The sequence below is a fragment of the Dipodomys spectabilis genome, unplaced genomic scaffold (assembly GCF_019054845.1).
Source record: "Dipodomys spectabilis isolate Male_0828 unplaced genomic scaffold, ASM1905484v1 ptg000219l, whole genome shotgun sequence".
NCBI classification, from domain to species: domain Eukaryota; kingdom Metazoa; phylum Chordata; class Mammalia; order Rodentia; family Heteromyidae; genus Dipodomys; species Dipodomys spectabilis.
In genome coordinates this window covers 3,826,796-3,898,734 of record NW_024870896.1, presented here as the reverse complement: position 1 = coordinate 3,898,734, position 71,939 = coordinate 3,826,796, and the positions used below count along the sequence as shown (strand labels likewise).

At 45.1% G+C, this 71,939-nt stretch overlaps 1 protein-coding gene across 1 annotated transcript; it reads left to right on the top strand.

Moving 5' to 3' along the window:
• Positions 1-11,393: 11,393 nt before the first annotated feature.
• Gabra5 (gamma-aminobutyric acid type A receptor subunit alpha5) lies at positions 11,394-67,818 on the top strand. The gene is made up of 9 exons (XM_042697410.1): positions 11,394-11,555; positions 31,452-31,573; positions 32,716-32,783; positions 32,893-33,113; positions 45,511-45,593; positions 55,562-55,705; positions 58,174-58,326; positions 60,898-61,109; positions 67,127-67,818. The coding sequence occupies exons 1-9, from the start codon at positions 11,470-11,472 to the stop codon at positions 67,427-67,429; spliced, it is 1,392 nt and encodes a 463-aa protein (XP_042553344.1). The 5' UTR covers positions 11,394-11,469; the 3' UTR covers positions 67,430-67,818.
• Positions 67,819-71,939: the final 4,121 nt, after the last annotated feature.

Here is a 71,939-nt window from a genome sequence, read left to right as displayed (position 1 = left end):
CAAGGCAAGCGCTCTACCATTTGAGCTACAGCGCCACTCCCGGTTTTCTGGTGGTTTATTGGAGATAGGAGTCTCACAGTCTTTCCTGCCCGGGCTGGCTTTGAACCACGATCCTCAGATCTCAGCCTCCTGAGTAGCTAGGATTACAGGCGTGAGCCACCAGCGCCTGGCTGAAATTCCTTTGTACCACTACATAAGCACAATACAATAAAACAATAAAAACAATATATAACATAATAGCTGGGGGAAAACTTCCATACATCACAACAAATATCATGTAGTAAAACCATAAAAGAAATACATAAAGGGCCAAAACAGGATTTCTCTCCAGTACCTTAATAAACTCTCCATTTTAAAAGCTCTTGGTTTAAAGAAAAAAAATTGCTAAAAAATAAGAAATCAGACTGTTGAAAATATAATTGTCTGAGGTCTACATCAAATGGATTATGAGATTAAGAATAGAAGAAAATTAAATTTAGTCATTAAGTCGGTTAGCATGAGAACAGTGGTATAATGTAGAAATGCTGTCGCTAAAAAAAGGTTTAACACATGAAAAGTATAACTTGAGTTTTCTTTTTCATTTTCCCGTAGGTTTTTTTTTTAAACCAGCATCAATTAGCTGTACAAATGGGTTTCATTCTGACAAGTCCATATACGTGTACAAAATACCTGGTTCACATTCTCCCCTTGCTGTTTTGCCCAAGGTGGTCTAGAACTCTTGGACTCTCCTATCTTACCCTTCCAAGTAACTTTGACTACAGGTGTGAACCACCTCACCCACCCTGCTTGTGTGTCTTTTGACATTTAATTTTCAGCTTAATTCCACTGTCGACTGACGGACTGTTCTTAATTGTTTTGTTCCCCAATTCCAATATTGTGTTTCTGTGTGTGATCGAGCGAAACTGAGTTCTTAAAATCTTCTGTAGATTGACTTGTTCTTCTGTTATAGAAAAGCAAAATCAGACTCAGAGAAGTAAGTAAACCTCTTCCATGATGATGGCAGAAGTGGTGGGTTTTTTTTTTTTCCTTCTCTTTTTAGTTCTCACACTTTCACAAATCGTCTATTTCTTGAGACACAACAACGACTTTTGAATAGTCACATCTTGCTTAGCAAGCGATGTGATTCCTCTCTTCAGCTCTAGAAATAGTCTTTGCTTCAAAATCCTTTTGATCCAATATCAAATGGCTTTACAGTGTGTCTATGGTTTATCTTTTACTTCCAAACATTCTAGATCCTTGTTGATATGTCTTCCTTACAACAGCGCATAAGGAAGTTATCTTGAGATCTTCTGTGGTTATTTTTATTTTACTAATTTATTTTTTTGTTGGTCCTGGGGTGTGAACTCAGGGGCTGGGCGCTCTCCCCAAGCTTTTTGGCTCAGTTACAGTTCTACCACTTCGAGCCACAGCACCATTTCCAGTTTTCTGGTGGTTAATCAGAGATTAAGAATCTCACAGACTTTCCTCTCTGGGCTGGCTTTGAACCATGATCCTCAGGTCTCAGCCTCCTGAGTAGCTAGGATGATAGGTGTGAACCACCAGAGCCTGGCTTTCAGTGGTTAGAATTTAGAATTCCATGTATCCTGATCTACCAAGGCCAAGATAAATGATTACTTTTGCTACTTCCCACACAAATGTGGATACATTTGTGACTTGAGTCTTTCTTCCTTTCCAAACCCACAAGGTAAATAGGACCTTCCATATAACCTTACTCCATCTTTCTCCCTTCCAATGTGCAGTTATTTGATATTACGGCTAGTCATGACTCAGCCACGAGCCTCTTATGATTCATATTTATAGATAACATAAGAAAGCTCACAGGCTTTATATAAGCTTGGCCAGAGAGAGCTCATAAAACACAATGGATAATGCACAAACTCTTGAGGTATCACCAAAATATCGACACATCTATTAAAGGCCAGCTTTTTGGCTTTGTTAATCTTGTCATCAGAGAAAGAGGGAAAAATTAAAATATTTCTAAGTGCAGTCCAACTTAGAAGGGGTATAGAACTAGAATAGATGAACCTATTTTTGACAGACTGATTTTTCTGTACAGTGTACCTGCTCAGTGAAAAGAGCAGGATACAATCATTCCATGTAGTATTGTACTGCTTAGAAAGCAAGTGAGCTGGGCAGGCGCCGGTGGCTCACGCCTGTCATCCTAGCTACTCAGGAGGCTGAGCTCTGAGGATTGCAGTTCGAAGCCAGCCGGGGAAAGAAAGTTTATGACGCTCTGATCTCCAATCAACCACCTAAAAAACAGAAGTGGGGTTGTGGCACAAAGTGGTAAAGCACTAGCTTTGGGGGGCGGGAAAAGAAAGAGCTCAGGGCAGCACCCTGGCCCTGAGTTCAAGCCCCATGTCTGACAAAAGAAAAATGAAACAGTAAATTAACTTTCCAGGAGCAACTGTTACAACTGAAATGAAACAGCTCTTCTTCAGAACAACACAAGACAGCAGTGGCTCTCAGGAGAGTAAGGGTTCCCCCTAGGACTGGAATGTGGCAGACCAGGATGCAGGAAATCCTAAAGTAACCGTCCCAAGACAGGAAAGCCAACTGCCCCATCTGCTGCTTCTACTCAGGAAGGATGATGCTTTCCAGCAGAGGGCGCTGTTGAAAATTATTGTTGCTGTGGGTTGGGGAGAAGAGGGGGGAGGGGGAGCAGGAGGAGGAGGAGGAAGAAGAAAAGGGGAAGAAGGAGGAGGAGGAGGAGGAAGAAGGGGAGGAGGAGGAAAAGGAAAAGGAAGAGGAGAGAGGAGGAAGAGAAGAAGGGAGAAGAAGAAGAGGAAGATGAGGGAGACAAAGAGAAAGGAGGAGAAGAAGGAGGAGGAGGAAGGAGGAAGAGGAGAAGACAAAGAGGAGGAGGAAGAAAAAGAGGAGAAAGAGGAGAAGGAGGAAGAAAGAAGACAAAAGAGGACATTCACTGTGGAAATAGGCCATGGGACTGCCTTGATGCTTAGAAATCAAATTTATGATATCTCTTGTTCAGAAAAAAATAAAATCCCCAAATAGAAAAGGCTTATATTGTTACAAAACCAAGTTTATATCACTATAGTAGAAAAAAAAACCACAAAACAACTCTTCATTGGAGGATTTAAATAGATAAATGCATCATTACCCAAGTCAGGTTAGTAAGCTACAGAGAGGGAGATTACCACTAGGACCAACAAAAAAACAAGTTTAGACCTGCTAGGATTTTAGGTAGCAGACTGTTTTGGCACCATAGAAAATTAGCCATGACATTACTATAGATTCTAAATACAACACTTGTGTAGGGATACAGCATCTATGTGCACAGCTGATTAAAAACCAGCAAGGAACAAGAGACAAGGCAGATTTATTGAATAATCCCAACACAACTTTTAGAAAATGAATATCCTCATTAAGAAGAAAGTCTTACCCATGGCTTAAATAAATGAGACAGCAGGAAGGGAAATTAGAAAACTGACAAATAAAAGGAAACGTAGCCCAGGAAAGCAAGTCGTAGAATATGTGTAGGCTTAAGAACTAACGGATGGCAGAATGAGAGGTCATGCTGATGGCTCATTAATATTCCGAAATGAGAAAACAAATTCAAATGAAAAGCTGTGATTTTCCCAAGGCCTATCAAAGCCATGCAAACCAACAGACTACAAACAGAAGTACTTGATAGATTCTATGTAGAAAAAAAAATTAAAATGTGTACTTTAAACATACTTAAGAAAAAATATCACAAGGCCAACTGGAGAGAGAGAGCAAAGAGGAACTACTATTACTGACCAAAGAAGAAAGACAGTATCGTTCTCAAAATAGCAACCATGCAATTCAGAAGTTCCAACAAGAATTATGTAGGACAAAAAGAATGTCAATGGGTAGTTATACCCTCACCAGATCAACTTTCAACCCTGATTAAGGCACAAGGCATTTCTTAAGATTAAAATAAATAAATAAAAAGGAAGAGTGAGCCAGTGGTGGCTCATGTCCTGATGCTCACCTTCCTGCCTTTGCTTCTGTATTTGTCTCTCCTCTGTCATTTTCCATCCAGCCTTTTCTTGGATGTCCAAATGGGCTACCATCTTTCCTAGGAATTTTCCCTTTTTTCTCCTACTCAGTCCTACCCTTTCTTCCTCCTTGACAGCCTGTGGAAGCAGAGCACCTACAAATCCTCTCCACATGCAGGTGAATCAGTGAGTTTATCATCCAATTTGTGAGGTAACTCATGTATTACGTTCCTACCATAAGCTGGCCCTGTGCTGTATGTATGGAGTCCATGTTTGCTTTTGCACTAGATTTACCTCTGCTCAAAGCTTTCTCTATAGATAGCTGTTAGGTAATTTCCTTTCCTTTTTTCTTTCTTTCTCTCACTATCTTTCTTTCTCTCTCCCTTTCTCTCTCTCTCTCCCTTCCTTCCTTCCCTTTTCATTCCTTTCTTTCTTTGGTCATGGGGCTTGAACCCAGGGCCTGGGCACTATCCCTGAGCTGTTTTGCTCAAGGCTAGTACTCTACCACTTTGAGCCACAGCAATACTTCTGGTTTTCTGGTGCTTCATTGGAGATAAGAGCATCAGGGACTTTCCTGCCCCAACTGGCTTTGAACCACAGTCCTCAGATCTCAGCCTCCTGAGTAGCTAGGATTACAGGTGTGAGCCACCACCACCCAGCAAAAGTGTTCAATGGGTCACCTGATATATAGGTAGTACAATAACTACCACAATTAACTCATTCACATACAATATATTATATTACATTTCAAAGTAACCATCTTCTTTGAATTAGTCAAATCTGCCCTCTTATGTTTCGAGTATACAGTGGAGTTGTGTTAGTGCTGTCATAATGGCATTTATTAAACTTCTAGATTTTTTTAATCCAGTTTATACTCTTTGATACACATCCCTCCCATTTCCTCCCACTCCAACCTCTGCCAACTAGCATGCAACCCAGTAATCCTAATTCTTTTTGTGTATCTATGTACAAATACACACACACACACACACACACACACACACACACAATTTGTCCTGGGAAGCAACCTAGAGTTTCACACAGTTTAGGCAAGTGCTCTATCACGAGGCTACTCTCCCAGCCCACTACTGGATATTGATTCACAGAAAACAAAAATCCCCATGTGGAAAAAGGTCTGCACACTCCCATGTCTGCTTTCTTATACTTTGCACAATAGCCAAGATGTGAAAGCAACTTAAACATCTGTTGATGGATGAATGGATAAAAGAAATTTTGGTCCTCAGAAAAGGGCATATTATTTAGCCTTATCAAAGAGGGAGATCCTGCCATTTGCAACAACAGGGAAGAAAGTAGGGCATTTTCTTCTAAGGGAAATGAGCCAGGCACAAACACCACATAACCTCACTAACCTGGTGGAAGGTGTTTTCACCTTCCAATTTTCATTCCACATGCAGAGTGTTGTCTGTGCCCAGCGGAATATACAGTCAAGACTTTGGGGGGGTTCAATGTCCACTCCCTAGGCTAGCTTTTGAATCAAGTCTAGCTGTGTTTTAGCCTTTCATACTGGAAGGTTTAAAAAAAAAAAATCAAGCCAGGTGCAACGTTGAGGTTGTATGGCACTCGAGCTCCCTCTACCGCTGTCCAGAATTAAAACTGCGATTGCCTGATTTCATTCAAAAAAAAAAAAGGAGGGGGGCGCAAGGGAAGAAATGAGAATTCAGCCGATAAAGCGTTATTTCTCAGGACAAACACTGGAGTTATGAAAGAAAGGCAATAAATATTCTCCCAGAAATGTGAGCTTCTATAAGATGTTGGTCTTTCCTTACTCCTCCATCCATCAGGTAACCAACCATTCCATCACACTGATTACTAATTATATGTTTTAGTAAATTACCAAGAGTCCTGAGTGATACCACTCTACCACAGAAGGAAAAGGGATTCAAGGCATAGACGTAAATACTGTTATGAGGAAAGAATCTCATACAGGGCAAATTTCATATATATGATAAAAAGTGTTGACAATGAAAGGTGTCATTTACCCCCAACATGAAAAATGTAAACATCAGAAGAACTTATTTACCTAAAGTTGATATTTTTATTCATTAAGAATTAATGTCCATAGGTCTCATTAATTCAAAAATAATCTGCTGCTTACATTTCTTTCCTTCCTTCCTTCTCCTTCTTTTCTTCTTTTCTTCCTTCCTTCCTCCATCCTCCCTTTCTCTCGGTCCTCTCTTTCTTTCTTTCTTTCTTTCTTTCTTTCTTTCTTTCTTTCTTTCTTTCTTTCTTTCTTTCTTTTCTTTCTCCCTTCTTTCTTTTCTCCCTCTCTCTCCCCTTCCTTTCTAAAGTTATTCTAAATCATTTGGTGTGTCCATCTGTAAAGCTTTGTCCTTATCCATTATTTTGGACTTTTCTGTGTATATTATGTTGATAGGGAAAAAGATACCATGTTGATTGCAAAACCCTATTGAGTCTAGTTTTAAATTGGAGCTTAAGTCGAATATGCAACTTATTTTGGAGGTTTTGGTATATGTAGCCTTTGGACCTTTGAGGAAGTAGAACTATGTATACCACAGTGTGTGGTAGAGGAAGTTTCTCACCACGTGGCAGCCAAGAAACAAAGAAAGGAAGATGAAGAGTCATGGGTCTCAATACCCCCTTCCACGGAAGTTCCCAATAACCTACAGGCCTATCATGAGGCCTCGTGGAAAGATTCTACCACCTTCTAAGACCAAGACTAGAACACCTGTGCTTTAGGGAACATTCAAGATCCAAAGCATAGCAACAGTTAAAGAACTCTTAGTGATACGGTTTGCAAACTCAGAAGCATTTGTTCAACTTATCTATATATGAATTGGGAAAGACTTTTGAACGAGTATCTTGTCATTCTCATATTTCATTAAGAATCATTCAAGTCGGAGTTATTTAATGCTGTGGCTGAAGTGTAGAATTGTGCCAACCGTTCCTGTATGTTTTACACAGTGTGTTTGTGTCCTGTACCTGGGAAATATTTGTGTGTGTGTGTGTGTGTGTGTGTGTGAATACTAGGGTGTGAACTCAGGCCCCTCACACTCTCTTGGTGCTTTACCACTTGAGCCACACCTCCACTTCCAGCTTTTTGCTGGTTTATTGGAAATGAAAGTCTCACAGCTTTTCTGCTGGGGCTGGCTTCCCACTGGACTTCTCAGATCTCTGTCTCTTGAGTAGCTGGGATTACACATGGGAGCAACCGATGTCCAGCTTACTTGGGGAAGATTTCAGAATTTCTAGATGGCGCGAAAGGGCCGCACTGTGTTCATCCGAACTGGAGCACCCCAGAGCACCCCGGAGGAGGGGCCATGTGGAGAAATACTGAAGATACTGTTCCCCCAGGAGTTAGAAAGCTGCTTTTCTCTGCAATCATTCTGTCAAAAGACACTAGAAACCATGCCATCGCCCACACAAAGTGGACCCACACGACGCGCAATGTGTTCTCACGGGTTTTTTTCTAATCCAATCGTGCACATTTCCCCCTCCGGGGTGCTCACACACAAGAGACACCCGCCTCCTGTGGAAACACTATGTGGTGACTTGGAAAGGAAGGGAGGTGTTGTTTTCCCATCCGTTTGGCTGGCGGTGTCTCCAGCGGCCCTGCCTCTCTGCCCATTTGTCTTTAGCGCCATCCTCATGTCAGACCGGGCACCAGTGAGCTAGCACACCAACGTGATCACGGGGACAAACCTGCTGTGCTTTGCTCCTGGTGCCAGGCTCGCGAGGATCCGCTGGGGAACCCCATCCTGGGGACCCCAGATTCGCTTTCCCAGCGACACCCCTACCCATGCCCTCAACCTCAACCAATGATCAAAAAGGCTTGCCAAGGAATTGGGACTCCAGACCCAAATAGGTAGAGATTTGAATCGAATCCCTTTGAGGCGCGCTCTGGTTTTCCTTTCCACAGCAATGAATCAGTGTGTGGCTGGGAATTCAGAGAAAGCGGGCCTCTGTCCCCCTACCTCCTTTTCTTAAAAGAATAAAGAAGAAGAAGAACAATTCTTTCCTTGAAAGGATAGAATACCTATGGGCAGCTGATCATATAAAATAATATGTATGGAAACGAAGTCCAGGAAAAGGAGACAAGAGGTTTTTGTGTTCCTTTGTTGCTGTTTATGTTTTCTTTAAAAACATCTTTCTTTCTTTCTTTCTTCCTTCCTTCTTTCCTTCCTTCCTTCGTTCCTTCCTTCCTTTCTTCCTTTCTTTCTTCCTTGCTTTTTTGCCAGGGCAAATATTTATCTTAGGGCTCGAACTCAGGGCCTGGACGCTTTCCCTGAGCTTCTTTCGCCCAAAGGGAACACTCTACCACTTGAGCCACAGCGCCACTTCCAGCTTTTTCTGAGCAGTTTATTGGAGATAAGAGTCTCACGGACTTTCCTACCCTTACCTGGCTTCGAACCGCGCAATCCTCAGATCTCAGCCTCCTGAGTAGCTAGGACGACAGGCGTGAGCCACCGGTGTCAAACATTCTTTTCTTAAAAGAATTAATAACAACAACAACAACAATAATAATAATAAACAGAATGAAAAATTAGGAGAGAATTAAAAACATGCTTTTCTTACGAGAATAAAGGATCTGCCAGTGGAGAAGAGGGAGGCCAGGCCAGGGGGTGCCAGGCTGACTCTTTTTTGGGGGGGTGGGGGTTTAGGGGTGTGGGTGGAGAGGGTCCATGCCTTCTGCGCTGCCCACTGACCTTTCCCAGCTCTGCTCCAAACCTGAAAGGGGCCGACCGGTGCCAACCACTCTGTTCCTTCTGGACACTTGGGGAGAAAGAGGGTGTCCAGCCCCCCCCCCCAACTTCCATCAGCCCTTTCATATCCATCCACCCTCCAGCCTCCCCTCCCCAGCCCACCCCTCGGCGGGGTGCGAGGGGGGGGGGAGGGCAGAGCCTGGCGCCTTTGGTGAGCCTGTGGCGGCCTCTGGCGGAGCGCGGGCGCGCAGGGCCGCGGCGGGGCGCCGTGGCGAGGTGAGGGCGCGCGCGCCGGGGCGCAGGGGGGCGCCGGGGAGATCCGCAGCCGGGCCGCGCGCTGGCGGGCGCTGGCGGGGGCGGGGGCCGCGCCGAGCGGAGCCGCAGGGCGGCGGCGGCGGTTCCCCGGTTCTTCCACCCACCCGGGAGCATTCTGGGGAGTGGGGGGGGGGGAGGAAGTTCGGCGCTGGCAGAGCATGGGGCGGTGACGCCGCACACCGGCCTCCCGCGCCTGCCAGCCGGGGCGATCGGGCGGCGGCGGAGAAGGAGGATGCAACCTTCGCCGACGGCTCGCCTACCGGGGTGCTGGGTAAGCCCCGGGGAGGGGGTGTGGGTGGGAGTGGAGGGGCGCCCCGGGCTGGGGCTCAAGGAGAGGGTGTGTGTGTGTGTATGGGAGAAGGGGGTGGAGGATCCTGGAGGTGGGAGACCCAGCTGCAGGTGAGGGGTGCGAGGGTCGGCGGCACCCCGGGGGTCGGCCGGGCCCTCCCTCCCCCACGCCACCCCCTCCCCGCGTGCGGGCAGCGGCCGGCCGGGGCGCAGAAGTGGAGACCGGGCCAGGCGCCTCCGATCGCCCGCGGTGTAAACTTTTCCCCTGGCGACGGCGGACTGCAGGGGTGAAGCTGCGCGGCGGGGAGCCGTGGGGCGAACCCCCCTCCCTCCCCCACCGGGCTGATGCAGCCTGGTTCGGATGGGACCGGGTGCAGGGCGGGGAGGGGGGTAGCCCACCCCTCACTTCCTCCCCCCACCACACACCATGAGAGACCAGGAGGACGCGATCGCCCCTCACCTGGAAGGTTCCATACCCCACTCCCACCCCATCTCCCTCCCCCCCACGCCTCCGGGCGTTCGTGGCAGGGTGGGCGCAGGGAAGGAGGGGGGGCGGCACGCGAGGCCACTGCACCCCGGCCGCGCGCTCCCAGCCGGAGAGGAAGGGCGGGCGCTGCACCCCGGGGCTGGAGCGCATGGCTGGCTGCGACCCAGAGGCCCGGGGTGGGGGGGGGGTGAGGAACAGGGGGGGTTTGGGGGATAAGTGGGGGGGATCTCTGCGGGCCCCGGGACGAGGGTGGCCGATCTGAACCCGGAGTGGCTAGGACTGGGGTGGCAGAGAGGCTGCGGCTCTGCAGTGCCGCCACCATCACCCCCCCCCCCATGTCCCTGCCCACCCGCGTGGGGCGCCGCTGGCCTTGGCGAGTCAGCAACCAACCCTGACCCCCCCCCGCCCCGCCCCGGGAGAGCAGAGTCTCCCCTGGCGTATGGAGGAGGGGGAGGCTTGGGGAGGGGTCGAAGGTTGGGGAGGGATCGAAGGTTGGGGATGGGGGAGGGTGACGAGAGAAGGCTCTTGGATCCCCCACACACACACACACAACACACCCCACCACCCCACTCTTGCCCCCTGGTCCAGCCCCCTTCCACATAACCACCCCATACCACCCCCAGGACCCGCCCAGGTTGAGCCTTTTTTATTCTTCCCAGCAATGGAAGAGGGCTTTTTTTTTTTTTCAGGTGGAAGTGCTTTATGTGCTCCCCAAATCTAAAGTTGTGGGGGTGATGGGGGGGTCTCCCCAACAAAGAAAAGATTCCTCATTGAACTCTGGGTTGTTGGCATTTGATGAGCCTCTGCCTGCCTGGTGCGCAGGTGGCGAAGTTCGGTGTGCCTTGTCTGAGCTGCCTGGGCTGGAGACAAGCAACCAGCCTCTTGCCTGGGTTACAATCGCCTTCATTAAGGCCCAGCTCCCATTATTAAGTCATTTAGTCATGGGGGGAGGGCGGGGAGGATGCTCAGGAAGTACGAAGTCTCTCTTAGAAGCAGTCCTATTATTGCCAGCCTGGAGAACGACTTCGTTTTTTCTAAATGTGTGTGTGTGTGTCTCTCTCTTTTTTTCCTCCTTTTTTCCCACCTACTTTTCCTTCTCTCCTCCCGCCCTCCCTCCCCCTCCCCACACCTCCCCAGCACCTTGTACAACCAGGAGGAGCCTGCTGGCTTTGAACCAGGTGTCAGAGATTTCAGAAAAGGTAAATGATTCCACCTTGCGGATTTAAGAGATTCAAGGTGATGGTGCCTTGGAAAACTTGAGAGCGCCGATTTGAATCGTGGAAACCGTGGGGGTGTTTACTAATGTACTAAAAATAAACAGAAAGTAGTATTGGAGACCTGGAAAGGGGTGGGGAAGTAGAATCAATTCGAATGATTTTTTTGCACCCTGTCAGTGCCCAACTGGAAATTCAGCCTTATAGTCACCAGTCTGTCACCCACCTAACTGCCCGGTGAACATTCTAGAAGTCACTTGGTGTGTGTATGTGTGTGTCTGCTGGCAGGAAGGGGAGATGGTGAGGCAGACACCTTGTCTGTCTGTACGTGTTGTTATGTGGTCGTAGCATATAACTCGGTTTAAATCAGTGGCACCAAAAAATATCAGTTATAGGCTAATGTTGGCCCCTTTTCTGTACTTTTCAGGCTCAAGATCAAGTTGGAGAGAAGAATCTTTATTCTCACAAACTTCATCTTGTTTCCACAACTATTCTCATTGGGAATGGACAATGGAAAGGTCTCTAGCTTTATCATGACCAAAAACCTCCTCCTCTTTTGTATTTCCTTGAACTTAACCAGTCACTTCGGGTGAGTTATTATTATCTGTGCTTTTTGGCCTTGGGGTTTTTTGTTTGCTTGTTTTTGTTGTGTTGTGTTGTGTGGGTTCTGGGGCTTGAACTCTGAGCCTGGGTGTTGACCCTGAGCTTTTGGGCTCAAGGCTAGTGCTCTATTACCATAGCATCATTTCCAGGCTTTTTGGGGGGGTTTTTGGTAGTTAATTAGAGATAAGTGTCTTACGGATTTTCTTTCCCGGGGCTGGCTTTGAATCTCGATCCTCAGCTCTCAGTCTCCTGATTAGCTAGGATTACAGGCCTGAGCCACTGACCCCCCAGTTTGTTTGGTATTTGTGAGGGGTGGGGGCATTGGAGCCTTGAAAAGAGGAGCAGTAATTCAGCAAGCCCTGGCTTGTCCCTTTTGCTGTCTGACTCCCTTCAGCTTATTGTAAATAAATGAAAGCCTTTCCCTTGACCTACAGATACATTCCTCCTGAGCCAAGCGGCTCCAGGTGTGTGTGTGTGTGTGTGTGTGTGTGTGTGTGTGTGTGTGTGTGTGTGTGTGTGTGTGTGACAGGTCGGTGGGGGGGGGGGGAATTCTCTGGAGTGAGTCACAGAAAACGAAGCTATTATTTGTCAGAAATGGAAGCCAAAGATGTTTCAGAGTAAGCCACGTTCCCTCCTACTGGGATTAAAACTAGCTTCAGAAGTTCATGTACATAAAGGATGTCTGCTGCTGTTAGACTGGACAGCATGCAGCATTTAGATGGTCCTTTGGAGGCAATTCTTTATGGCATTGAATCTACCAAAGAACCCAACTCAGTCCTGGCTTGACCCAAGGGCCCGGGACAGCCCATGTAAATGCAGAAATCACACGCTACACCTGGCTATGATTTGAAAGACACCCTCGAGATTCTGCATACGACCACTTCCTGAGCCCCTTTCACTTGATTGTTGTTGGTGTAGATAGCCCTGTGTCAGTCCTCACCTTGGTCCATTAAACTAGTATGAACCAGTGTTCCAGATGTGGCTTCTGAGAAGGCAGCTGTTGCTCCTCTAATTTAGCCCATCTCTGCCAGGGTCTCAAAATTCTTCTGGCTCATGATAAATCATTGCAACCTAAAGCTGATGGAATTCCAAGGAATTCCCTTTCCGGATCAATGTTGCCAAAGTGTTAGTTCTATTAAAAAGAAAAGAAAAGGTGGAGGGCGGGGGGATGGACAGTGTATTCTGCACATGTGTAAACCTTAAAGGCAGATTGGGTGGACAGCGACTACAGACAAGTAAAAATGTCTTCTTCTAGGGCCAGGGCATTTACAGTTTATCCTGTGGACCATTCTCTGTTCTGCTGAGCCTTGAAGATTTGAGCAGAGAAAGAAAAGGACAGACTTAAAGTCTTCCTTCTCAGGTGCTGTCACAGTAGCTCAGGTGGGTGTAAGCCCATGTGTGAGTCTGTCCAGCAGAGTATAGTGAAGCAGTGTGCCTATCAGCATTACTGGCCACAGGTGTCTGATGTTCTTCTGGCCCTGTCTATCTGAAGGGAGGCTCACTCTCCAAGGCCTTAAATGAAGGCTTTCCTTTCTACATCCTCTGCAACTGTTCAGTCTTAGAAGCTCTGGCGTCCACTGTGTTTTTCTGAATGGAAGGCGTATTCATTGGTGAACTGCTACAGAGCACATCATGTTATGATTGTAGGCATGGCGGGATTTGGGTTTATTTACTGATCGACTGACTGTGTATAGGCAGTGATCTTTTGGAATTGACACATTCACGAGAGAACTGGGTGGGAAACTTACAGCTTTTTGACAATTTAGCCTTAAACCGGAAGCCACTTGTACAAGTTGTTATAGTAGATCTCTCATTTTGTTCTGTAGGTCATGTACAAAGTAGATGGTAATGATGGTGTTCTAGAAGGAATCACTGAACACGTCAACCCTGAATCTTTCTAGAAGATTCACTGTTGCAGAATATTTTAATTTTTTTAGCTAGACATATTTTTAATAGCCCACTATAAAACACTAGAAACATGTGGGATATAATAAAGTATAGGGAAGCAAAAGGTCCTTAATTCAGCTACTCACTCAGAGATGGTTATCTTTTGCATTATTGTAGCTTTTTTTTTTTTTTTGTCGGTCGTGGGGCTTGGGTGCTGTCCCTGCACTCTTCAGCTCAAGGCGAGTGCTCTACCACTTGAGCCACAGCGGCACTTCTGGTTTTCTAGCAGCTTACTGGAGATAAGAGTCTCATGGACTTTCCTGCCTGGGCTGGCTTTGAACCATGATCCTCAGATCTCAGCTTCCTGAGTAGCTAGGATTACAGGCGTGAGCCACCAGTGCCTTATTTTTTTCCTTGCTTCTGTGTCTATTCCTGTACAGTTGTGAACGCATTGTGTGATCAGTTTTTTATTATTTTTGTGGACCTAATACATTATATATATATGTATATATATATACACACACATATATGTGTGTATATATATACATATATACGTGTGTATATATATGTATATATACATATACATATATATGTATATATATTTAACAAATTCTTTAAACTATATACTTTTTAAAAAATGAACAGCTATTATTATAGCGCATGCATGCATTGGCTTAACTTCTTCCCTCCTTTGAAATGCCTTCTTGTCTCTGACTTTGCTATCACAAAATTTCCTGGAAAGAAATTATTTACTTTGCAGCTTTAAAAAAAACTCTTTGAAATTATTTCTCTTAAAAGATATTCCTGTAAGTGAACTTTTATGCAGGGCTCTTTGAGTGTTTTTAACTCTTGTTATGTATTGGGCTTTTCCAGATAGGACCTTGCTATCTATATTTTTCAGATTAGCCTGGATCATATTATGTAGTTGAGTCTGGTCCTAAACTCTGAATCTTCGTGCCTCAGCCACTCAAATGCTGGGTTTGGGACTTTGAACTCTTTTTTTTTCTTTTTTTGGCAGTCATGGGTCTTGAACTCTGGGCCTGAGCACTTGTCCCTGAGCTCTTCAGCTCAAGGCAAGCACTCTACTACTTGAGCCACAGCACCACTTCCAGTTTTCTGGTGGTTCATTGGCGATAAGAGTCTCATGGACTTTCCTGCCTGGACTGACTTTGAACCATGATCCTCAAATCTCATCCTCCTGAGTAGCTAGGATGACAGGTGTGAGCCCTGGGCACCCAGCAGGGCTTTGAACTTTTGACTCTGCCATGTCTACCTGCTTTTAATAAAAAGGGGATTTCAGTCAAAACTCCTTCTGTCCAGCAAACAACAACTGCAAAGCACAGCCTAAAGAGACCCAGCCGGCATTTTTTCCTCTTCTACAGGGTTGCTCTCATTTGCACATTCCCTAAATGCATGTAAGAGTAATTTTATTGAAAACCCAAAGGCAGCTTCATAACAGTTGTTGTTTTTTACTTTACATTTTGACAGAATAATAGCAAGTGCAATGCAGAGTGCCTGTTTTTTTTTGTTTTTGTTTGTTTGGTTTATTTTGGTCCAGTCGTGGGGCCTGAACTCTGGGCCTGGACACTGTCCCTCAGCTGTTCAGCTCGAGGCTAGAGCTCTACCACTTGAGCCACAGCGCCACTTCCGGCTTTTTTCTTTTTGCTCATGTGGTGCTGAAGAATTGAACCCAGGGCCTCATGCATGCAAGGCAAGCGCTCTACCACTGAGCCACCTTCCCAGCCCAAGAGTGCCTGTTCTTGTGAGAGTTTCAGAACAGTGGAGTCTCTGTGGGGACCAGACACCCTCAGCCCCATCCTCCAGCTGGGGCAGGTGGATGGATGAAGAGCTAATAATGTAGGAGGTCCACAAAGCCAAGAGTCGCTGGGGTTCTTTATTTGTCAGTCTTCCATGTCATTCTGCCTGGATCTATTGTATGATCCTTTGACTACAGACAGTCAGTCTGGAGAGAAAAGGAAGTCTAATTCTCAAAGGTGTCTTCAGCGTCTGAGGTAGAGGTTTCTATACTCTGAGATCGGGTGTAGTCAGTAATCTGAGCAAGCTCTATGTTTTTTTTCCCCCTTCTCCCTAAGAAAGAGTTGATGTAATTGGAATTCAAAAGAAAAGTGAAGGGCTGGAAAGGTGGCTTAGTGGTAAAGTGCTTGCCTTGCGTGCATGAGGCCCTGGGTTTGGTTTCTCAGCAACACATAAGCAGAAAAAGCTGGAAGTGGCATTGTGGCTCAAGCGGTAGAGCACTAGCCTTGAGCTGAAGAGCTGAGGGACAGCGCCCAGGCCCAGCATTCAGGCCCCACAACCAGCAAAAAACAAACAAACTAACAAAAAAGAAAAGTGAAAAGGTTAAATACGTGTGGCTTACATCTGTAATCTCATGGTTCAAAGCCAGCCTGGGTAGGAAAGTCCAGGAGACTCTTATCTTCATTCAGTTAACCACCAAAAAAAAAAAACAAATAGAGCTGTGGCTCAAATGGAAAAGTGCTAGCCTTGAGCAGAAAAGCTCAGGGACAGTGTCCAGGCCTTGTGTTCAAGCCCCAGTAATGGTACACACACACACACACACACACACACACATACACACACACACACACACACACACACACACAGAGGTGAACAAAAATCTGTGTTTCAACATGAATCTAGAACCAGACAAATGCTGACATTTTAAAATGCAATCACTAGAGTCCAGAGAACCGGTTAAGGTAAGAAAGGGATACAGAAAGCCAGGCTAGCCCGCTGCTGGTAGCTCCTATCTGTAATCCTAGCTACACAGAAGGCTGAGATCTGAGGACTGAGATTCAAAGGCAGGCCAGGCAAGAACGTCGGAGAGACTCTTAACTCCAACTAACCACCAAAAAGCCTGAAGTATTGCTGTGGCACAAGTGGTAGAGCAGCAGCCTTGAGTACAAAAGCTCAGAAACAGCTCCCAGGCCCTGAGTTCAAGTGGAAGGAAGGAAGGAAGGGAGGGAGGGAGGGAGGGAGGGAGGGAGGGAGGGAGGGAGGGAAGAGGAGCCCAAACAATGCGAAACATTGTCCAAAATTGAGTATGCAGCATTTAAGAAAAGGGTGTTGAATTTGAAAAAAATGTATTTGTAAGAAGGAAATCAATTTGGCAATTATACAAGACAATTAATGTAAAATATCTTCGAAAATATGATGAGTAGTATTTCTTTCCTTTCTCTTCATCCATCCTATTTGAAATTTGACCAGTCACCAGCAGCTCACTAACAATAGCCTTTATGATTCTGCTATTAGTTTTAAATTATAAAACAGACATGAGCCAGGCACACAACAGAAGTCTTATTGACAGCCTGCCTTCTGCCTGGAACATTTGAAAATATGGAATTATTTAAGCCATTATTATTATTTTAGTGAAACCTGTAAGCTAAGGTACATGATAAAGACAAGCTAGCACTGGAATAATATTTGAATCCACATGATGTTTTTTTCTTTTTTTGATGCTTTTTTTTTGGATTCTGGTCGTGGGGCCTGAACTCTGGGCCTGGGTGCTGTCCCTCAGCTCTTCAGCTCAAGGCTAGCGCTCTACCACTTGAGCCACAGCGCCACTTTTGGCTTTTTTTTTTCTGCTTATGTGGTGCTGAGGAATTGAACCCAAGGCCTCATGCATGCAAGGCAAGCACTCTACCACTGAACCACCTTCCCAGCCCAACACATAATGTTTTTATAATATCTAGTAGGCTAGGCTATGGTGGCTCATACCTATAATCCTAGCTACTCAGGAGACTGAGATCTGAGGATCATGGTTCAAAGCCAGCCTGGGCAGGACAGTCTATGAGACTCTCATCTCCAATGAACCACCAGAAAACCAGACATGATGCTATGGCTCAAAGTGGTAGACCACTAGCCTTGAGCTGAATAGCTCAGAGACAGCACCCAGGCCCTGAGTTCAAGCCCAAAGACTGACAAAATAAGAAAAAGTAAACCAAATATGAAGTTTAAACTGGAATTCATTGATCATCACTTGAGGGAAAAAAAATCATATTTTATTGGTCTAGATAGACCAATGCTAATTGTGAGATGGGTCTGAAAATTCTGAACTCAATCTTATGGCTCATTCATTTAATTGTATGAAGCCTATTTTACAGATTGAGCTATTGAAAAAGATTCTGGAGGATGGGGGAAGAAAACATGTGTTGGAATTTTATGATGTAGGAACTGCACATTGGATCCTGGAAAACAGTATCTTAGCACTAGCAATGAAAAGCAGGCTCTTGAAACCACTTAGAAATATAAACAGAAGGTTATTCTTTATTTGTGTACACGAACGTGCCAGCTTAGGTCTTTGGTCTCACAAAGGCCTTTTCTTTCTCGTAATTCAAGGACAGTTCCCATCTCTTAACTAGAGCAGAAAGTACATTCGCTCTGAATCATGCAGGCACTCAAAATGTCTTCTGAAATGGAAAGTTCTTTCTTGTGTTTCCCCACATGACAAATTCTTCCCGCCCTGTTGCTCCAGGTTCATGAGACCCAGGACATATGGTCGTTACAACAATCATTAGAAATAGAAAAAAAAAAAAAAAAACAACCATTCAGAAAGTACGCTGAAGCAGTTCATAGAACAAACACAATGGCTTGTCTAAGTAGAAGCTTTGGGGACAACCAGAGATCAGAAAGGTAGTTTCTTTAAAAAAAAAAAATAAGCCAAATATGTGGGTGCTCATGATGGGGTTGTAGTGTCACAGCTCACATAAACATTCACACACACACACACACACACACACACATGTAAGCACACATGTGCACACATACACACACCTAGCCAGGTGCCAGTGGCTCATGCCTATCATCCTAGCTAGTCAGGAGGCTGAGATCTGAGGATCACAGTTCAAAGCCTGAATTTGGAAATGGAGCTGTGGCTCATGTGGTAGAACACTAGCCTTAAGCAAAGAAAGCTCCAGGACAATGCTCAGGCCCTGAGGTCAAGCCCTAGGACTGAAACACACACACACACATACTAAAAAAGGCACCTAAAGGAAAAAAATTACTTCCAGGTGATAGTTTTATACAGGAAACTTTTAGGCTGCTCCTCATACCAATAGTCAGTGGGCAGCTCTCAGAAGGAAAGGAGAAGCCCAGCCCTTTATCAGTACGCTGCCAATCAGCCCAGGGTGTGACTCACTGGCTCATTTCAAAGGAACAAAGGAACATGTGGGTTTTCAGATTTTTTTAACAAAGATTCCATGGCCATGAGACATATATTTTAATTAGTGTGGAATTTTAGAGAAAAAGTATTAGAACGCCTAAAAGGCAAAAAGAAATCTTAAAACTCTCACAGTGTGTAGTGTGTGTGTGTGTGTGTGTGTGTGTGTGTGTATGTGTATCCTGGGGCTTAAATTCTGGGCTGGGGCTCTGTCCCAGAGCTCTTTTTTGTTGTTGTTTAAGGTGGGTGCTCTACCAATTGATCCACAGTTCCAGTTCTGACTTCTGGAATGGTCTATTGGAGATAAAATCTCATGGCTTTCCTTCCTTGGACTGGCTTCAAACCACAGTCCTTAGATCTCAGCCTCCTGAGTAGCTAGGATTATGGTCGTGAGCCACCTGAGCCAGGCAATGTAATTTTCTCTCTCTCTCTCTCTCTCTCTCTCTCTCTCTCTCTCTCACACACACACACACACACACACACACACACACACACAATCTCATTTTGTAAGTGAGAAGAGTTTTGGGCTTTAGAGCTCAGAGAAAGGTGTAACAGATTCTACCATCAGCAAATGGTAGAATCAAGTCCATTGGAGCTTTGCATGCATTCTTATTGGAAAAGCCTTCTCCAAAATGTCCCAATATTTAGGGTGTCACAAATAGGGTAAGATGTAAGGAAGAGGGAGATGGGAAATCTAGATATTGGAAACAAAAGAATATCTGAATGCAGAATTCAAATGAAACAGTGGACCAACCACAGCTCAAGTAAAGATCATGCAAGATTGTGGTTATGAAATCAAATGCCACAGGAAAAGAAAGAACTAGCACAAAGTAGGCTTTTGTACAGCTTTGGAAATCCCACTTGATGTATATTATTTTAGGATTATTTCAAACTCAAAAGACAGAATCTAAAAGATAATGAAAGGCAGGGCAGTTAACTTCAGGCCTTTTTTTTTTTAAAGATTAAGTTAGATACTTTTTTAATAGAAGCTAAATACAAAATAACTCAGAAAACAGAGCTATCTAATTCTTCCCCCCACCCCCCACCCCCACACACACATTAAAATTTGCTTTGCCCTCAGAGCATTGATTGATTTTTTGCTGTTATGACTGAAACTGGACCTTGAATTCAGAGCCTTAAATGCTTGCTTGGCTTTATTTTTCTCTTGCTGGCACTTTATCAGTTGAGCCACACCTCCACTTTTAGTGATTTGCTGGTTAATTGGGTGTAAGAGTTTCTCAGATTTGTTTGCCTGGGCTGTCTCTGGACTGTGATTCTCAGATCTCAGCCTCCTGTGTAGCTAGGATTATGGCAAAAGCAACCAGTTCCTGCTAATATTCAGCTAACAACAACTAGATAGATAGATAGATAGATAGATAGATAGATAGATAGATAGATAGATAGATAGATAGATACCATTATTCCATAATTAGTTTTGTTTATACCTCAAGTTCTGAGGAATAACATGAAGGATCTTTTTTCTTTTGCTCAAGGCTAGTACTCTACCACTTGAGCCTCAGCTAGGATTAAAAGCATAAACTGTGGGTGCTTGGCTACAGAGTATCATAGCTCTGATCTCCGGTGCCGACTTCTCTGTGTGACATCAGAAGTTACTTCAACTTCACCCCAGTTTCCACATCTGAAAATGGGTATACGCTGAATCCTACTGCACAGGAAATGGGTGCAAAGGTCCATTGCTCCAATAATGCTACATGCTTGGACAGATCCCAGAGATGTGTGTGCATGTATGTGTGCATGTGTGCATGTGCGTGTGTGCATGTGTGTTTATGATGTGCACACACAGGGGACATTGAGATTTACTAGCCCCAGAGAGCCAGTGTGATCCGGGCTGAGCCCCCAGCACAGTGACGTATAGACCTTCACCACGTGTGCAAAATCACTTCCGGGTTGTCATCCCAGGCGGGCGTAGCCGCACTGGTGACTGTGCTGTGTGTATGTATGTGGGCCTGACCAGAGACCAAGGTGTTGTTCTCGGTGTTAAGAATCCACAGTGGGCAGCGTGAAGCCGGCCTTTAGGGAGGATGTGTTCTGGTGGGAGTGAACCAGGCACCAAACACACCAGGTATCAAGTGATGGTGGTTGCTGTGGAGAATAACGGTGAGAGATGGTGAGTGTTGAAGGTGAGGCTGTGGTAGGAACCCAAGGCAGGTGGTCATGTGAGAGATACTATTCAGACCAGACTGAACAGGACTAGTGATTGATGAACCGGCTTAGTGATGAATACAGGGTGTTGAGGCAGGGCCAGCGGGGTGTATTGGGGGAGGCAAAGGGGCTGGGGTCAGACGGGCAAGAGAGATCAGTAGGGCCCCATGGTGAAGGAGTAGTAGGCCTCCCTGGGTAGGATCCTTTGGTTTTTACCATGAAGGTAGAAGGGAATCCATCACAAGGCCATCTGCTGTGTTTGAGCTGGGACTTGCTGTGAATCTCAGGCTGATCTCCAACTTCTGGCCTCAAGCAGTACTTCCCTGTGAGCCTCCCAAGTAACCATGGCTACCAAGGTATGCCACAGTGCCTGACCAGATACTTTTTTTTCTTAAGTAGAAGTGAAGTATAATCCACTTTGGATGTCCAGTGACATGCCTTAAAATTTAAAGCTTGTGAGCTGGGCGCTGGTGGCTCATGCCTACCATCTTAGCTAGCCAGGAGGCTGAGATCTGAGGATCCTGGTTCAAAGCCAGCCCCTCAGGAAAGTCTGGAAGGCTCCTCTCTACATTTAACCACCACCAGAAACCTGGAAGTGGTGCTGTGGCTCAAGTGGTAGAGTGCTAGTCTTGAGCAAAGGTGCTTAGGGACAGCGCCCAGGCTCTGAGTTCAAGCCCCATGACCTACAAAAATAACTAATTAATTAAAGATCACTCAGTCTGCATGCTAAGTGAATAGATAAGGTATAATGAAGGGTGAGGATAGGGGAGAAATGAGAGAAGCAGTGAGGACAGTGAAGAGGTCTTGCAAGCAAACCCAGATGTCCTGATTGCTTGAGGTAAACAAGGAAAGAGAAGGGTTAAGTATTCCACCTGGAAACCAGATGGGTTCAATTGCCTCTCACTGCACTGGAGAAGATAGAAGAGGTTTAGGTAGAGCAAACCATGGCTGCAGCGATGGTTTTAGAAGCCTCCCCAGTCCCTCCCCACTTCTGTTGGTAGGTCATAGGGCTTGAACTCAGGCACTATGAGTTCAGTCACTAGGCACTGTCCCTGAGCTTTGTGCCCAAGGCTAGCACTTTACCACTTTGAGCCACTCCCAGATTTCTGATGGTTTATTGAAGAGTCTCATGGACTTTCCTGCCTAGGCTGGCTCTGAATCATGATCCTCAGACCTCAACCTCCTAAGTAGCTAGGATGATAGGTGTGAGCCACCACCGCCAGGTTTAGAAGCCCTTTGAGATGTCTATTCCTTCTCCTGGTTTGGCTTTGCCTCCATTGGACATGGAGGGATGGAGGCCTGAGACGGGGCTGGATCAGTGGGTTTGAGATTCATCTATGGATGGGAGGCATTGAAAGCCAGTGGATCAGATGAGACTTGATGGAGTTTGAGTAAAGACAGAAGAGAAATGACAACCCTAGATTGTTGGTGGTGTTTAAAGGTCAGAAAAGGCAGAGTCAGGGGCTCGGAAGGTGGCACAGTGGTAGAGTGTTTGCCTCGCATGCATGAGGCCCTGGATTTGATTCCTCAGCACCACATAAGCTGAAAAAGCGGGAAGTGGTGCTGTGGCTCAAGTGGTAGAACACTAGCCCTGAGCTCAAGTGCTGAGGGACAGTGCCCAGGCCCAGAGTTCAAGCCCTATGACCCACAAAAACAGAAAAAGAAAAAGAAAACAAGAAAGGGAAGAGCGGAACAAAACTAAGAAGAAGAACAAAGAGAATAACATCCTAAGACCAAGTGGAGAAAAGAAAAGGCACTGTGTTCCATTTTGCCAGATGTGACTCATTGGTCCTCGGAGATGAGGATCAAGATTTGATCTTTGGATCAGGCAATGTAGGTTCACCCTTGGGGATGAGTTTCTTGGGGATGCAGGTGGAAACAGCTGGAAGAAAACAGCTGGAGGAAGAGAAGGGAGGAGAGGTAACCGGGATTTTTACATGGAATGAATTCTTCCAATGAGTTCTTCAGAGTGTGGTAGAAGGGTGAGCAGAAGGGCCTATGGGAAATTGTTTTAAAGATTGGTGTTGAAAATTTACGTGCTAAAGGAAATGATGAGGGAGCAAGACACGATGGTATAGAGGCTGAGATGGTGGAGGTTTGGTACTGTCCCCCTTTGCCGCAAAGGTGAGATCCTCAATACAGCTGGGGATGAGGAAAGAGCTGAGTCTTTGAACCTGGGCTGGGTGTGATGGGAGGCTGTGGATGAAGTGTATTGCACTCTGCCTGTGTTGCCGGCAGCAGGATGATTCTAAGTCAGGCAGCAATGCCAAGGATGTAGAGAGCCTGCAGGCAGGTGGTAGGGAAACTAGAACAGACTTGAACTTGATTCAGGGAGCTGAAGGACAGGACCTTTAGCAGGAGGTGAGGCCTAGTGGGGAGAAACTATGAATTCTTGGGGAAAAACTATGAATTCTTGCAAGATATTTCATGGCATAGCATATTAGCTAAAAAACAAACACACATGTGGTTTAAAGTTTCTTTCATCTTGAGGGGAAATTTTTCATTTGGAAATGTACGATTTGTTGGGTCTACCATGTTGTTCTTTTGCCCAGTATTAAAAGGTTAGCTTGTCACATGCCAGTGGCTCATACCTGTCATAGAAGCTACTCAAAAGGCTGAGATCTGAGGATCACAGTCCAAAGCCAGCCCAGGCAGGAAAGTCCATGAGACTCTTATCTCCAACAAAATACCAGAAAACTGGAAGTGGTGCTGTGACTCAAAGTGGTAGAGCTCTAGCCTTGAGTGCAAAAGCTCAGAACCCAGGCTCTGAGTTCAAGACCCATGGCTGTTAAAATAAAATGGTTAACTCAAAGTAGTGCAGTTAGCTTAAAAAATAGTATGAAATGAGCACTTGAAGAAAACATCACAACATGATCACATGTAATGATCTTAGCGTAACAAACCAATAAAATGAAGACCCATTTCTTAGAAGTAATCAAGCACTGGGGAAAGGATGCAATTCAGAAGACAGAGTAACAAGCATAAAAACCAATCTTGTTCGATTCTCAATGTAATTCCACGGGGAAACTGTCTGCAACTGTCATTATTGATCATATTTTATGTACATAGAATAGGGCTGTCAATGGAAGCAGAGATGACATAGAAAAGAGACATATCAGGTACCATCATCACCAATGCCATTTGTGTACTTGTGTCTTTGTATTCGAAAGTCTCTTTTTCCCCAGGAATGACAAGGTGACTTGATTCTGTTAAAATATCATTATAAGGAACCAAGCACCATTTGGTAGCATGAAGCACCTTTAAAGATAGATTCCATAATCTATTACCATTCTTCATGTGTGTTTTTTTTGTCAGTCATGAGGCTTAAACTCAGAGCCTGGGTGCTGTCCCTGAGCTCTTTTGCTCAAGGCTAGCACTCTACCACTTTGAGCCACAGCACTACTTCCAGTTTTCTGGTGGTGGTTCGTTAGAGATCAGAATCTCATCGATATTCCTGCCCAAGCTGCCTTTGAATGGCAATCTTCCTATCTCAGCCTCCTGATTAGCTAGGATGACAGGTGTAAGCCACTGATACCCCACTTCTATTACTGTTCTTACTAGAGATTATAATTCTGGTGGATAAAACAATATTGTGATAGATGCCTTTGAAAATTCCTCAGGGAGGGAAAATAGACTTTTAGATCTTATGAAACATACAGCTCTTCACTTACCACTCCCCCCTCCCCCGCCCCATTCCATAATATAGTCCCTTGATATCCATGGGAAATTAGTTCCAAGATGCCCCTCCATCTGGGCACCCCAATCCACAATGTAAGTTCTGTGTGCAAAAATGGCATAGTAGTTGCATGAAATCCATGCACATCCATTTGTGTATTTTAAGTGATTTTTTTTAAAAAAATTATCTTTAGGTAGTGGTACAAAGGGAATTCAACTTGACATATCAGCTTATGAATACAATGCATCTTAATCAACATCACCCTTTACATCTTCCTCCCCCATCTCCCAACTCCATCCATGCCCCGAATATTCCTAGCTCCATTTTCACATGTATATACTGAATTTCATGACTGCATCCTCCCACCCTTCCCTTGCTTCATTTGTACATGCTCTTCCCCCTAACCTCAACTCCCTGACATCTTAAGTTCCAGCTCCTTGAGATTCATTTCACCAGACTGCAAGTTGGTTGTTGAAAGGAATTATACCATTGGAATCCTCCCTTGTATATAGTATACTTTAGTTAATTTGTGCATAGATGCATATGGCCCTGAATATGTTTATAGATAGATAGATAGATAGACAGACAGACAGACAGATAGATAGATAGATTTACAGACCAGATCTAACTTCCACATATGAGAGAAATCATGCATCCTTCATTTCTCTAGGCCCGACTCATTTTACATATTTTTCCCATTTCTCTGCAAATGATTTAGTATCATTCTTCCTGATAGATGTGTTAAATTCCATGTGTGTGTGTGTGTGTGTGTGTGTGTGTGTGTGTACGTGACACATCTATTGATCCATCCTTTGAAGGGCTTCTGGACTGTTTTCTCTAACTTGGCTAGAATGTACAGTGCATCCGTGCAAGTAGCTTTACCGTATCTTGGCTTGTAATCTTTTGGACAAATGCCCAAACAGATAGTGCTGGAACATAGGGTAGTTCTCTATTTTGTTTTTTGAGGAATCACCAAACTGCCTTCTATCATGAAAACATTGGTTTACATCCCCACCAACAATGTACTCTGGCATGTACTCTTGTTTCTCTTCTCGTTGACTGGCCATTCTGATTGAGATGAGATGGAATCTCAATGTTGTTTTGATTTACATTTTCTTTATGGCCAGAGGAGTTGGACATTTCTTCACCATGTCTATTGGCGACTTTAGATCATTTTTATATTGCTTATAAAATGTAAATGTGATGTGAAGAGTTGCTATTCTATATTGTTTAGGAACTACCGACAAGAAAAAGTCCATATATGTTTGGTGCAAACACCTTTTAAAAAACGTTTTCCATCATTTGTTATTGACTTCACTGGTGTGAAGTCTACAGATACAGAGGACCAATTGAAATGATGGCATTCTACAACTGAGTTCCGTTTGCTGTTGTTAACTGGTTGGTTTCAGAGTTCCCTTCCTGTGGAATTCCTTTCTTGCTGTTTTCATACCTTTCCCTCATCTTCACTCTTGGTCATAAATCTAGCTGATGAAGTGGGTAGGGTAGTGTACCACCCATGTCGTCCTAGGGTCTTGGTAGGCTGAGTCAAAGGATTTCTTGAGCCCCAGACAGTTGGAAGCCAGCATGGACAACATAAAGACACCCCATCTCAAGAAGAAGTAGGGGAAGAAGCATGAGAAGAACAAGCAGAAGGAGGAAGGAAGAGGATGAGAGTAATAACAAGAGAAAGAAGGAGGAGGAGGAGGAGGAGAAGGAAGAAGAAAGAGGAAGAAGAAGGAGAAGGAAGAGGAGGAGGAAGAGGAAGAACAGGAGGAAGATGAAAAAGAGAAAGGAGAGGAGGAAGCGGAGGAAGAGAAAGAGGGAGACAAAGAGGAGGAGGAGGAGAAGGGAGGAGGAAGAGAAGAAGGGAGATGGATAAGAAGAAGAGGAGGAAGAGGAAGAAGAGGAGAAAGAGGAGGAGGGACAAGAAAGAGAAGAAGAGATGAAGAAGTAGTAGTTGTTAGGAGAAGAAGGAGGAAGAGAAAGAGAAAAGAAAAAGAGAAAGGAAGGAAGGAAAGAAGGAAGGAAGGAAGGAAGGAGAGAAGGGAGGAAGGAAAGAAAGAGAGAAAGAACACAATCCAGTTTCATAACTGATGTCCATGCCTCCAGTTCTACTTCTCCCACTTTGCCACTTCTTTTTGTTTCCCACCCCCTTACCTGTATTGGTCAGCCTCGGGGTTCACAGCCTCTCCTGATTGGCTAACACCCAACATTTAACCCAAGGGGGTGGGGAGTCTTGGTGAGATTCTAGGGAACAAAGGGTCCAGCAGGAAGAGTCCAGGCAAGCTACATGGACTTTACATCTGTTAATCGTGTCTTAATTGTCCCGAAGGCCTCAGAGGAGTGTGTCACCAGTACCTTCTAGAAACTCCTAGAAGTGTAATATGCCTTACAGTGCCCTTTATGGCCTGATGTGTGCCTGTTGCCCTTTTTATTTCAATATTTGTTGCTTTTCTTTGTGCTGCTGGGGATGGAAGCTGGGTCCCGGTGCACTCAAGGCAGCCATGTTGTGTCTTTGCGCATGCTCCCTGCAAACGACATGGACGCCTTCCTGGAAGCTGCTGCGTACAAGACCCTCCTGCAGCCCTCCCTGGGACTCAAATCATTGTCAGGAGACAACCCCAGACAGAGCTTGCGTTTTCTCTCCTTTGTGTTCCTGCGGTGCCTTGCACCACGAGGTCCCACCTCTCCCATGATCCACTCTAATCCTCTCAGGCCCCAACTGATTCCTACTGCAGGCGGACATGTCCTGGATGAGTTTGGGACCATCTTCTAGCCTCATTTCCCCAGTGCCTGTTTCAGTATCTGCTGCCTGGCATACCCAGGGCATGGAGGTGGAATAGGCGTCAGACCCAATGGCAGGGCCTCTCTGGAGACATTGGAGGAAGCCTCCCAGAGGCTGTTGGCATCACTAACAGTTGGTCCGAGGGCATCTTTTCTGCTTCTATCCAAGCCTTAGCCCACCTATTTTCCATCATGACTGTAGAGGAAGGTCACAGAGGCTGGGGTCACTGGCTCCTATTTTCTCTCTGATCATTTAAAACTGAGTCTCTAAGGCCTAGAAGCCAGGAAAAAGTGAATGCAAGAGTTTCAGAGCCCAAGGATGACGCAAGGGGGGGGGGCGTGGAGTGGGAGGTTCACACACTTGGAAGGGACTTTTCTCTTAGACACTGTGTTGATGAAATTAATCTCTTGGTGGATCAAGTGTTGTGGCATGCTGGTTCGTCATCAGAAGGCTCTAAGTGACCTAGAACTTCAAGTTAGGATGGGGGTCATCGCATGGCTCTGAGACACCACTCCAGCCACGACCCTGCCTGTCGCCCTCATCAACCAACAATCCCCTTCTTCCTCAGGCTGGAACCTTTATTATTCTTCAAACTAAAAGCATTAGAATCAAGTCATTGTGTCTTTCATATAGACTGATCATATTTAGGCAAGAAAATGTAAAAAGTGATTTTTGTTGTTGGTGTTGTTAGTCATAGGACTTGAACTCAGGGCCTGCACACTCTCCTTGAGCTCTTTTGCTCAAGGCTCATGCTCTACCACTTTGAGCGACAGCCCCACTTCTGGTTTTCTGGTGGTTTATTGGAGATAAGAGTCTCATGGACTTTCCTGCCCCAGCTGGTTTTGAACTGCAATCCTTGGATCTCAGCCTCCTGAGTCGCTAGGACACCAGCACTCAGCAAAGCTATTCTTTTATAGATAAGGCAGTTGCCAATAGTCATAGATCATGTCTCACCAAAATGCTTGTCACAGATCAGGGCCTTTAATATGCCTTGAGATGAGAGGTACATCCATGGCTGACTTAGGGTGAACAGAGCTGTATGGGGTTAAAAAGAACTCGCTGGGGTTTAAAAAAAAATACCTGAGCAGGAATTTCAGCAGGCTGTGCTACCTGGGAACCTAGTTGAGTGTTCAATGAAACAGAGCATTGTGTTGCCTCTCCTGACGGCCTAAGATTTCTGTGCCATTTTGTTTCTCCAATGCTTTCCACGAGCCAGAAATGGAGCAGAGCAAGCTGGAGTGAGTCTTTAGCTTTAAAGCAGACTTTAAAGATTGGGCAAGTTGCTTAGCTTTTTTTCCTCAAGGCTGGTGTTCTACCACATAAGCCACACCTCCACTTCTAACTTTGGGCTGCTTTGAACCATCATTCTCAGATCTCAGCCTCCTGAGTCACTAGGATTACAGGTGTGAGCCACAGCACTCCACAAAGAATTTTTTTTAAAGAATCTGCTCCCTATGTCTCCTTTTGTTGTTGTCGTTGGTGGTGGTGGTCGTGGGGCTTGAACTCAGGGCATGGGCACTGTCCATGAGCTTTTTCACTCAAGGCTTAGTGCTCAACCACTTTGAGCCACAGTGCCACTTCAGGGTTTTTAGTGGTTAATGGGAGATAACAGTCTCATGGAGTTTCCTGCCTGGGCTGGTGTTGAACCATGATCATCAGATCTCAACCTCCTGCATAGCCATGACTGACCAAAAAACAAAAACAGCATAAGCCAAGGTGGTTTCAAGGTTTTCTATCCTGACATTAGCAATGTGAGGCTTAGTGCGTTATCTTCCTGAAGTGTAGAATTACCGTGGATGTTAGGGGGGGAAAGGATGAGGGACTAATATTTTAATATACTAAGCCAGAAAGTAAAACATGTTTCTATTCTCTGAGATAACAGAACTGAATTTTAGTTCCAGCTATCTGCATTCTAACGCTGGCGCGAAAATTAGATGAAGAGATTGTATTCTGTTGCATTCCCAAAGGGAATAGCTGTAGGTCCGGTGAAGAATTGATCTGCTTAGATACAATCAATGAAAAACAAGGACCAATTTCCAAGTAGTCGGTGAGGTAGGCACGCATCCATTCCAACCTCTGCATCCCGCAGTGGATACACCGAGAGACTCGCCACTGTAATTCAGCCACGGTGAGGCAGAGAAAGCATTTTAGCAGTTCTGGGGCCTACAGCCAGGCTTTTCTGTGGTGTACCAAGAGTCAAATACTCTTTTGCTCAAGTGCCAAAGGTGTTGGTTATTTGGAAGGCCCAGCTAGCTTTGGCCCAGGATTCTCCTGTGCGTCCTTGAAATCGAGCCCAGTCTGCAGGTGCAGTGCTGTTTGCATACCTGAGGTGAGATTCACACCCTTCAGATTCCTTGCTGACTTCTGGCTTGCAGACTTGCTTTCCTCAGAGAACCTTCTAGGCTTGCCCAAGGAGATGCTGAGGTCAGAATCGGCGTGTGCCTGCCTTTCTCATTTTCACTGATTGCATCTAGACAGATCAATTCTGGTTTCCATCTACTTTATCTTCATAAGGTGTGGGGAGGGAGGAGGCACTGGGGCATGAATTCAGGGCCTTGTGCTCCTACTGGCTTTTTAAACTCAGTGTCCTATGCCTTGAGCCACATCCCCACATCCAGTGTTCTGATGATTAATTGGTGGCTCACTGGTGGCTCATGCCTGTAATCTTAGCTACTCAAGAGGCTAAGATCTGAAGATAGTAGCTCCAAGAGAGCCAGGGTGAAAGTCCACAAGTTAATTGGAGAATTAACTACCAAAAATCGAGAAGTGGAACTGTGGCTCAAGTGGTAGAGTACCAGCCTTGAGCAAAAATCAATTAATTAATTAAATGTTTAGGGACAGTGCCCAGGCCCTGAGATCAAACTCTAGGACTGGGGAGAAAGAAAAAACAAACAAAAACTATCTCCCAGAATGTTTGCCTGGGCTGGCTTTGAATAGTGATCCTCAGATCTCAGCCTCTTGAGTAGCTAGCTGGAAGTGCCCTGTGCCCGGCTTTGCATATGCTTTTGGAGCCTGGATAATGTTATGTTACTAAATAACCCCAGGTTTCTGGTTTTTGTTATTGTTTTTGTTTTTGTTTTGTTTTTGGACAGTCATGGAACTTAAACTCAGGGCCTGGGCATTGTCCCTGAGCTCTTCTGCTCAAGGCTAGCACTCTACCACTTGAGCCACAGCACCACTTCAAGTTTTCTGGTGGTACGTTGGAGATAACAGTCTCACAGACTTTCCTGCCAGGGCTGATTTTGAACCACGATCCTCAGAGCTCAGCCTGTGTGAGCCACTGGCGCCTGGCTTCCTGAGGGTATCATTATGATTCTAAGGTACCGGGTGACAGACAATGTGGCCATTAGCTGGCCATACTGAGAACTCTGAAGTATATCACAGACTTGATCATTTCTGGCCTTACCTGCTCTAATCCTGGCATTGTATCCACAGTCCCCATTCCCCCAGGCCACTAAGGATGCGGTGAGCTTGGGGAACATCAACCTCATCTTCCAACATGAGCGAAGTTAAGCCGCATCCTCCTGTCCACCCTGGGGTGCATTATGGGTGGTTCATTAAGGACCTGCAAACTCAGCCTTCTTCTACTTACACCAAACTTTTGGAATCCCCTGTGCATGGATTAGGCTCTGCCAGTCCCTGCACAGGAGCTAATTTGTTTCATAAATGATTAACGGCATGGATAATAAATGGCTCCTCATAACAGAAAGTAGCAGATTTTGGCCCATTGGGTTAAGTGGAAGGACATCAGCCCAGAGCAAAATGCGGGAGTTTTAAGCACTAAGACTTATTCAAAGTAAACCATGCCCCCTGCACAGACTAAGCTTTGCAGATGCCCTCCCGCTAAGATGGAAAAAAAGGATACATGGACTGTGAATCTTAAGAATTATATCTTGTAGCCAGATGCCAGTGGCTCATGCCTGTAATTCTAGCTACTCAGGAGGCTGAGATCTGAGGATACCAGTTCTAAGCCAGCCAGGGCAGGGAAATCTGTGAGACTCATCTCTTCAGTTAACCATCTGAAAACCAGAAGTGGTGCAGTGGAGCTGTGGTTCAAGTGGTAGAGCACCAGCCCTCAGGGACAGCACTCAAGCCCTGAGATCATCACAATAAAAAACAATTATTAGTATTATCATGATATCTTATTGTGAAGCAATGCAAACGTTAGCTTTCTTGGTTTTCTCTTTTGGAAAAGCTTTTCACAAATGCCAACGAGTTCAGTGAAAGCGGAGACGAATGACAACATCACAGTGTTCACCAGGATTTTGGACGGGCTGCTGGATGGCTACGACAATAGACTGAGGCCTGGGCTGGGAGGTGAGTGTGCGCACGCGCTGCTGAGGCCAAGGCCTGTGAGGATGGGTGGGGGGGAGCCCCCGAGGCGGGAAAGCTCCACCTCTCATTGGCTGGGCTGGGAGGCATGTGTGAAAAGCTTCGCTTCTCATTGGCTGGACTGGGAGGCGTGTCTGGAAATCTCCACCTCTCATTGGTTGGGCTGGGAGGCATGTGTGAAAAGCTTCGCTTCTCATTGGCTGGGCTGGGAGGCGTGTGTGAAAAGCTCTGCCTGTTATTGGCTGGGCTGAAAGGCATGTGTGGCTGGACTGGGAGGTGTGTCTGGAAAGCTCCGCCCCTCATTGGCTGACTTGTGTTTGCTGGGGACCCAATCCTGGGAAGCGTTACCCTGACCATGGCTCTGGATTGGATGATTGCTTTCTAAGTCTTGCCAAGGATGTGCAGTCTTGGTTATTTTCAGCTCGAGGCAGTGTTTGCCTTTAAAATATCCCTGTGCCAACTTCCATCTTCCTGGGTTTTGTGTGTGTGTGTGTGTGTGTGTGTGTGCGTGCCAGTCTTGGGGCTTGAACTCAGGGCCCCAGGCACTGTCCCTGAGCTTTTCTTCTTTTGTTTTACTCAAGGCTATCCCTCTACCACCTTGAGCCACAGCTCCACTTCTGGTTCTCTGGTGGTTCACTGGAGATAAGAGTCTCACAGACTTTCCTGTCTGGGCTGGCTATGAACCATGACCCACAGATCTCAGCCTCTCCTGAGTAGCTAGGATGACTGGCTTGAGCCACGGGCACTCGGCCTTCCCAGATAATCTTAGTGTCCACTCTAGTCACTTAGGGAGGAACCAGTGCTTGGATGCTGTTGAAGATGCAGGAGGCCGTGGTGGCTCACGCCTCCGATCCTCAGCTACTCAGGAGGTTGAGACTCGAGAATCCTGGTTGTAAAGCAGCCTGGAAACAGAGAAGTCCATGAGATTCTTCATCCTCAAATTTTTTTTAAACATCAGAAGTAGAGGGTTAGAGCCCTAGGCTTGAGTCCAAAAAGCCAAGGGACCATGCTTCAGGCTTTGAGTTCAAGTCCCTGCACGCGCGCGCGCACTCACACACACACACGAACAGGTGAGCAGAATATGACCATCCATGCCAGCGGGCTGCAGCCTAGCATCTGTGTTTCAGAGCGAATCACGCAGGTCCGGACCGACATTTACGTGACCAGCTTCGGCCCAGTGTCAGACACAGAAATGGTAAGTTCCCCGGGGCCTGGGCCCATGCATTCCGCCCTCACTAAATCACCCTGGGAAGAACTTCCCCCGTGGCTCAGGCGCCACCCCAATGCCTTTCCTTTGCCTCCAGGAATACACCATCGACGTGTTCTTCCGGCAGAGCTGGAAAGACGAGCGGCTGCGCTTCAAAGGGCCCATGCAGCGCCTGCCTCTCAACAACCTGCTCGCCAGCAAAATCTGGACCCCGGACACGTTCTTCCACAACGGGAAGAAATCCATCGCCCACAACATGACCACGCCCAACAAGCTGCTGCGGCTGGAGGACGATGGCACCCTGCTGTACACCATGCGGTGAGCGCAAAGCCCTGGAGGGGCCAGGGCCAGACTACACGCTGGGAAGCATGCCCAGACAGCAATGCAAGAGGTGTGTGGGGGGGGGGGCAGGGGGAGGGATCGGGCTCCCTGAGCACCCAAGGGCCTTGGGACCCTGTCAGTCACTCTGAAAAGGAGTCCTGAGACGCTGACTTCAGAGTAAAGCCTAAATCCTTGGCCATTGCCTTGGGGAAGATAAAAATGGAGTGCATTCTCGGCCCCATGAGCAAAGCGTGGAGGGCATAATGTAGAGGCTGAGATCTTGGAGCCCAGAGTCTGCCTGGGGTTAGGGGTGAGTAATTTGGGTGTGGTAACCGTATATGTTTGTGCGATACAAATAACCTTCAACCCCATGGGAATAATGTCCTTGATTCTCATTGTTGAGAGACTGTGGTTAGATCCAAAGCTTAAAAGAATAGATCATGAGGCCAGGTGCCCGTGGCTCATGCCTGTCATCCTAGCTACTCAGGAGGCTGAGGGCTGAGGATCACGGTTCAAAGCCAGCCTAGACAGGAAAAGTCTGTGAGACTCTTATCTCCAATGAACCATGAGAAAACCAGAAGTGGTGCTGTGGCTCAAAATGGTAGAGCATCAGCCTTGAGCAAGAGAGCTGAGGGACAGCACCCAGGCCCTAAGGTCAAGCTCCACAACCACCACCACCAACAACAACAAAGATATATCATGAAATACAACATACTATTTCTAGGAGACAATGGGTGTCACCAGTGAATGGAGCCTGGAGTTAGGACCACTGTTTAGAAGGAGAAGAGATGGGAGAGGAAATGCTTTACTGAGTTCCTTATTCCAGGTGTAAATATTGATACTTTTAGTCCTCAAAGAGCCAGCCAGGTGACCCTGTGGCCCACAGAAAGCATGGCACATAGGGGTTTGGTTATAGAGGTTTGGTTATCAGCCTGGGGTCTCACGAAGAGAAACAGACATTGGAACTAAGCCACGAGCCATGGCTTTTCTTTATCCACACTTGCAGTTTGGAGGGGTGCCATGTTATTGGACATAAGAGGACCTTCATAGCACACCTCCCTCCCCATTCAGAGTGTCATGCCCAGAAGGCAGCCTGGGACAGAGGGAAGCCAGAGAGACTTGTCGGCAGTAATGAGTGGTTGTGTATTCAGAGCAAGTCTGCTAATGAGCTGCAAAGTTGATAATGAGCTTTCTTTTTCAGTCCTCTGCGACATTTGGGAAGTGGAAATGGTTCTTCTTCAAAGCGTAAGGGATTTTAATGAGCTAGAGCTACAGCCATAGGGTGACAGTGTTTTATTGATGTAGTAATGGCAGGGAAAGGGCAGTATGATCACTGGTGGAGATACAGATCACGTGATGAGTGTGTATGGTAGCCCATGCATTTACGGTGCGTTTCCAGGGGGAAGTGGGACAGAGTCAGCCATTCAGCACTGCTTGATCCAGTAGAGGGCACTTTGGGGAGGCAGTCCTACTGGGAGGTCTTTAGGTCACTGGGTGTGTGGCCTTGATGACGACCTTGAGACCCTGCCTCCTCTACCTCTCCATTGCTCCCTGTCGAGAGCAATAGGGAATTGCTCTGAAATTTCCATGTGAGGCAAAACAAAATCCCAAAAAGCAAAAAAATGTTTTTGTCTTTATAAGTTGATATATCTCTGGTATCCGTGGCAGTAATAGGCTGACTGGCAGGCTTTATAAAAACAATAGCTGCTTTGCTAATCATTTCTGGACAATAACCACCTTAAGGGACTTTCCAGAAACACTGGCTAAGCATCATACCCAAAGGTATTTATTAGGACATTGCTTTTGATCACCAACATCGGAAGACATAAAAATTTAGTAATTTTTCCCCGTGTCTGCTCTTACTGAGGTTTGAATTCAAGCCTTGGGCGGCGGCTGCTTCTGCTGCTGCTGCTGCTTCTGTTGCTGCCTCCTCCTCTTCTTCTTCTTCTTCTTCTTCTTCTTCTTCTTCTTCTTCTTCTTCTTCTTCTTCTTCTTCTTCTTCTTCTTCTTCTTCTTCTTCTTCTTCTTCTTCTCCTTCTTCTTCTTCTCCTCCTCCTCCTCCTTCTCCTCCTCCTCCTCCTCCTCCTCCTCCTCCTCCTCCTCCTCCTTTTCCTCCTCCTCCTCCTCCTCCTCCTCCTCCTCTTCCTCCTCCTCCTCCTCCTCCTCCTCCTCCTCCTCCTCCTTCTTCTTTTTGTTTCTGAAACTATATCTCCATTTCTGGGTTTTTTTGTTGATTCTTTGGAGATAAGAATCCCGTGAACTTTGATACTTGGGCTGAGATCTGTGGATCACAGTTCATCGCCAGCCCAAGCAGGAAAATCCAGTGTGATTCTTATCTCCAATTAAACACTGAAAAGCTGGAAACGGAGCTTGGCTCACATGAGAGAGCATGCCCTGAGCCTTGAGTGAAGACGCTAAGGGACAGTACCCAGACCCTGAGTTCAAGTCTCATTAGTGGCAATGAATGAATGGATGACTTTTCCTGAATGCATATATATTTCATGCCATCTTTAAATTTAAAAAAATATTAAAAAGCAAATCACAGAAAGTTGCAGGGCATCTGCACTGAACAGCTTCTGGTGGAGTCTTTCAGGGTTGTCCCCAGAGTGTGAATCAAACTTGAGGCTGGGGGTTCAGGACTCCACAGAGCAGTTTCTCTCCTCTTCTGTCGCCAGATCCAAGCTTTCATTTGAAGGATGCTGAGCAGATAAAGGTGCTGACCCCAGAAATTGGCTTTAGCCCACCCAGGATTTTGGGGTGATTGTCATCATAGGCAGCCCACATAGTGGTTGTTTAAGTAATCATTGTGAGCTTGATAGGCAAACTCCTGCTGTATAGAGTAGTTATGTCTCTAGGTATCTGTGTCTCTGTGTGTGTGTGCCAGTCCTGGGGCTTGAACTCAGGGCCTGGATGCTGTCCATGAGCTTCTTTAGCTCAAGGCTGGTGCTCTACCACTTGAGCCACAGCACCACTTCCAGCCTTTTCTGAGTAGTTTATCGGAGAGAAGCATCTCACAGCTTTTCCTTCCTGGGCTGGCTTTGAACTATGATCCTCAGATCTCAGCCTCCTGAGTAGCTAGGATGACAGGCATGAGCCACCAGCACTGGCACCCAGCATCTCAAGGTGTCTTGTCTCTGGTGAATGGGTGAGCAAGCTCTAGGCTCTCACATTTGCATATTTGCCTGCACGTGCAAGCTCTTGAGAAATGGCTTGATGGTGAGTGTCTCCACAAGGAATATTCCCCTGGAGTTTGAGCCCTGGGGGGACAGTAAGGCCCCTCAGAGTTCGGGAGCAAGGAAACAACTACAGCCAAGCCAGGACTTACAGGAATGCACACTCTGCTAGAACCACATAGTTCTGTGTACCTCAGCAAACAAAAGGGCTCTTCCACCCATGGCCACCTTGCCCAGGCCAGTGTGAACATTGGAGTTAAGTTCAACTTTGAGCACTTAGTGCTCACCAATCCTTGGACGTTTTACACCAGTGCCTCCGAAAGCACAGGGTTTGCTTTGTGTTTGTTCTTCTGATTGGAGGACTGCTTGAACATGTGCATGCTCCTTGAATAGCCACAAGAGGGCACCACAGTCACATGTTTGGTTAGCAGTGGGTCAGATCTGGTTGGGTGGATGTGAACTTGAAGGGAATTCTTTATACTGTCTTGAAAGTTTGACCTATGGAAAATGCACGTGAAGGACATTGTGGCACACAGGTAGAAATGTTTAACTAGACACGGGAGATGTGTGCATATATACACACAACCAAAAATAGCTATCTACGCTGTGTCCAGTTAAAAACCACTTTCATGAGCCAGCAGATAGATAACGTTGGATGAATCTCGCAGGGTTAAGGGAACTCTTATTTTATGGCAAGAAACAAAATGTGAATTTAAAAATAACAGAAACCATAAGTTATGCTGTCAAAATCAAAGAGAATCAACAGGAATATTTTGGTACATGTCACATATAGATAATTTTCTTTATATATATTTATGTGTGTGTGTGTGTGTGTGCATCCTCTATACATGTGTGTGTCCTGTAATTTTCAGGTGATATAATTCTTCCTGTTGAGATGCCACCTTAGCAAACAAACTGGGTGAGATGCATATGCCCATAATCTCAGCTACACAAGATGCACAAATAGGGGGGTGGGGGGAGGAAGCTCAAGACTCTATCCTTACAAAAAAAAAAAAAAATGCTGGGCACCAGTTGCTCAGACCTGTAATCCTAGCTACTCAGGAGATTGAGATCTGAGGGTCGTGGTTCAAAGCCAGCCAGGGCAAAAAAAGTCCCTGAGACTCTTATCTCCAATTAACCACCAGAAAAACTGGACGTGGTGCTGTGGCTCAAGTGGTAGAGCGCTAGCCTTGAGCTGAAGAGCTGAGGGACAGCACCCAGGCCCAGAATTCAAGACCCATGACCAACAACAAAAAATAAATAACTAAAATAATAAATAAGTTAAAGCAAAAAAGAGGGGAGAGTCTGGCTCAAGTGGTAGAGCACTTGCGTATTAAGAACAAGACTGTGAATTCAATCCCCAATCCCAGAAAATAATAATAATAATGATGATGATGATGATGATGATGATGATGATGATGATGATGATGATGATGTGAGCTCAGCACCCTAAGAATCTGTCATCAACATTATCCCCAGTCTTAGATCAGGCAAACAGAGCCGGTGAAAATGAATGAACAGGAGTTTACCCACCCATAAAATCTAAATTCCCAGACTCTCCTTTCTGTTCCTATTGTACTACCATCTAACTCCAAGACCAAGATGTGCTCACCGTTCAGCCAGCAGGACTGGTGGCCACTGTCACTAGGTGGCGCTGTGGCCACACACAGAGAGGAAGGAAGCCAGGGTTATCTGAAAACCTAAATAACATGCTGCATGTCTGCAGGCTGCTCCCGTCCACACCACAGGATCAGAGGCCTTCCTCAGCCCCAGGCCCTCCCCACTGCGCAGAGAGCTAGTCCCTACCACCCAGACAACAGTTTGTTTGGCTTTCTTAATATATGGCTTTGCAATTATGCCCAGGTGGTTTGGATCAGGCTCCTTCTATTGATACTTCTCATGTGGGAATGAGACATCAAGCCTGGAATTGTTAACAAGGAAGTCTTGCAAATGTTTGCCTGCCGTGGCCTTGAACCACGATCCTCCCAATCTCCCGCCCCCCAAGTAGCTGAGCTGACAGGCATAAGACACCCTATCCAGCCCAGGCTCCAGAATTTTGAGTGATACCAGCTTGGTCTGTTTCATCCCAATACTTGGTCCATATGCTCTTTCTCTGCAGGGTACCATTTGTGTCTCCATGCTCTCTGCTTGAATGTGTGAATTTCATTTTAAGAACGGAGCCTATTTGCACCTGTCTGTTGCAGCCATGTCTTATTTTTCAGGTTTGCCTTGATTTCCCCACATTTGATCCATTGGAGTTTATTGATGGCTAGGCGTATGTACATACACACAAACATTTCACAAAATAGTCCTCCTCTCCCATTCATTATGGCCAAGCCTTTGAGGGGGGGAGGGGATATGGAGTATTAAAAGGAGAAAAACCATATCAAAGTAAATGGATCGAGTTTTTGAGTTTTGGATAAGAAATATACTAGCTTTTTTTCCCCTCTCATCTCTACCTCAATAAGAATTGCCGACCTCTTCATTCCAAACTGTTGAGGGGGAATGAAAAATACTGATCCACAGTCCAAAGCTTGAAGGGAATGTGTGAGCCAATGTAAGGCTGGTGATTGATCTCCCAGAGTGCTCTACTGCATTCAAACATGCAAATGAGCCACTGGGCCTGAAAACAACTGGAGAAATCTGGAAGTCAGGCTTAAAGGAAGTTGTACAGCTTCCATTCATGTCTAACAAAGAAGGCAGTTAGGAGAGTTCAGCAACAGATTATTTAAAGCATGGAATTCTTTTACTTGTACAAATGAAATAGGAATCATTTGAATGTTGTCTGAAAGCCTCCAATTGTAGATAACAGTAACTTTGTGTGTGTGTGTGTGTGTGTGTGTGTGTGTGTGTGTGTGTGTGTGTGTGTGTGTGTGTGTGTGTACTGGGCTTGGACTCTAGGCCTCTCATTCTCATTCTCACTCAGCTTTCTTGGTCACAGCTGGTGATTTACCGCTCATGTTACCCCCCAGTTCTGTCTTTTTTATTTTGTCTTGAACTCTGAGCCTGGGTGCTGTCCCTCAGCTCTTCAGCTCAAAGCTAGCACTCTACCACTTGAGCCACAGCACCATTTCCTGTTTTCTGAGTGGTTTATTGGAGATAAGAGTCGCACAGAGTTTCTTGCTCCGGCTAGCTTTGAAGTACAATCCTCAGATCTCAGCCTCCTGAGTAGCTAGGATTACAGGCGTGAGCCACCAGTGCCCGGCATTATTTATTCATTAATTTATTTATTTTGCTGGTTAATTGGAGATAAAGTCCTGTGGGCTTTTCTGCTTGGGCTGGCTTTGAACCTTGATCCTCAGATCTCAGACTCCTGAATAGTTAGCGTGAACAGCGGGAGCGAGCCTCAAGTCTGAAGCATTTTGACATGTTTTCTAGCTGTGAGCTGTCATCCAGGCCATCAATTAGAATGCTACAAATCCAAGTTGGAGCAATAATCTTCATTTACAGGATGTCATTTTCCTGATTTGAAAATTAAAATGTTGTTCAGAAAGGAGACATTATTCTCCAATAAGTTAATGCTTGAATTGTCTTAACAGACTTTGGTGCAGCTTGTGTGTGTTTATGTGTGTGTGTGTGTGTGTGTGTGTGTTTTGGTTTTTGGTGTTTGGTTTGTTTGATTTTTGTTTCTTGGTCAGTTATGGGGCTCGAACTCTGGGCCTGGGGAGGGACGGTGGGGGGGGGGGGCGCGGGGAATAAAAAAAAAAAATTTGTTGCTAGATCTATTAGTAAGTCAGTGGATTTTCACCACAGGCCAATTCCTGGAGCTTTGGGGCTTCGTTTTCTTTTTCTTGTATTCTCTTTCTGCTTTTAGAAAAATCTTTCCCTTTTAATTTGACTTCTTTTATTTATTTTTTATGTGGTACTAAGGAATTGAACCCAGGGCTTCATGCATGCTAGGCCAGCACTCTGCCACTAAGCCACCTTCCCAGTCCAGCTTAGTTTTCTTGATCTAAGAAGGTTCAAGCCGAAGGCTGGACTGGCTTTCATTCCACAGAGGGCTTTGATCTAATTCCCCAGGAGGACAGGGGAGGAGATGGTGCCTTTCAAAGAACCCTTGAATAGGAAGGAGGCTTCTCTCATCTACAGACATGTGCATAGGCCATTGTTAGGGTATTGAAAGGCACAGGACTTTTAAATTTATTATTCAGGTTGAAAGATTTGCTATTGGGGGGATATTCTTAATCATTCTTTTATTTGTTTTGTTTTTAGAGACGGGGAAAAAAATCTGTCATGGATGAAGTCTATAACATTGGAGGTTTGGGATTCAAATTCTAAAGAGCTCTCAACAATGAACTCCTTAGAATAAAATAATCAACACGTCTCTCTAATAATAGCACCTATTGAGATATTAATTGTCGATATAACTGTTTTTATTCTGGAAATATTTTAAAGAGGTGTTTTTTTTCTTTTTAAAGTAGGTCCAGCTAAATGTCTGTTTTTGGGCGTTGTCTTTTCTCCCGTTCCCTGAACCACACACATGCGCACACACAGGCACAGACACACACCACACCACTTCCATACATTCACACACACACATGCACACTCATCCCCAAAATATTCTTTTTTTTTTGCTATTCTTGGTTCTTGGACTCTGGGTCTGGACACTGTCCCTGAGCTTCTTTTGCTCAAGGCTTAGCACTGTACCACTTGGGTGACAGCACCACTTCTGGCTTTTTCTATGATTAATTGGAGATAAGAGTCTCATGGATTTTCCTTCCTGGGCTGGCTTTGAACTGTGATCCTCAGATCTCAGCCTCCTGAGTAGCTAGGATGACAGACGTGAGCCACCAGTGCCCAGCAGTTGTAGAATCTTAATTCTGTAAAATCATGTGAACAGGCTGGGCACCGGTGGCTCACTCCTGTCATCCTAGCTACTCAGGAGGCTGAGATCTGAAGATGGACAATTGAAGCCAGCTTGGCTAGAAAAGTCCTGTGAGACTCTTATTTCCAATTAACCACTCAAAAACTCGAAGTGGTGCTGTGGCTCAAAGTGGTAGAGTGCTAGCCTGAGTGAAAAGCTCAGGGACAGTGCCCAGGCTCAAGTCCCATGACTGACAAAACAAAACCTCATGTAAACATCTGATATTTGTTTATTAATTGTTATGACTCTGATACATACTTCCATGCATGCTAGAATGAAAAACATAGCCTTTTTTGCTAGTAACGGGACTTGAATTAAAAGCCTGGGTGCTGTCTCTTAACCTTTTCACTCCAGACTGGCATGAGCCGCAGCTCCACTTTGGACTTTCTGCTAGTTAATTGGAGTTACAAGAGTCTCGCAGTCTTATCCGTATAGGCTGATTTCAATCCTCAGTCCTCAAATCTCAACCTCCTGTGTAGCTAGGATTACAGGTGTGAGCCAAGAGCCCCTGTCCTAAAATTTAGCCTCTTAAGGTCTTAGTAACATGGAGATAACATGGAGATATTATTGATATGTGAAATACTTATGCTCTGATGTCATCTATAAAATGATTATGCTTTATATACCAAGAACAAATAGAATATATGTATATATATACCAAATAGAATATATATGTATGTGTATGCATGTGTGTGTATGCGTGTGTGTGTGTGTGTGTGTGTGTGTGTGTGTGTGTGTGTAGATATACACACTCTAGACCAAACACCAGATTAAATTATAAGTAAATTCTGGGTGCTGGTGGCTCATGCCGGTAATCCTAACTACACAGGAAGCTGAGATCTGACCATTGCAGTTCAAAGTCAGCCTGGGCAGAAAATCTTTGAGACTCTTATCTCCAATAAACTACTCATTAAAAGCCGGAAGTGTACAGCACTAGCCTTGAGTGGGGGTAAAAAAAGCTCAAGGACAGTGCCTGGGCCCTGAGTTCAAGCCCCAGGACCTACCTGTACATAACACACACACACACACACACACACACACAAACACACACACAAACACACACACACACACGTAAATGGTAGATATTTGCAGTTTTCTTCTGTAACTTAATAAGTTCTTATAAATACACAGTAATATATATTATATAAATATTATATATATGTATATATACATATATATAGACAGAGAGAGGGAGAGAGAGGAGAGGATACTACGAAAAAGTTCTTCCTGAATGGAGGATTTCAGGCGTCTTGTCCATCTGAACTAATGGCCCTCCAGGGACTCACTCCATCCCTGGGGACTTTCCCTCATCACCATGGCAACAGACAATCTCCTCTCTACCACCAGAAAGACAACCCCCTCCCCGCCTACTTCCACTCACATCCCATAGCTTCATTCAAACGGTGCATACTTTGACTACCCAGACCAGCAATGATCTCGTGTGAAATACACACCCAATGTCATAGTAAATCTGCTTTAACTAGAGAAGAAGTAAAGGTTTGGTTTGGTTTTGACTTCATTTCCATTCTGGCAACATCTAGATTTAATAATACTAGAACTAGATAAAGGCGCTAATATGACAACATTCAATGATTCAATGACCTAAAAGTCCACTGCTTTGTATTTTGATTTCCTTTTCTGTTGGAAAAGAAAACAAGGACCAGGAGGTCAGCTCATGAACGTGATGTAGAATTTTTACCTAATTAGTAAAAGGAAATCTAGAGGGACATACAGGGGCGTCTTTTAGTGCATTTTCTGAGGCTATACCAAAATACTGGATGCTGGGTAATGGACAAAGAAAAGAGATTTATTTAGCACACTGCTTTGAAGACTGCAAGTCCAAAGTCAGGTCACTAAATCCATTCAGTGCCCAATGAGGGCTTCACTGTTGAAAATGTATTGGGGTATTGGGGTACTAGGTAGGAATAAGGATACCAAGGCCAAAGGAATTAAACAAGGAAACACTGGCTTTTGCAGAAGGGTGTGTGACTGGCAAAAATTTCAACTATGCAGGCACACTTGGCAGGAAGTCTGGCCAAGTTTTACCCTAATGGTGCTCCTCATTCTGATTGGTCAGAACTCAGGTTCACAGATACTGTACCATTGGCCAGTTTGAAGGGAGTCAAAAAAGTTGTCAATGGTGTAGTATAAGTAACAGAATTTCTTCACTAAAGTGTAAACAGGGACAGGAGGTAACTAAAATACACCCACCCAGGTCCACCCCACTCCCCAGAGGAGTACCATCGGTGTTCTCGCTTCTTCTTTTCTGGTCTCCTCATTGTTAAATCAATTGCATAATAATCTTTAAGTAGTTGTCCCCAGGGATTGCAATTCAACCAGTCAGTTTTGGAGTACAACACATCTCCATCCACCCTTCCATCATTCTCTCCCGCCTCTTCCGGCCCCGCCCATTCCCCTCGATGAGTTTTTGTTCACCTGCGTCCAAGTTCCCGTATCTACATTGATTATCATGGCTGCTTTTGCCCACCCTGCTCTTTGCATCTGATCACTCTTCCTCCCAGACCTCTGCTCACAGCCGTGAGGCTAGATGTGCAATCCAGGGTGGGCTGTACACTCTCCATGCCCACGTTTCCTCCTCCCTACACCTCCAAGGTACTAGCCTCAGACCTGGCTGTGGTTGCTATGGTACATGAAGAGGTGACACAGTATCAGCCATTATCACCACAGTACACCAGGTTATTGTTGGCTATGATTGTTATACTATTATTTGGGAGGCTAGGCTTAAATGAAGAAGATAATAAGCTTGTACCGGGAGATTACTTTTTGTTGTTGGTTGGTTGTGGGGCTTGAACTCAGGGCCCAGGCTGTGTCCCTGAGATCTATTTTTATTCAGGGCTAGTGCTCTACCACATTGAGTCACAGCTCTGCTTCTGGTTTTCTGGTGGTGCTTTGGAGTTAAGAGTCTCACAGACTTTCTAGCCTGGGCTGGATGGAAGCACTGATCCTCAGATCTCAGCCTCCTGAGTAGCTAGGCTGACAGGTGTGAGCCACCAGCAACTGGCTGAGATTGCTCTTATAGCACAAGTTCATTTACTGTTCAGGCCCACAAAAGCTTATTGAACAATGACAGCAGCCAGACTGTGGTAAAGTTTTCACCATGGGTTTATTTTATACATTTGCACTTTGACCCTGTATGTTATTTTTCAAACTGCATCCATTTCAGCCTTGCCAGGGAAGTTGCTCCAATAATGGTGAATAAGGGCTGGGGAAAAAGAAAGAATAAGTAAAATTTAAAGGTGTCTGGAAATGATTATTCAAGTAGTGATCTATGTATGTATGCATGTGCACACTCACTAAGCTACAAAATTCCTGAGTGGATTTGACTTAAAGCATTATCTCTGAAAGATATTCATCTATAGAATAAGCTTATGTAATTTACAGACAGTGCAGACAGTTTGATAAAAGATATTAATTCAGATAAGCATCCGGCTAGATGGCACTGGCTTAAACCTGTAATCTTAACTACTAAGGAAGCTGAGACCTGGAGAGTAGTGCAAAGCCAGCCTGAGCAGAAAAGTTTGCAAGACTCTATCTCCAGTTAACTAACAATAAGCTGGATGTGGGCGTGTGGCTCAGATGGTGGAGCTCTAACCTTGAATAAAAAACCTAGTGAGTCTGAGAACCCTGAGTTCAAGCCCCAATACTGATACAAAAGACAAACCAACAGATAGACAACAGAGATAATACATAGATAGATAATACATAGATTATAGATGACAGATAGATAATAGATAAACACAGACATAGCTAATAGATGAAAGATAAATGATAGATGATAGATAGATAGATTGATTGATCAAATAAATACTCCAATGGCTTTCTGGGATGACATGGCTATTCAGGAAAGAGCCCATTACTAAGTTATTGAAGGATTTTTATCTTCAGCCAGGCTTGGTGGTACAAGCTTGTAATCCACATGATAGGGAAGAGGAGGCAGGAGGCTTGTGAGTTGCAGGGGAGCCTGGTCTAACACAGATGTGAACAAAACCGAACTTACAAATGAAAATAAAGATCTCAGTGGGGTGCTGGTGGCTCACACCTGTCATCCTAGCTACTCAGGAGGCTGAGATCTGAGGATCAAGGTTCAAAGCCAGGCCCTGGGGGCAGGACAGTCTGTGAGACTCTTTATTTCCAATGAGCCACCTAAAACCAGGAAATGGCATTGTGACTCAAAGGGGTAGAGCACTGGCCTTGAGCACAAAACAAAAACGCAGCGCCAGCGCCCAGGCCCTGAGTTCAAGTCCCACAACTGACCAAACGGTCAATCGATCGATTGATCTATCCATCCATCAGTAATAAATAAACGAAATGAAGCGCTCCCTCTTTTCTTTTCCAGCCTGACCATCTCCGCCGAGTGCCCCATGCAGCTGGAGGACTTTCCCATGGATGCCCACGCCTGCCCTCTGAAATTTGGTAGCTGTAAGTTCTGCTCTTACGGGGCGCCGTGGGGACACGGGTGGGGGTTGTGAACGCTGCACCCACTCGGAAGACACGCGGAAGGCTCCGTGTAACACAAGCGGTGCACGCTGGGTGAGAAGACCACACCAGCTTCTCCAGCATACAGAAGGTGACTGGAGGCACAGAACAATCTAGAAGGAGCTCCTCTGCAGGTGTTTTTCTCAGGTCTTCTCCTGGCAGCCTGGTCTGGGTTCCTCCTCCCAGGTGACAGCTCATCCCCCTAGATGGTTTCCAATCCATTCTTTGTGCCAGCAGCAGAAGCACAGAGACCTCACAGCCCCAGCCCAGTCCTGCCATTCCTTCCTTCTGGGAGACGGAGAGATTCTTCTGGCTCGCCTCTGTGGAGCGGGGCTGGGGCGGGCTGTAGTGTCTGGGGCTGGGGCGGGCTGTAGTGTCTGGCTCTGAGTCCCATCCACCTGCTGCCTTCTTCTAGGAGTCAGTGACCGCTGTCCCAGGGAGACAAGATTGTTCTGGATCCCATCAGAGCTCTGAGACAAAGCAGTCCTACAGACAGACAGACAGTCCTGGGTAGCCCACAGAGAAGTCGGGACACTGGACACTTGGGCTGTGTCTATGTCTTCTCCTCCTTAGGGAGAATCTGAGTTTTCTCAGCCCTTTTTTAACTGAGTTGAGCTATCAGGGAAGGGACTATAGGAGTATGTTGGCTACCAGCTCCAACTATTTATCTGCTCTCCTTGACCTCCCAGGCCAGGCCTCTTTTATTTTCTTGGTTTTTATCTTCGCCCCTGGTATCTTAGCTTTGTGAGGTACCTGAGCGTGTGTGTGTGTGTGTGTGTGTGTGTGTGTGTGTGTGTGTGAGAGAGAGAGAGAGAGAGAGAGAGAGTGTGTGTGTGAGAGAGAGAGAGAAAGAGAGAGAGTGGATGTGAGGTAATACAGAAATCTGTCCCTCGAAAATCTGGATGTGGGATGTATGAGCCACTCAGTTACACTGCAGAGACTCTGGTCTCGATTGAGTATAGACTATATTTAGATTATTTGTAGATTATTAGATATGCAGATTATGTCAATATATAGATATATCTACATCTAGATATAGGTTATATAGATTATATCTGGACTTGTTTGCTTATAGATTATTTGATATGGTGTATATGAAACAGCATAGTGTGATGTAATTCGGGTATATATTCTTTTCTTACTTTAGATAAACAGATCAGCGATAGTTGGTAAATGGATAGATGCAAAGATACATAGATAGACAGATGAGATTCATAGGTGACGGATAGGTACATAGATCATAGAAAAATAGATAGAGAGCGTGATTGATTGATAGCAACAGACAGACAGATAGATATAACCAATTAACTTGGCTGAGTTCAGTCTCCAGACTGTCCTTCCTCAGTAAACAAAGGCTGAAATGTCAGGAGAGTGTCTTGTCTTAGCTGGGCTAGGGCAAAATCATCCTTCATTAATCCAGGGAGTCTTATTCTCCATGCATGCCAGCGCACGGAGCAGGGGGGAGTTAGAGATCTGAGCAGTGCCCATGACCCTGGGCACACATCAGTTCTGGGGCTCCCTCCTGCGTCTCCTTTCCTTCACGGACTTTACATCTCATTTTTCCAGCTGGTTCAAATACTGGCTGCTCCAAGGGTTCCAGATCCTTCCTTTTGGCTCTTCTGGCCAGCCGGACTGGGCAACTCTGTCTGAAACTCAGTGGGCACACAGTAGCGTGACTCACCGTGTCGCAGGTGAAAAGCCCCTCCTTGGTCTCTGCTCCCTCTCCAGTGCTCCGGGGAGTCATTTGTTACCCCGTGTGCAGAATGAATGTTTGCTTAGCTCATGGAAGTCACTTTACCAGCTCAGCCAGTGGAGCCTTTCTGACCCCAGGGGTTTTATTGCATTTTTTTCCCCTGTCATCTCAATGACACTTTTGGAATTAAGGGAGATATGTGTGTATGAGGAAAGGCATGTTTGATTGGATAGAAATAATAATTCCTCCTCCTCCTCCTCCTCCTCCTCTCCTCCTCTTCTTCTCCTCCTCCTCCTCCTCCTCCTTCTTCATCTTTTTGTTAAACTGTGATCCACAGAGAGGTAGACATTTATCAGAGGGGAATGGTAGAATGGACAAGCTTGTGACCAGGGTTTATTCGAATTATTTGCTCCAAATGAGTCAAATCATGGAAGAATAATTGTTCCTAGACCTGGAGGAAAATTAGCTACATGGTTTGAAATGATGCCATTCTTTGTGTATGAAAATTATGCGTTTATTTGATTTTTAAAAATTGAAAGGTTGAAAGTGGATGGTGATTTTATTTTACCTTTTTTTTTTTGCTATGCTGTGGGGGTCTCTGTGGTCGCTGGTTAAGTGAATTCAGTTTACTGTGATCTCTGGATTTAACAGTGATATTGTGTAGGCCAGGTAACTCAAAAGCAGTTTTCAGTTTGTGACAAACATGCTTTTTTGGTATAGGTCCTGAGGCTTGAACTCAGGGCCTGGGCTCTGTCCCTGAGGTTCTTTGCTCAAGGCTAGCACTCTACTACATGATGCTGGATGCTGGTAGTTCAATCTTAGCTCAACAGGAAGCTGAGATTAGAGAGCGCTAGTCTGAAGTCAGCCCAGGCCGACAAATCCATGGATACACTTATCTCTACCAAACCCCCCAAAGCCAGAAGTGATTCTGTGACTCAAATGGTAGAGTTACAGCCTTGACTGGAAAAAGCCAAGCAAGAGCCAGAGGCCCTGAGTTCAAGCCCTAGTAACAGCAGCAACGAACAAACAAACAAAAAAGATTAATTTGGTCAATACTGAGGTGTATCATTTATTTCTATTTGCCATTTAATATCATTACTAGAATATGCTAAATGAACAGAAGGATTTTATTTACAAAGTGTATCTGTATACAATTGACCATGAGCTAGAGAACTATGCAAATACCATCTTTCCACAGCTTATATGGTTTTTAAATTAGGCTATATAATTTTTTAAATGTGTATATGTGAATATATGTATATATATGGATATGTGTATATATACACATATGTATGCATGTATGTATATATACATACATACATACATATATATATATGTACATACTGGGACTTGAACTCAGGACCTTGGTGTTGGAGATAAGGATTAAGGATCTCACAGACTTTTCTGTCTTGGCAGGCTCCAAACCTCAGTCCTTAGATTTCAGCCTCCTAAGTAGCTGAGATTACATGCAGGAGAAACTGACACCAGCTTAGACATATATTGTGGGGAAAGAAATACTTAACTAAAAGTTTTTCTTACTCTTCTCTCTCTTTTTTTTTTTTTGGTCAGTTGTGGGGCTTGAACTCAGGGGCCTGGGCGATGTCCATGAGCTCTTTTATTCAAGGCTAGTGTTCACCCACTTTGAGCCACAGCACCATTTTCTGGTTTTCTGATACCTAATTGGAGATGAGTCTCATGGGCTTTCCTGCCCAGGCTGGCTTTGAACCACGATCCTCAGACAGATCTCAGCCTCCTGAGTAGCTAGGATGACAGGCAAGAGCCACCAGTGCCTGCCCCTTCCTTTCTATCTTTATTTTTCTTTCTTTCCTTTTTGATTTACTAACAATAGATGCTCAGTCAACTGTTCACTTAGTACCACCAGCCGTGCAGAAGCTAAATGTGTGAGTATAATGAGTTTCAAATTACCCAATTCCTCCGTTCTTTGCTATTAGGAGACAAAGGAATGCAAATATGTGTGGTTATTCTAATGAGCCACATGCTCCTGGTTTCTCTAATGCAAAAGCGAATTAACAGACATCTCTGTGATTGCTGCCTCTGTCCTCAAGCATTCAAACGAAATTATCCCTAGCTTCTAGAGGTAGACTCCCTAGTCTGAAAGAAAGTTCCTGAAAGATAATAGCACAGCTTGCTTCCATTTGTAAGCCTGTGCTTAAACGGATGAAAACGAGTTGAAAGGAGAGGGAGAAAAAAGTTCCTAAATTTTTGTTCATTTTATTCATGGAATAATGAGTTAAATATTAGATTAAGTCATGTGATAATGTCTAGATTCACGAAAATATATAGTCAATTAAATTAGAACTGGAGGGTTCTTTTTTTTCCCTCCCTCCCTCCCTTCCTCCCCTCCTCCCCTCCTTCCTTCCTTCCTTCCTTCCTTCCTTCCTTCCCTAGTCCTAAGGCTTAAACTCTGGGCCTGAGCACTGTCCCTGAGTGCCTTTTGCTCAAGGCTAGTGCTCTAATTCTTGACCCACACTCCATTTTCCACTTGTTCTGTTATTAATTGGAGATCAGAGTCTCATGGACTTTCTTTCCTAGGCTGGTTTGAACCACAATCCTCGTATCTCCACCTCCTGAGTAGCTAGAATGACAAGCATGAGCCACCAGTGCAGAGAGTCATTATTTTTTATTTCCTTTCTAGTCAGTAAAATCTTCCTGAGGGCTGGGAAGGTGGCTCAGTGGTAGAGTGCTTGCCTTGCATGCATGAGACCCTGGGTTCGATTCCTTAGTACCACGTAAGTAGAAAAAGCTAGAAGTGGTGCTATGGCTCAAGTGGTAGAGAACTAACCTTGAGCTGAAATGCTGAGGGGCAGTGCCCAGGCCCAGAGTTCAGGCCCCATGACTGACAAAAACAAAAACAACAACAACAAAAAAAAAACCCAAAAAACCAACTTCCTGATTTCTAAAAGGCAATACAAATAAGATCTGATTATAGCCGGGCACCGGTGGTTCACGCCTATAATTCTAGTTACTCAGGAGGCTGAGATCTGAGGATTGTGGTTCAAAGCCAGCCCCAGCAGGAAAGGCCATAAGACTATTACCTCCAATCAGCCACCAGAAACCCAGAAGTGGCGCTGTGGCTCAAGTGGTAGAGTGCTAGCCTTGAGCTGAAGAGATGAGGGACAGCACCCAGGCCCAGAGTTCAAGCCCCACAACTGACCAAAAAAGAAAAGATCTGAGTGTATATACCATAAGCCACTTGTACTCAGGGTTTGCAATGCTAAAAAAAAGTCAGACGGTGTCAACCCCGGGGGGAGAAGTATGAATCCCTATAGATTGTAGAGAAAATGTTTCCATTCTTCTCACTCAGCTGATGCACAGTTGGAGAAGGAAAGCCCTGTATTTCTAGGTCCTCTAAGTCACCATTCCTGTTATCCCAGCTAAAGAGACCAAAAGCCAGCTGGGTGCCAGGGTCCTCACGCCTGTAATTCTAGCAACTCGGGAGGCTGAGATCTGAGGATCGTGGTTCAAAGCTAACCCAGGCAGGAAAGTCCCTGAGACTCTTAACATCCAGTGAACCACCAGAAAACCAGAAGTGGCACGGTGGCTCAAAGGGATAGAGCGCTAACTTTGAGCAAAATTGCTCAGGGACAGCGCCCAGGCCCTGAGTTCAAGTCTTACAACCGACCAAAAAAAAAAGTTCTTTGTTATTCTGACCCAAGCCTTGGGCTCCTTTCTGAGCTGTCAGATTTGTGCATCTCACCCCAGTTATCCCCTCTAAGAGCCATGAAAGCCTATCTTTCAATAAACTTCTAATGCCTCTTTCCTGTCTCCGGGAGCCCTTGGCAAAGGCCTGATGCACAGCCCTGGTGGTGTGTCTGGTGTGAGGTGGACGGCAGAATAGGTACAGGCCAGGGTCCCAGGACCAGGCCAGGGTCCCAGGACAAAGGGAACGGAATGGGCCTGAGAAAGCCTGGGGACGGCGGGAAGTGGGACTTGCTCCTTGCTGAAGCGATGCTGCCTCATTAAACCTCCTCTCTGCCCAGTCCACATTTCTACCCTGGCCAGAATCCATCATGGCTGTTCTGCTCAAATCCTGAGTTGTACAGCCTTTCATTAGTCAGGGCACCACAACATTTACATAATCGGAAAAGGATAGACAGCTCACGGGCACTATAACGAGGCTCCATTCACGGTACATGCCCAGCAAAGCATGTGAGCAGACATGTACAAGGCCACTTTCCAAGAAAGAAAGAGAGCAACATTACCTACCCACTCACTCCAGCCCCCTGAACACTCTAACCATCGGCGTTACATACGTATCCCCAGGAGAGATGAAAACCATGACATCAGCCCTCTACTGAGCACTGTTCATAGGAAACCCAGCTTCACTTTCCCTAAACTTGACAACAGAAGGTCCTGCTAGTCAGGCACTAGTAGCTCATGCCTGCAATCCTAGCTACTCAGGAGGCTGAGATTGGAGAACTGACCTTTGAAGCCAGCTCAGGGAAGGAAAGTCCTCGAGAATCCTATCTCCAATTAACTAGCAACAAGCCAGAAGTGGAGGTTTGGCTCAAGTGGTAGAGTGACATAGCCCTGAGCAGAAAATGCTAAAGGATGGCTGAATGCTAAAGGTCCTGAGCTCACATCCCACTACTGGCACATACACACACTGACAAAAGGTCATGGTAATTAAAACAGGCCTGATAAGAACTTTGCTCAGCATCTACCTGCAGTATGAACTGAGCATAGCTTCTATGGAGATTCATGGACGGAAGGAAGGAAGGAAGGAAGGAAGAAAGAAAGAAAGAAAGGAAGGAAGGAAGGAAGGAAGGAAGGAAGGAAGGAAGGAAGGAAGGAAGGAAGGAAGGAAGGAAGGAAGAAAGAAAGAAAGAAGAAAGAAAGAAAAGGAAGGAAGGAAGGAAGGAAGGAAGGAAGGAAGAAAGAAAAAAGAAAGAAGGAAGGAAGGAAGAAAGAAAGAAAGAAAGAAAGAAGGAAGGGAGGAAAGAAAGGAAGGAAGGAAGAAAAAGAAAGGAAGGAAGGAAGAAAGAAAAAGAAAGGAAGGAGAAAGAAAGAAAGAAAGAAAGAGAAGGAAGGAAGGAAGAAAGAAAAAGAAAGGAAGGAAGGAAGGAAGGAAGAAAAAGAAAGGAAGGAAGGAGAAAGAAAGAAGAAAGAAAGAAAGAAAGAAAGAAAGGGAAGGAAGGAAGGAAGAAAGAAAGAAAGGAAGGAAGAAAGAAAGAAGGAAAAGAAAGAAAGGGAGGGAGGAAAGAAGGAAGGAAGGAAGAAAGAAAGAAAAAGAAAGGAAGGAAGGAAGGAGAAAGAAAGAAAAGAAAGGAAGGAAGAAAAGAAAGGAAGGAAGGAAGGAGAAAGAAAGAAGGAAAGAAAGAAAGAAAGAAAAGGAAGGAAGGAAGGAAGGAAGGAAAGAAGGGAGGGAGGGAGGGAGGGAGGGAGGAAGGGAGGGAGGAAGGGAGGGAGGGAGGGAGGGAGGAAGGGAGGGAGGAAGGAAGGGAGGGATGGAGGGAGGGAGGGAGGGAGGGAGGGAGGGAGGGAGGGAGGGAGGGAGGAAGGGAGGGAGGGAGGGAGGGAGGGAGGGAGGGAGGGAGGGAGGGAGGGAGGGAGGGAGGAAGGGAGGGAGGGAGGGAGGGAAAGCAAACACTTCCTTTCTCCTCCTCCTCTTCCTTTCTCCTCCTCCTCTTCCTTTCTCCTCCTCCTCTGCTCCCCACTGGCTCTTGGATGACTTTGATGTCACCTCTTATTTCTGTCTTTTCCCGCCTTGTGCCCTGTGCTTCTGTCTCATTCGGCCTCAATGGTTCTTTTATTGCCAAGTAGGAAGAGGTCAGGTCTTGGCCTAAATCCCATCCTCCGTGTCTTTCTGGCTCAGCTGAAAGCGGAATGCCTTCTAATGGCCTTGGGCCCTGTTTCCTCCCCTCACATCATCTCACTGCATGCCCAGCTTTCCTTCAGCATTTCGGGCATGCCTCTGGCTCTTTGCACCTGCTGTTCAGTTTGTCTGGGACTGTCTTACTCCCCAGGGCCACAGGGCTGGACCCTGAACATTCTTTGGATCCCCTAACTTAGCCCAGCTTGGATCGACCCACTTAAGATTCTGCCTCCCAAGGTGGACCATCATAACCATCAGTCTGTTAAACCCAGCCGGAGGCAGGGGTAGGAGGAAGATTGGGAGAGTGAGGTCAGTTGGGCTACAAAGTGAAATTCAAGGTCGCCTCAGAAATAGAACAAGACTCTGTCTCAAAACAGTAGCAATTACAAGGAAATGATGCCTCCTCCTCTTCAGTCCTACGAAGAACTTTACTGCCATATCTCATTCTATCTATCTATCTATCTATCTATCTGTCTGTCTGTCTGTCTGTCTGTCTGTCTGTCTGTCTGTCTGTCTGTCTGTCTGTCTGTCTGTCTATCTATCTATCTTATCTATCTATTTATCTATCTGTCATGTGTGTATGTGTGCATGTGTGATATTTGTCTTTTTCCTTCAGAACACATTTCTCAAGAACAGGGTCTTTCATTTTTGCTTGCCTACCTTGATTTTCTATTGCTTCTGTAACAACTTATGAAGAACCTAACAGATTAAAATAACTCACAAGGAGCCAGGAACTGGTAGCTCACCCCTGTAATCCTAGCTACTCAGGAGGCTGAGATTTGAGGATCATGATTCATAGTTCCCCGGGCAGGAAAGTCTGTGAGACTCTTATCTCCACTCAACTACCAAAAATGTCAGGGACAGTGCCCAGGCCCTGAGTTCCCCAGGACCAACACATAGACACACACACACACACACACACACACACACACACACACACACACACACACACACGTGTGTTATTTCTATAGTGTTTTTTTTTTATCTTGTCAGTCGTGGGGCTTGAACTCTGGGCCTGGGCGCTGTCCCTGAGCTCTTCAGCTCAAGGCTAGTGCTCGACCACTTGAGCCACAGCGCCACTTATGGTTTTCATTCTTACCTTTCAGAGACATACACACGCCCCCCCCCCAATCACGTCTTAGCCTCCCCCATCCTCCATCTTGAAGATCCACGCCCCTCGCACAGACCATGCCACCTGCTCATCTGGAGGACATCGCTGCATTGCAAGGAGATTGGTCCACCAGGGTGACCTGGGATAATCTCCTGCCTTTAAGGCCCATCACCTCCATTCCATCTGCACAGTACCTTTTGCCATGTGAGGTAACACATTGGCAGGTAAGACAGGGGACACAGGACCTGTTTGCCCTGCCAGCCCTGCCACCCTGCCGCCTCAGGATGGCTGTGTATCATGGAGAAGAGGAAGAGGGAAGCTGAAAGTAGGAATGTCGGCGGTGCTCCACACACAAATGTCACTGTGCGAGGCACGCTGCCAACCGAGACCCCGAGATCATCCCCCATTCTACAGATAGATGGACTGAAGCTGGTTGAGAGTCAGAGTGCTGCAGAGACCCTGGCTCCCGGCCTCAGAGCTGCTGCTCGCTTCCCTGCTACACAGAAAAAAGAGCTGGGCATGGGTGGCTCACACCTATAATCCCAGCCACTCAGGAGGCTGAGATCTGAGTACCGTGGATCAAAGCCAGCCTGCACAAGTCCCAGAGACTCTTATCACCAGTGAACCACCAGAAGACTGGAAGTGGTCCTATGGCTCAAAGTGGGAGAGAGTTAGATTTGAGCAAAAAGAGATCAGGGACAGCATTCAGGCCCTGAGTTTGAACCCCATGAATAACAAAAAAAGTAAGGAAAGAAACAGAGAAACAGACAGAGAGAGGAAGGAAGGGAGGGAGGGAGGGAGGGAGGGAGCTCCAGAGGGAGGGAGGGAGGAAGGAAGGGAGGGAGGGAAGGATGAAAAAAGGAAAGGAAAGAAAGAAAGAAAAGAAGGAAGGAAGGCAGGAAAGAAAAAGGAAGGAAGGAAGGGAGGGAGGGAGGGATGAAAAAAGGAAAGGAAAGAAAGAAAGAAAGAAAAGAAGGAAGGAAGGCAGGAAAGAAAAAGGAAGGAAGGAAGGAAGGGAGGGAGGGAGGGAGGGAATCTGCACACCCAAAGCACAGGGCTCTAGCGCTTCGCACCGGGCCATTTTGAAATGGGAAGGGCTGAAGGGCGACAGGCCATCTTACACTCTGGTGTCACTTGAACACTAACTTTGCAAATGTCCTCCTGATCACCATGGCCACCATCTCTCTTGCTACTCTGATTACCATCTTTGTATTTTCCAATCCGGAATGAACGATTTGTGTGAATGCCGCCTTCTGCCCCTTCCTTTCCAGATGCATACCCTAATTCTGAAGTTGTTTATGTCTGGACCAATGGTTCCACCAAGTCTGTGGTGGTGGCAGAAGACGGTTCCAGATTGAACCAGTATCATCTCATGGGGCAGACAGTGGGCACGGAGAACATCAGTACCAGCACAGGTGAGAGGAGATCTCCTGCCAGGCCGGGGTTGAAGGAGGTCACACCATACCTCATCAGGGGGGCAGGGAGAACCATATTGGAGGGACACCCACACCAGGGCTGCAGGGCCCAGGGCACAGAGTGGATGAGGGACATTTGCCACTGTGTGAGCCGGCCCTGCGGGGACGCTGTGTTGATCTGCTTATGTAATACCGAGCTGCAGAAATCTCTGCGGGAAAACAGATGCAGCCAGCTACCTGCTCCTCCACCACCTGCTCTGAATGGTTTTCTGAAAAAGAGGGAATCCAGCCTGATTTCACCTGGTAGGTCCCGTGTGATTGGACAAGAAGTCCAAAGGAATAGTGTGTGTTTGTCCTCCGCAAGCCTTCCCATTTTGTGGTGAGAGGTAATGCCTGGCAAAGGGCAAAGCTGGCTCCTACCAATCACAATGACTTTGTGGCCAGGCCCCAGGGACTCCCACCAGTCATCCTAGCTATGCAGGAGGCTGAGATCTGAGGATCATGATTAGAAGCCAGCCCAGGGCAGAAAAGTCCCCGCAGGACCCTTAATCTCCAATCAACCACTCCCAAACCAGAAGTGGCGCTGTGGCTCAAAGCGGTAGAGTACTAGCCTTGAACAAAAGAGCTCAGGGAATGCATCCAGGCCCCAAGTTCAAGCCCCAAGATCAACCCCTCCCCCCAAAAAAAGATGGTACTGTGACAGGGGAGAGAGGAGTCAGGGCCATTGTGTCATCATTTAGCAAAGGGAACGTGCAAAGCAAGCTCTGGTTACAGGACTTGACATCAGCCCCACAGCCCTTCCTTGGTGAATCTTAACTCGGCCAGCACCATTCACCTGATCTGTGGTGGTCCTACCACAGATACCTTGAGACGTTGCCGCATGTATCCACCACCACTCCATCTGAGCCCCGCCCATACCTCAGAAGGATGTTATTTGGTTAGTGTGCCAATGGGAGAGGCAATGGAGCCATCCATAAATGGAGGATGAGGCGGTGGGGTGAAGGTTTGGGGTTAGAAAGTGTGGTGCTGACAGAATGCTACCACATGAAATTGTCCACAATCGTTTGGGCCTGTTTGTTTGTAATGGTTTTATTTTGTGTACAACACTTCTTTTTTTCTTTTTAAACAAACCTGAGATGTCTGTCTTTCACTTATATCCTCCAAAGAAAAGAACCAGAACCAAACACCGCTCAAGAAGTAGAACGGTGTTTGGGGCATTAAGATGGAGGCCAAAATCATCCTGGCCATTAGGCATCCTCCGCTTCCCCTTCCTCTCTTTCACCCCTGTGCCTTTCTCCCAGGTTAGAGTCAGCTGCATCCATCCATCCCCAACCCCCTGCCCCCCCCCCACCTGTCCTGCAGCTCTGGGGTCTCCAGCCCACGGCACCCTGTCTTAGCACAGCTGAGACGTTGGGCTCCTTTTTCTGGTTTGATCACATCCTGTGATCCATCTTCCAGGCTCCTCAGTCTCCTGAGAGGCAAAGCACCCAAGAACACCACGGTCAGCTTTGCTAAGCGGACAAAGACGCAGTACGCAAGCGGGATGTCCTCCAACATCCTCCTGTCCTGTCCAACGAGCCAACGGATGACCCTTCCCACACCTGAGACCCGCCCCATCATCCCAGGACTGCTTCCCCCGCCCCTGGCAATTCCAACCAGCCCCTCTTAGCCCTCCCTCCTCCAAACATCCTTCTCAGTTCTCCAGGGGGTGTTAGTGAAGACGATGGTGGTCCAGCAGGCCTGGCTCCCCTCTGATCCACAGGGTCCCCCCCCACCCCGCTACCTCCCAGGGCACCTCAGCTCCTTACCAGTTCACCATCAGGACAGCATCATTCTCCGCAAAGAAGGGGAGATCTCCGCTCGCCTCCCACACCGCCAGGCAAATCCACAGAAGGCACTGGGACATCACCCAGGAAATGTCCCCGATTTCCAGGAAAAGCCAGGACACCCTGTGTGTGTGTCTGGAGGGCCAGGGTCTCGGGGCCTCTCGAAAGGCTGTTCTGTACTGAACTTGGGCGAGCAGAGAGTCTGGGGAGAGATGATGGCTACCCTTTCTCCCTGGCACTGGGCGATAGGAAGACTCCGTCCACCCACACCAGGGCTCTGAGGTGTTCCGTGTCTGTCTCCAAAGGCTAAATCCAGAGATCCTGATTGCAGGAACCGCCACGGGGGAGGGCAGTGGGGAGGGGAGCCAGGCACAGATTGTGACCCAGGGATTAGAGAAACACACAAATCTGATTTTCTCTGGGGAAAGCATCCACATGCAGCTCTTCAGAGGCGGAGGGTGGAAAAGGATTCTGAAGAGCTTCTTCGTCTTCCTCCACCCTCTCCTTAAGTCAAATAACCCAAACGCTCGTGCAACTGGAAGACAGCGCAAAAGGATGCGCGCCCAAACCTCTCTGATTAGAACAAGATCAGATCGTCACACCTGAAGGGACTAACATGCAGTTGTTTTTGCATACTTACAGGTGAATACACAATCATGACGGCTCACTTCCACCTGAAGAGGAAGATTGGCTACTTTGTCATCCAGACCTACCTGCCCTGCATCATGACAGTGATCTTATCCCAGGTGTCCTTTTGGCTCAACCGAGAATCTGTGCCAGCCAGGACAGTTTTTGGTGAGTGCCTCCAAGCAGAGGCTGGATGTTGGAAGCTTGCGACTCACCCGAACTGTTCCCAAAAAAACAAGCACCTACCTGTGCTACAGGTGTAGTGAGGACCTCAAATGTCTATGTGAGGCCTGTATGTTGAAGGCATCCGACCTCCACTATTGGGTGGTAGTGGAAGCTTTAGGAGGTGGGGCCTAAGGGGAGCAAGTTAGGTCATTGTGGGGATATGCTGGAAGGGGCAGTGGGAGTCAGTCTGGCTCTTCCAATCCTTCCCACCCTGGATTCTACAAGGTAAGAAGGCTGGTTCCATTTGATATTCCCACTACCTTGCCCCCAAATCAAGGGAATTAGCCAACCTTCAAAACCAGAAGCCAGAACCTTTCCTATGTTGAAGTTGATTATAGTCACAGAAAGCTAACTAGCACCAAACCTCTACTGCTTCCTTGTGCATTCTGTGACCTGGCAAGAAACCTGACTAATTAGTAAAGACTTTAAAGCTAAGTAGGATTTGGGACTTCTCCCTGAATGAGTTTAGGAAATAATACTCGAATATTTCTATTATGAAAATGAATTCACATACATATATAAAATCTACCTATGATCACCTTTCATATCTATATCATGATATAGATATATAGCTATGACATGTCTATGTATATGCATCATAATATATGACATCAATTTGATATCTACATATCTATATGCGATATAGATATGAGATGATATACATATGATATATCATATATCATATGTATATATATCATATATATACACATATATAGATATATCTATGCAGTACATGTGTCATATCTATAAATCTATAGCATATATATGATATATGATATCTATATCAAATCTATATGATATAGATATATCAACTCAATATATATGAGATATATATCATATAGATATATAGATGCGATGCATATATAGATATATATTATGTTAATATTATATAAATATACTGATATATAGATATGCTATAGATGTCATATCACATATATCATATATGTATATAGCAATATAATATATATCAGACATCTTATATACATATATAGATATGATACATATAATACATATATTTTTTGTGCATGTATGCTTCTGAAACTTGTATCAAGAGCATTGTGCATGCTGGACAGGTGCTCTATTACTAAGCTACATCTCCAGCCTGGGTACAGTAGGGTTTGCACAATGTTCTTTTGTAAGTTACCAATTAAGAAGTGTGCATGCTCCTTTCAAATCCATCACTGAGTGTCAATTGATACACTGTATGTAATATGAGAGCAATAAACTGGATACACATGTGTGCACACATTCACACAGTCAGTCCCCGGGATCTCTAAGTGCTGCACGTTCAAATTTAGCCAAGCACAGATGGAGAATGTTGGAGACGAATTCTGTCTGTCCTGAACATTCCTGGACTCTTCTGCTAGCATCCGCTGTAGGGCAATGAATGTATTGCATGGTACAAGCTTTAAAGGAATGCAGGGATGACCTACACAGGTTATTTCACAGGAGGAGCTTTCCTTAGGGCTTGGGACCTAAGAAGTCCCTGGAGGCAATTCCTGTGACCACTGAGGTCAACCATGCCTGAGCGTCTAGAGAAAAAGTGGTTCACATCCCTCAGATGTTCGGCATGGAAGAGGAGGAGGCTCCTCTCCCAGTGGACAGCGTTGAAGGCTTGAGGCCTCTGGGTTGAAGTCTCAACTTTCTTGTACAGTCACAAAATATCTGAAATAATCAACTTAAAAAGAAAAAGGAGAGTTTTGGCTAGGCAGGGGTGACTCACAGCTGTAAGCCTAACTATTCAGGAGGCTGAGATCTGAGGATTGCTGCTCAAAGCCAGCCTGGGCAGAATAGTCTGAGACTCTTATCTACAATAAACTACCCTTCTCCCCCCAAACACTGGAAGTGGAGCTGTGGCCCAAGTGGTAGAGCACTAGCCTTGAGCCAAAAGAAACTCAGGCACAGCGCCCAGGCCCTGAGTTGAAGCCTCAGGACTGGTGCTGAGGGAGAGGAAGAGAGAGAACTTTATTTTGACTCACAGTTTTGGAGAATTCAGTGTATTAGTCAGTTGGCTTTGTGGTTTGGTATGTGTGGTAAGATAGCACTTCATGATAGGGATGCTTGGTGCAGCTTTTGACCTCTTGCTCCAGTTGTGTGTGTGTGTGTGTGTGTGTGTGTGTGTGAGAGAGAGAGAGAGAGAGAGAGAAAAATAGGGTGAAAAAGAAACAGAGAAAGAGAAATAGAGAAATAGAAATAAAGAGGAAGGGTGAGAGGGACAGACACAGAAGCCCTTCGGGGCCTGCGGTGAGTCTTCAGTGACCCGAAGCGCTGACACCAGGCTCCACAACCCAAAGGGTCCACCACATGCCAGTAGCATCCCCAGGTAGGGATCAAGACTTTCTCTGGGGAGCCTTTGAGGGGTGCTAATCCAAACAGAAGCTCCCCCTTTCCTCCCATTCCAGAAGCGATACCGGATTAGAGGGTCCCCCCTGCCCCTCCTCCTGCTCCTCCACAGCTGGGCTGTAGCGGGACCTGGGGACCCTTGATGAGCTGTGTCCCCCTCTGGTCCCACAGGGGTGACCACAGTGCTGACCATGACGACGCTCAGCATCAGCGCTCGGAACTCGCTGCCCAAAGTGGCCTACGCCACGGCCATGGACTGGTTCATCGCGGTGTGCTACGCCTTTGTCTTCTCTGCCCTTATCGAGTTTGCCACGGTCAACTACTTCACAAAGAGAGGCTGGGCCTGGGACGGCAAGAAAGCCCTGGAAGCAGCCAAGTTCAAGGTAATGGCTAGGTAGTATATATAATCATATATATAACATATAACATATATAATATATACACACGTTATATGTAATATAACATATGTTATATATAACCATATAATATATAACATATAATATGTATATGTTACATGTATTATGTATAATTATATACTAATGCATATCACATAATATATAGAATAAATGTCTATATGATTTTATATATAATCATATATTACATAATACGTGTAATTACCTAGAATATGGTCTAAAATTATATATTATAGATTAATAATATATATGATGTGTAATATATATGTATAATAATATAACTATATAATTATAGATTATATACTTGTATAATGTATTTTGTAAATGTATAATGTGATTATATAATATATAATTATATAACATATAATTATATAATATAATCTATAATATATAATAATATATACTATATAATATATAATCTATTCTATATAATATAATATGTATAACATAATATAATCTATAATTACATATAATTATTAATATATTATATGATGTATAATTATATAACTTGATATAATTTGGACTTATGTACCTTCAGCTTATTTTTTCCATTAAAAATAGCTTTAAGTAGTTGCACAAAGAGGTTTCAATTCAACACTTCCGTTTGCAAGTACAACTTTTGTCCTCCTCCATCTCTCCTAACCCCACCGACCCCTCAAGTTACCCCATTTCATTTTGTCATAGGTACATTGAGTATGTGAATGTATTCCACTTCTGGTCCTCTCTTCATTAGTCTGTGTCACTGCCCTTAAACCCCAACTTCCTCAGACAAAACATGTTTCAGCTTCCTAGTATTCATTCTGTAAAACTATCAGATAATTGTTGAAAGGTGTTTCATCATTGAAATTCTCACCTGACTATCCCATACTTTGTGTGTGTGTATGTGTGTGTGTGTGTGTGTGTGTGTGTATGTGATATGTGTTCCTATATCTTTATACTGTAGATCTAATTTCCACTGATGAGAGAAAACAAGCACCCTTTGTCTCTCTGAGTCTTTCTTCACTTCATATAATTTTCCCCCTCAAGTTCATCCATTTCCGTTCTAATGACCTAATGGTATTCTTCCTGATAGATGAGTAAAATGCCATTGTATAAATAGACTACATTTTCTTGACCCACTCAACCATTGAAGGGTATTTAGGCCAAGCTATGATGCTTATATTGTTTTGGCCAAAATAATCTCTGTCTCTTCAGAGAAGATTTGTGCAGGTTTTAATCCTATGATTTGCTCTTGCTCATTCTTTTCTATTCCTTCCTCCTTTCTTTCTTTTTTAATGCTCTTACTCATTCTTTGTGTGACCTCTTCAAGCTGTCATTCCAGGCATAAAGAGGAGAGTCATATGGCAACAGTCATCTGACAAACCACCCAAGCCTCTCTCTAAACGGTTTGGGTCACTTGAACCAGGCATGTTCACTTTTTGGTGAGAAGCATTATTCATTTGCAAACCATGAATCACCAAGTACTTGTGCCTAAATCGATGACAGAGCAATCACTGCGACACAACTTGAGCTGAATCATTTCTTTGGTGAGATGAGATTCACTTCTATGGATAGAAAAGTGAAAACAGCCTACAATAACGTGGCTAATTACACCACACATGGATCAAAGACTCAAATCCTTTGTCCTGAGAGGTGTGGAGACAGGTCCTGTCTGACAGACTTGAAAGGAAGTGTTAATCTTGTCTGCAGGAAAATCATCATGAAGGTGATCAATTACACAGGCTCACCTTCCCAACAGGGGCTGGGTACCAATCAGCAAGCCAGACACTTTGGCTCCGGGGAGGGCACCCGGGGCTGCCCCAGCCACAGCACTTGCTTGGTGGTTCATTACACACTGCACTTCCTTTCCTAAGGAAATTCTTCCCACTTCCATGTCCAGCTTCCCACTCTGAAGGAATGATTGGCAGGATCTGTCCTCCTATGGAAGAGGAGACAGAAAGTGATGGGGGAGGGGCTTAACAAGTGGAATAATGTACAGTGTGTGTGTGTGTGTGCGTGTGTGTGTGTGTGTGTGTGTGTGTGTGTGTGTGTGTGTGTGTGTGTGTGTGTGAATGCCAGTTCTGGGGCCTAAACTCAGGGCCTCATGATCTTACTTGGCTTTTTGGCTCAAGGCTGGTGCTCTACCACTTGAATACATTTCCACTTCCAGTTTTATGTTAGTTCATTGGAGATAAGAGTCTCTTGATACTTTTTTTCTTTTTTCTTTTTGGCTTGGGTTGGCTTTTTGATCCTCAGATCTCAGACCTCCAAGTTGGCTAGGATTGAGCCACCTCATGAATGTGAATGTGCCACCAGAGCCACATGATCTATTGTGTGTGTGTATGTGTGTGTGTGTGTGTGTGTGTGTGTGTGTGTGTGTGTGTGTGTAAGAGAGTGAGAGTATGTGTGAGAGTCCTGGGTCTTGAACTCAGGGCCTGGGATAGCACTTTTTTTTGCTCAAAGCTAGTGCTCCTCCACTTGAATAATGCCTCTACTTCTGGCTTTTCTGCTGGTTCATTGGAGATAAGAGTCTTGAATTTCTCTGCCTGGGTTGGCTTTGAATCATGATGCTCACATCTCAGCCTCCTGAGTCGCCAGGACTACAGGGCCTGAGCCAACACACCTGGCTGCTACTAAGTCTCTTAGTGGAAGCAGTTAGACTTGATCCTGGTGATGGCTCCTTGAGGTTGGCGGTCTAGGAACGAGAGTGGGGTCTGGGAAGAAGAGATTGCCCGGTACCCTACTCCATGTGGCCGGAAGGGAGATGTTTGCCAGCTGGGATGGTGGCCACACAATGATAGATTGGAGCTGGCCAAGATGGAAGTAGAGAGGGTGTGAAGAGGCCATTGCACTCATGGAAGCTATCAGGCCCATCCTGAGTCCAAGAGGAAAGTGGAGCAGGTGAATGTAGGCCTTGCGGAGAGGAAGAAGATAGAGGTTAGTATAGAACTCGCTGATCCTTGCCCAGTCCATGTCTTCTGTTCAATGCACCCTGGTCAGTCTTATGGAACTTCTATGTAGAGCCCTTCTACCTTTCAGGAAGATTCTCTGTGTGGAAAACATCAAGTTTCTGGGCAGGGCATAGGTCACTGTCAAAACTTGGGTAGAGAGTGTGAATGAGTAAGTCTGGTGTTAGTCTATGCTTGGAAACGTGAATGAGTAAGTCTGGTCTACTCTTTCCAAGTCTACACTTGGAAACCAACAATGGGTGAGAAGTAGAGACACTCTGAAAAAAAAATAGACTACGTTCTCTGTTGCTCTATACTGGGATCTTCTGAAGCACATGTTGGATCAGAGTTTGGGGATGCAAAGTGTAGTGTAATAGGACCAGGCAACTCAGAGAAAGAACCAAGAGGAAGTGAGATGGGGCAGAGGAAGAAGCTGTGATGTTGTGATCGAGGCCTGGCAAGGTCAAAGCCTTTTAGGAGTGTGGCCAGTCCCACCCATCATCAGCTGTCAATGGCTTCTGGAGGAATGGGGTTCAGAACGGGCAGCTTGCTCTTTGCAGCAGGGCTCGTCCCAGAAGGACCGCTGGCCACATCTATGCAGCCTGCCCTTCCTGATGGGAGCCCCAGGGACACCCCAACCACTTGGCTCTTGTGTTGCTGCTCACTTCTGCTGCTCATCTCCTCAGATGAAAGGTACATGTCATCAGCACCCCCAAAAGAGCGATGGATTCCATATCCTTGGATTCAACTAAGAGTAGCTGTTTGTTTGTTTCTGGGCCCATCCTGGGGCTTGAACTCAGCATTCAATGGAATGCTGCCTGGACAGGAAATCTATGAGACTCTCATCTCTAATTAACCACCAAAAAGCTGACATGGAACTGTGGCTCATGTGGGAGAGTGTCTTCCTTGAGTGTAAAGGCTCAGGGACAGTGTCCCAGCCCTGAATTCAAGCCCTAGAACTACTGGTGTGTGTGTGTGTGTGTGTGTGTGTGTGTGTGTGTGTGTGTGTAAACCAACAATGACATTCCTACAAAGAAGAAATGCTAGTTGGTGACAGGATGCAGACAGCAATGACGATACTTCTAGAAGGAGGATGCTGAGTGAGCTTCCTCTCATCCCACCATCCCAAAGGTGCATACGGTGCCATGATATTTCATCATCTTTTCTTTCTTTTCTCTCTTCGCCATTCCCTAGCTTCCTTTAAAGCCAGCTATGTCACTCTCACAGGTACCCTTCCAGTAAAGAGGGAACACTTGTTAGAAACGTCTTAATTAAGTTTATGCCAGGTGTTTACAAAATGCCAGACATTAATATAATAGATGACTTTTGCTCCAGTTGTGTTGTCCATCTCCTGGCCCTGTAGGCTTTTATTGTTTTTTTTTCTTTTGTTTTCTTTTTGCTAGTCTTGGGACTTGAACTCAGAGCTGGGGTGCTGTCCCTGAGATTTTATATATATATATATATATATACACACATATATATGTATATATATATACGTATATATATATACGTATATATATGTATATATATACATATATACATATATATATATATGTTTTTTATTGTAAAAATACTGTACAGAGGGGTTACAGTTACATGAGCAAGGTCATGAGTACATTTCCTATCAAGCATTGTTACTTCCTCCTTTGTTTTTCCCCTACCATCCCTTTCCTCCCACCTCCACAACTACCCACCCCCCCTAAATTGTAAAGTTCATTTTCAACATACTGTCTTGTACATCTCATTGTTACAATGGGTCAACCTGTATCCCTATTTAAACATTTTGTTTTTTCCCTTCCCCTTCCCAAATTAGAGAAGTATATATACAAGATGCAGGGCACTGACATCAAATACAGTGAAAACAGGAGTTATACAATGGGGGAGGAACATTCAAAGCAACAAAAAAATCAGATGGTACATTATAAATATGTTAGAAACAATAGCAAGCAAGAAAAAAAAAAGCTTGTGTCTCTATCTTGGGGTTCATTTCGCTTAACATCATCTTATCTGGTCATATGTACATAGCTTTTGACCTTTTCTGCTTGTCCCAGACATATACTAGTTATTGCAAATAAATCCCTGAGATTCTTGCTCAAGGCTAGCGCTCTACCACTTTGAGCCATTTCTGGCTTTCTCTGAGTAGTTAATTGGAGAAAAGAGTCTCATAGACTTTCCTGCCCAGGCTGGCTTCAAACTATGATCCTCAGATCTCAGTCTCCTGAGTAGCAAGGATTACAGTTGTGAGCCATCAGTGCCTGGCTTAAACAGGGTTTGGGTTTTTTATTATTATTGTTGTTGTTTTTGATTTTGTTGGTCATGAGCCTGAACTCAGGACTTGGGTGCTATCCCTAAGTTTTTTTGTTCAAGTCTAGCACTGTACCACTTTAAGCCACAGCTCCACTTCCAGCTTTTATTCTTACCTTATTGTATTATTTTTTTGCTAGTTGTACAAAGGCATTTTTTTTTATCAGTCATGGGGCTTGAACTCTGGGCCTGGGCACTGTCCCTGAGCTCTTCAGCTCAAGGTGAGCGCTCTACCACTTGAACCACAGCGCCTCTTCCGGTTTTCTGGTGGTTCATTAGAGATAAAAGTCTCACAGACTTTCCTGCCCAGGCTGGCATTGAACCATGATCCTCAGAGCTCAGCCTCCTGAGTAGCTAGGATTACAGGCGTGAGCCACTGGTACCAGGCGTACAAAGGGATTTTAATCTAACACATCAGTGTGTGAGTATGGCACATCTCCATCCATGTCACCTCTTCCATCATCCTCTCTCATCTCTCCCCAGCCCACCCATCCCCTCAAATTCTGTGTCCATATGTGTACATTACATATCATGAGTGCATTCATCTAGACGTCACCCTCTCCATTGGACTACCCACCCACTGGCGGCCTCAACACGTAATTCAGCTTCTTGCAATTCTTTCAACTTAGGCCTCCCTGGAGGCCTGATCTCTCCTAGAAATAATCTGATGTTCGATCACCTTTTCTTTCCTCCCTCCCCAGTGAGTCCATTGCCTGGCAAATGACTTGGTCCTTACATTCACCTTCTGTTTTGCAGAAAAAGGAACGTGAACTCATCCTCAACAAATCAACCAATGCTTTCACGACTGGGAAGATGAACCACCCCCCAAACATCCCCAAGGAACAGGTGTCGGCAGGGACCACCAGTGTGTCATCCGGGCCTGCAAAACTTCCCGAAGACAAGGCCTCTGACAACAAAAAGACTTACAACAGCATCAGCAAGATTGACAAAATGTCCCGAATTGTGTTCCCTGTCCTGTTTGGGACTTTTAATTTAGTTTACTGGGCCACCTATTTGAATAGGGAGCCAGTGATTAAAGGGGCCGTCTCCTCGAAGTAAGACACCTCCATCCTAAATCCCAGGAAGCCATACTTCCGGTCAAATGGTACCCAGGATAGGCTGGGCTCCAAAAGACTCTCTGTAATTTCAGCACTCTCTTTCAGGAAAAAAATTTTTTTGCATGTTTAATAATATGTACAAATAATATTGCCTTGATGTTTCTACATGTAACTTCAGATGTTTTGAAGATGACCCATTGGTAAAGCCAACAACTTTCTAGGAAAAAAAAATAAAATAAAATAAAAAACAGGAGGCTGTGACTGACAGACACTCAGTATCTTAACATCGATAGTTTACAAACAAGATAAGTATATTTTTCACAGTTCCAAGCGTTAATCTAATGATGTTTTTTATACTTCGAATGTCATTTCATACAAATTTTTTCCCAGCAGATAAATATTTTAGGAAATGCTCCTGAAGAATCCTAACTTGACCAACTGCAAGAGAGCACACTTCTTTTTTTTTTTTTTCTCTCATTAAGACAAAAAAAAACGATGGACATTTAGGTCCACAATTGCCTTCGATGATTCCTCCTGTTCCAAAATTAAGAAGAAAAAAAAAGTACTGCATGAGCCAGCATTAAGAAATAGAATAGGCAAACTATTTACACAGACAAATTTAATAACAGAAGTATGTAGTATATTAGATTTAGCAGATCAAGTATTTTCTCCAATGAAAATTTAACTCCTTAAAAAATTCTTTTTTGTTTTTTTTGAAAAGGAATGTATTCTCACTCTACCCTAACCTCTCCACTAACCAAACAGTGACCAAGAAAGATACAGAGATAATAAAACAAGTGGTTTGATGACATTCTTGACCTTTGATCCCACCTGTGCCTGCTGTTCTAAGACACCACCATTCGATGCCGCCAGCTTACAGTGCTTCAGTGGTGAGAACCTGTCATTGAGTTAATTTCCATTCTCTTTCCTTGTACGTTTCACGTTTGACTTATTGCTCTGTTAGCTTTTGTATATGACTCTTAAATGTTCATTAAAAAACTTAAAAAAAACCTGATACTGTATCCTAGTTGTTTTTTAATTTGTATTTTGCCCATTTCCTTGCCTACAAAAAAGTAACATAAAGGAAATCTATCATGAATTTGTTTGGGGAAAATATAAAGGAACACAAAATCTGCCTCTTCAAGTTGAGTGCCAGTGGCTTCCACCTCTAATCCTTGCTACTTAGGAAGCTGAGACCAGAGGATCGTGGTTCAAAGCCAGCCTGGGCAGGCAAGTCTAGAGATGGTAGTATCTACAATTGACCACCAAAAAAAGCCAGAGGTAGAGTCATGGTTCAAGTGGTAGAGCATTAGCCTTGAACAAAAAGAACTCAAAGACAGCTCAAGCCTTTAGTCTAAGCCCCATCATTGACAAAAAAAAAATTTATGTCCAAATAGCTACTTCAATAAACATTTTGAACATTTCAGTCTCAGAAGGAAATGATGCCATTTTTACCAAGTTGTAGTCATTTTCTCAACAGTTACAGTTTTCTGGTTACAGAAAACTCTTGCTGAGCTGTAGCTGGGCGCTGGGCCTTGTATTCTATGTGCTGCTAACCCTTTCACTGGAGGCATATTTATCGGGAAAAAAAATCAAAGTCATTTTTCACTGTCTAATTTTTGTGTTGCAGGTATTTCCCCGTTTGTTGTTTTTGAGGAGAACATAATAGAGAATCACCTTGGGGAGAGAATTGAAAGGCAAGAAATTAATTATAGTGCTCTACTTGGCTAGCCAGGGTATGTAAATGTATTGCTTTTGACATCACCACAAATAGAATATTCTAAGTGAGCCCACAATTAGTATTAGTTCTGTTCTCTTCTTTGTTTCTTTTTGACAGTCATGGGGCTTGAACTTAAGGCCTAGTTGAGTGATTACATATTAAGAATGGCCTAGAACATTTCTTTTTGTGTATGTACAGGTGTGTGTGCACATACATGCATGTGCACACACACACACACACATACACACATACACACCCCAAAACAAAAAGCCAACACCAAAAAACAAAAAGTACTTTATATCTGGGTCTCCTGTAAGTCTGTGATGTTATAAACATGACTTAATGGAATGATTTTGTGTTATAGTAACACTCCCTGAAATGGGGTGGGGGGACTAAAGGGGAGAGAAGAGGGGAAAGGGGAGAGAAAAAGAGGAAGAGAGAGACACAGACAGAGACAGAGAAGATGGGGAGAGGTAAGGAAGGGGGAAAAGAGAATATATATTTAGAGAGAAAGAGATAAGAGAGAAAGATATCACTAACTTTCTGTAGCCAAGTGTCATTTTTCTCTTCTTTTGAATTCAGGGCCTCACACTTGCTAGGTTGGTACACTATTAGTTGAACCACTCTCCCATTTCCTCTGCATTGATGTTTATTTTTAATTTAAATTTAAATTTTTGCCAATCCTGGGGCTTCTTCAACTCTGGTCTTAGATGCTGTCCCTGAGCTTTTGTGGTCAAGGCTAGCACTCTGCCACTTTGAGCCACAGCTTTACTCCTAGCTATTTGTGGTTTACTGGAGAGAAGAGTCTCATAGACTTTCCTGCCCCAGGCTGGCTTTGAACCATCATCCTCAGATCTCAGTTTCCTGAGTAGTTAGAATGACAGTCATGAACCACCTGGAATGACAGGCATGCATCACCACACCTGGCCTGGAGTTAAATTCGTGGATGAGGTTGCTCCTTCCAGGCAACCAATTAGAATGATTTATGATGGCTTTGTCAGGCCTTCATAAAGGAAACTCTAATTATGATGCTGAGTCTTTTACTCTATATTAACCTCCATTGTCAGAACTAACTTCATATATCAAAGTACTTTTTTCTTGCAAAAATTGGAAATGCCATGGTTAGCTCTGGGGGGAAAATGGTAATTTTCAATATTTAAAAATTAGTCTGAATATCTTCTTTAAAAAAATAATCATAGAACATTTAAGATAATACCATGAGGAAACATGGTGAGTATTTGAATATGAATTACTCTGATCACAGCAAATACTTAGCTGGTTTGCAGGATTGGAAAGGGATGAAAGATATGTGCCAAAAAAGATTCGTTTCATCGGAGGTTTGCATGATTACATCTCTTTGTCACCATCCATTTCAAGAGCCTATCTGAACACCCAACTGAAATATCCTGTCACCTATTTTTGATCTAAGCATGGGTTCTTTTTGGAAGCTGGAGCTTCAAAATATATCTACCCTTCCAAACTTCTATAATGTCAAAGTCTTTTTTTTTTTTCAGAAACAATGAAAGGCCAGGTGTTGGTGGCTCACCCCTGTAACCCTCACTACTCAGAAGGCTGAGATCTGAGGATCATGGTTCAAAGCCAGCCTGGACAGGAAAGGCCACGAGAATATCTTAATTAACCACAAAAAGACAAAAACAAGTGGAGCTGTGGCTCAAGTTCAGCCTGATTGGGGTTATTGAAGTTTCCCATTGGCTTTTTTTTTTCCTTTTTGGTGATACTAGAATTTGAACTCAGTACCTCAGGGTTGCTAAGCCAGATGCTCTATTGCAGATCCTGGCTTCTAGCCCTTTTTTGCATTTAAAACTATTTTATTTCATTTTTTGTTGCCTTTAAGTAGTGGTACAACACAGTTACCATTCAGCCAACCATTGTATGTGTAATGCACCTTGAGACAGGCTCTTACTTCCTACGCAGGTTTGTGTGCCTGGACTGTGATCCACCTATTATGGGCTTCCATTGTAGCTGAAATGAAGAACATATTCGACAACACTCAGCCCAGTGAGATGAGTCTCATGGACTTTTCTTCCTTCACTGACCCTGAAAAAAATGCCTCTCTCAATCTTAGCCTATTACATAGCATCAGATGACAAGTACATGACAATATGCCCACCTATGGGCTGGTCCCAACCATGATCCTTCTATTGTAGCCTCCCAAGCAGCTAGGATTACTGGTGCGAGCCACTGGCTTCTTTGATGGGCTTGAATCACAGGGCATGGTGAAGAGACCCTCTGTTTAGACATCCCCACTATCACTGCTTAGTAACAACCATGTGTTCCCTTCATGGCCAGGATTAATCACCATTACTGTAACTATGGGGCTGGATGGTTAGAGATGCAGGGGGGGAGGCGGAGGGGGGGAGGGAAGAGGAACAACTACCAACATGTTAGTGACAGGGTGGTACGGGGAAGGGTATGCGGATAGACTTCTTAGCGCATGCACACTCTGTGTACACATTCGTGTTTCTTGTGATACCTGAGAACAGATGACTTTGGTAGAGAATGATGTAAGGAATCGGCAGATGGAATAACCCATTCTGTGGATGCTGCTCGGCCTGGCCCTCCAGCCGCCCTTCTCACCACCCAGAGGGCTCATGAGTCAGTGGCGTCATCAGGGAGCGTGTTGGAGGCCCGTCTCTGTAGCAGACCAGCTTCATGGAAGACTTGGTGGTCACAGTCGTCAATAGTTTGTGCAGACTCATAATGAAGTCAGAACACTCTGTCCCCAAGCACGCACACCCTGGGCTCTCTTTTTCTTTTCCTGTCTTCCATC

Excerpts from the sequence above, each read along its gene's own strand:
- Gabra5 (XM_042697410.1), top strand. The coding sequence starts at position 11,470 with ATGGACAATGGAAAGGTCTCTAGCTTTATCATGACCAAAAACCTCCTC. Across the intron at positions 45,594-55,561 it reads CCCTCTGAAATTTGGTAGCT|ATGCATACCCTAATTCTGAA; the intron begins GTAAGTTCTGCT and ends CTTCCTTTCCAG. Across the intron at positions 58,327-60,897 it reads GCCAGCCAGGACAGTTTTTG|GGGTGACCACAGTGCTGACC; the intron begins GTGAGTGCCTCC and ends CTGGTCCCACAG.